We start from the raw sequence: 72089 nt of genomic DNA, 5'->3' as shown, positions 1-72089 counted from the left end.
AGTGAGTAAGTGAGAGAGAGAGAGAGAGAGAGAGAGAGAGAGAGAGAGAGAGACAGAGAGAGAGAGAGAGAGATAGATAGTGTGTGTGTGTGTGTGTACGCACACACGCAAAACACAGACACACACACAAACACATCGCGTGTAGCGAACAGCTGATCGCAGCGAGTGCCTCACACAGTCGCCCGCGTCGGATAATGAGTTGCGCCGCTCCTGCCTACCGCCCGTACTCGTGCCGTAATTCGCTTAATATTTCTTTTAATAATTTGAAAACTAAGCTTCGGATCAAATTTTGGCAAAGGAAAAATCGTCTTAGAATCCAGTCAGGAATACGACATTTTAAGGACAAACGGTTGTTTTGAATCACCCTGTATATATGAATATGAATATGTATGAATATATATATATGTATATACATATTCATATATATTTACATTCATATAAATACATATTCATATATATTCATATTCATATATATACAGATTCATATATAAACATATTCATATATAAACATTCATATAAATACATATTCATATATAATTCATATTCATATATAATTCATATTCATATAAATACATATTCATATATATTCATATATACATATTCATATATTCGTATAAAAATTAAAAAAACTTGCAAATTAATTTTTTTAATATATATATTTTATTATCTGTACACACACACACACACACACACACATGTATATATATATATACACATACAGGGTGACCCATTAAAATCTATAAGTAAATATATGTATCTTCTAAATAATTTTGAATTAAAAAATTAAACATATACATGAACGAGATTGAAGGGGTCTTTAGAATATCGCAAATAAAATTCGAAAGGTGGAGTCTTGGAAATTTCAGGATCGGCTTTGTTTTTTTAAATGGAATCGCCATAATTTTTTAATATAAATTAATTTATTGGAATATTCTCCATAAAAAAAAGGATACAATGACCAAAAATTGAATAGTTGTTATTTTTTATTTTAAAGTAATTTTACATACACTATATAATATTTTAGTAAAATATTCATTGTTCGATGATGTTACCTGAATACTTTTAGGCATAAAATAATGAGAAAAATTAATTGGTATAAAGAAAAAAGAGTTGTTAAAAAAATATAGCTGTTAGTTGCAAATTATCTTTTCTAAATACAAACATGTGTTTTCTTTACACCAATTAATTTTTCTCATTATTTTATGCATAAAAGTATTCAGGTAACATCATCAAACAATGAATATTTTACAAAATATTTTATAGTGTATGTAAAATTATAAAATTAAAATATAAAATAACTCGTAAACTATTCACTTTTTGGTCACTGCAGAATATTCCAAGGAATCGATTTATATAAAAAATTATAGCGATTCCATTTAAAAAAACAAAGATGATCCTGAAATCTCCAAGACTCCTTTACCTTTCGAATTTTATTTGCGATATTCTAATAACCCCTTCAATCTCGTTCAACATGTATATGTTCAATTTTTTAAATTCAAAATCATAGAAGATACATATATTGGCTTATAGATTAAAATGGGTCATCCTGTACACACACACACACACACACACACACACACACACACACACACACACACACACACACACACACACACACACACACACACACACACACACACACACACACACACACACACACATATATATATAATAGTAATTTCGAAAAAATAGTAATTTCTGAAAAATAAAGCAGTCTTGCACATATAGTAGTTAGTAGTAGAAATATTAGTAATAAATAGTAGTTAGTAGTAGAAATAGTAGTAATAAATAGTAGTTAGTAGTAATAATAGTTATAAAGTAGTAGCAGAAAAAGATATTTTATACCAGAGACGATATATTCGTCTGCTAGTTGCTTATAAAAAATATCTTCTCCCAGAATGATTTGCATGTGCGTTCTGGTTTTCAAAAAAAGATATTTTATACCAGAGACGATATATTCGTCTGCTAGTTGCTTATAAAAAATATCTTCTCCCAGAATGATTTGCATGTGCGTTCTGGTTTTCAAAAAAAGATATTTTATACCAGAAACGATATATTCGTCTGCTAGTTGCTTATAAAAAATATCTTCTCCCAGAATGATTTGCATGTGCGTTCTGGTTTTCAAAAAAAGATATTTTATACCAGAGACGATATATTCGTCTGCTAGTTGCTTATAAAAAATATCTTCTCCCCGAATGATTTGCATGTGCGTTCTGGTTATTTGAAAAAAGATATTTATATACCAGAGACGATTTATTCGTCTGTTAGTTGCTTCTAAAAATATCTTCTCCCAGAACGATTTGCATGTGCGTTCTGGTTATTTAAAAAAAGATATTTATATACCAGAGACGATTTATTCGTCTGCTAGTTGCTTCTAAAAATATTTTCTCCCAGAACGATTTGCATGTGCGTTCTGGTTATTTAAAAAAAGATATTTATATACCAGAGACGATTTATTCGTCTGCTAATTGCTTCTAAAAATATCTTCTCCCAGAACGATTTGCATGTGCGTTCTGGTTATTTAAAAAGAGATATTTATATACCAGAGACGATTTATTCGTCTGCTAGTTGCTTCTAAAAATATTTTCTCCGAGAACGATTTTCATGTGCGTTCTGGTTATTTAAAAAGAGATATTTATATACCAGAGACTTCGTGAACTGGTTATTTTTCACATCAGATATACATTGGTTCATATGTGTCTTCTGATTCTTATAAAATATAAGACATTGATACTACATTATCTATTGTATGTGTATAATATAATATAGTTATTTTTAGTTAGATGTAGATTTCTAAACAAGAGATGTATTTATTTTTAAGAAATTTTACTTTTTCTTTATTATATAAAATGATATAACTGACACACTTATTTTGAACAATATTAACATAATTTTTTTTGCAGGCGACGAATGCTGAACCTGATAAAGCGCCAAGAAGAAAATGACTCCAGGAATAGCACGTGTAAGGATACTAACAATGAATCCATCGATTTTCAGAAATCGGTGGAATTATTCTCCGATGCGATGGATTCGAGCCAATCGTTAGTACCCACGATGCAATACCTGGAGTTAGATTCAAATACAGGTACGTGTAGTCAAAATGACTCCAGAAATAGCACGTTTAAAGATACTAACAACGAATCCATCGATTGTCAGAAATCGGTGGAATTATTATCCGATACGATGGATTCGAAAGTTAGTACCCAACCCCGTTCGTACCTACGATGCAATGCCTGGAGTCAAATTCAAATACAGATAAGTGTAGTCAAAATGTCGAATTGTGCGAAGATGACAATTATTTTGTTATCGAAAATGGCCCTCTGGATACGAATCGTATCCAGGAAAGCTTGCCTCAAGGCCGTCACATTGTCGACATTTCTCATATGTGCAATGAACTCCAGAGATCATTCAATAATCATATGAAAAGAATACAGGACCAATTTAAAGATTGGAAAGTGATAACGACTCAAACCAAAGGCCAAGAGGAAAATGTCGAACTTTGCGAAGATAACAATTATTTTGTTATCGAGAATAGCCCTGTAGATATAAATCGTATCCAGGAAAGCATGCCTCAAGGGCATCGCATTGTCGACATTTCTCATATGTGGAATGAACTCCAGAGATCATTCAATAATCATATGAAAGGAAGAGTGCCAATTTAGAGATTGGAAACTCATAAAAACTAGAATCTCAGAGTTGAAGACGCATTTTACTTTCAAGTGCCAAATGTGCAATACTGAAGCCACTATCTGCTCAGAACCCGAAGAGCCGGAAATATTAGACATTGGTATGGCTGCTGTAGCAGGAACTGTTACAGTAGGAATTGGCTATGCCCAGTTGAATGAGCAATGTGCAATCATGAATATTCCTTTCATGTCTGAGCCAAAGTACATAGAAAATAGAGAAAAATTAGTCGATGCTTTTGAAAAAACAGCCATGGAAAGTATGAAAATGCCTGGCGAAATTGAAAAGCAACTCGCTCTTGAGAGAAACGAAGTTATAAACGGTATTCCGTACATAACAGTTGTAGCGGATGGTAGTTGGATGAAGAGATCGTATGGCAGTGCTTACAATTCTCCTTCCGGTATCGGAGCTATAATTGGTTATCGTACGAAAAAGATTCTCTTCGTCGGTGTCCGCAATAAATTTTGCGCAATATGTGATATAGCAGAGCGAAAAGGTATAGAACCAAAAGCTCACAAATGTTATAAAAATTTTGATCGCAACGAAAGCTCCACAAGGATGGAGAGCGATGCCATCGCAGAAGGTTTCAAATGTAGCCTCGAAATGCATGGGCTGATTTTTAAAACAGTTATTGCCGATGGTGATAGTAGCGTTTATCAGGCTATTATTGATAATAGACCATATAATGAACATATGGTTACAGTAAAAAAAATAGAATGCACAAATCATTTACTTCGCAATTTGTGTAAAAAGCTCAAAGCGGTGGCAGAGACAACTCAGCCAAAAACGCAGAGGCAGCGTGGCTTTACAGAGTTGCGAAATGTTGTGAAAAACAACATTAAACATATTAGAAAAGAGGTAGAAAAGGCAGCCGAATTACGAAGAAAAGACCAACAAACACCTCAACATTATAAGGCTATGGAATTGCAAAAAGATATATTGAACATTCCTAGCCATGTTTTTGGCGAACATAAGCGATGCGAAGCACGCGGTCATATATGCGAAGAGAATAGTAAAACAAACAAAAATTGTTGCACTTTTAAAAATACATGGTTTATATCAAAAGATAGAAAACGCTATCACATATCTAAGCGGTTATTCCGACAGCTTATTGCTGAATTTAACCAATAATCCTGCAGAATCGTTTAATTTGATAATCTGCAAAGAAATTGGTGGAAAGCGCATTCATTTTGATAAACGAGGCTCTTACAATGCCAGAGTTGCGGCAGCAGCTGTGCAATTTAATACGCAACAAGCCATTACAGAATTGCATAAGAGCATGGATAAAACTGTTCCGCCTATTGTTGAGAAACTAGAAAAACAACGACAAATAAAAGTTGCAAAAACCAGAGAATCTCGACAGGTGCAAGGCAGGCAAAAAAAATTTAAACAAGAGACAGGAACAGATCGTTATTATGGTCCGCAATCTCAAAAACCAGATCTTCCATCTGATGTATTTGAGCAACTTCGGCAAAATCATTTAGAAAAATTGTCCGAAAATGCGAGAAACTGGAAAAAAATTGAATTCGATACGAGAAGCCAAAGGGACTCGGAATTATGGTTATCATTGAGACGAGAAATGCTGACAGCATCCAATTTTGGACCTGTATGTCGCATGAGACCAACAACGTCTTGTGCAACAACAGTAAAAGCCATTTTATATCCTTCGTTCATTGATACCGCAGCCCTAAAATATGGTCGCGAGAACGAAGAAGTAGCAAGGAAAGAATTGGCTATAAAATTAAATAAAGAAATAAAACCTTGCGGATTATTTATCGATACTGAAAATCCGTGCTTCTCCTGACGAAATTATTGATGAAAATGGTCTAGTGGAAATAAAATGTCCTCTGTCAGCTGAGTATTTGACAGCAGAAATAGCTGTAGAGACATTGGCTTCTTTAAAAGGTATTTTTGATAAAAAAGATCCACATAAAATAAATCGAAATCATCGATATTTTTATCAAGTTCAAGGTCAGTTGAACATAACACAGCGAGAATATTGTATTTTTGCTGTTTGGACTCCACAAAGCATGAAAATATTGCGCATTGAGGCAGACAATTTTTTTTGGAGAAATCAAATGCTGCCTTTCTTAACACGCTTCTATAACGAATGCATGCTTCCAGAAATCTTGGACAGTCGTCACAATAGACATATGCCAATCAGAAATCCAAGATATATTATAGAAGCTAAAGAAGAAGCAGTAAAAAAAATACTGACAATGAATCAAATAAAGAGACAAAATATAATAAAAAGTGAAAATGACATAGAAGAGAGCAAACGATTCAAACCGAACGTTTCGATGGAAGCAATAATGACTGATATTGCTGATATTGCTCTAAATAAAGAGCAAGATGATGATTGTATTATTATAAGTTACTCACATAACGAACAAGATATATCTGAAGACGATATAAAAAGAAATGAAAAACTTTTAAATACGTTTGCTCCTCTTTATTTGGTAAAAGATAACATCTTGGGTATGACAAGTCAATTAAAAGATGAGTCGTTGGATCTATTTTTGCGTATTATAAGAGAAACTTCTCATTTCGAAACGCAAAGTGTGCTACATATAGAATACCCTCACATGATTAAAGCTAGTCGTAGTGATAATAGTTTACAAATAATTGGAGGGAATTGCAGTAATCATTGGAGATGTATTTTCTTTGACGGCACTAAACTTCGCGTGTACGATAGTCTACCTGGCTGTACATACGATAAATTGGTAGCTAAAGAGAAAAATTATATACATCTTCGTTATCCAACAATAAGCTCGAGTGACATAATTTTTGAAAAGGTTCAAATACAACCTGATGGCGTATGTTGTGGAATTTATGCTGCAGCTTTCGCCACGACTGTAGCCTTAGGAGGTAATCCTTGCGAGGAAAAATATTCCAAAAATGTTAAATGTATGAGAGAACATTTTTATACAATTCTAGAAAGCAATAAACTCTCACCTTTTCCAAAATGATGAAAAAGTATAATTTTCTATTTTAAAAAATTTATTCTGGTAAGAATATAGATTTCAAAAATCTATATTCTACAATTGACCAGAAAAAGCTATATCAATCTCGATTGCAAATTATAATCGGAGAGACGAAACACATATATTGGTTGCGTTCTCACGAGAATGGACGGGAAGGGGTCCATTCTATATTTTATTCAGAATATTGTAAAAATACATTATTTTGTTGCAATCGAGACTGTATTGTAAAAATATGTATTGTAAATATCTTTATTACAATCATAGTCGTCCTCAGGGAGGGGCAAAACGAGCACTTGCCCCTTCTCCTGGAAAATGGAAAAAAAACCTTTCTCAATTTACATCTACCTTGTCGCGGTGAGAAAGCTTTTACTAAAAGATGTAAAAAGTATACATTTTTTCTGGAAGTGATATGCCCCCCTCTGGAAAAAATTATGAACATTTATACGATTGCATATATATATATATATATTACGTATATATTGTATATGTGTGTACATATACACACATAATATTTAAATAATACATTTTTATCTATCGATTATCCAAAATATGTAAGTATTATGCACACAAATCTGCATGCGTCATATACATTTCTTATATTTATATACACGTATGCATACATAAAACATCTATATATATATATATATATATATATATATATATATATATACGTATTTTATGTAACACAGTGGATTATCATAAAAATAAATTTTATCATAAAAATAATAAATAAAACATTTTCGGGAAAATTGTTCTATATAAAAGTTGTAAAAGGTTTCGAAGGGAGACAATATATCGTGATTGTTCGGCGTTTTTAAAAGATAGAGTTCAACCTAGTTTTTTTTTAATGAACCTACCTTATTTTTATTATATAAATCGAATCGCAGTATTCACCATAAAAAGTTATAAAATGGCTAAAAAATGAAAACGTAACGAGATATTTTATAATTTATTTGATATAATTAAATAAATAATGAAATATATCTTATGAAATATTTATTTTTCGATAATCTTACCTCTATACTTATGCACAAAATAATGAGAGAAATAAACTGGTATAAAAGAACACGTAGTTGTTTTCAAGAAAACGTATGTAAATTAGCAGCTACATATTTTTGTCTTTGAAAACAACTATATGTTTTCTTACACCATTTCTCTTTATTTTGTGCATAAGTATTGAGGTAAAATTATCAAAAAATTAATATTTTATGAGATATTTCATACTTCATAATATAATATTTCGTAACGTTTTTATTTTTTAGCTATCCTACTACTTTTTATGTTGAATGTTGCGAGAGTTCGATTTATATAATAAAAATAAAATAATTCCATAAAAAACTAACAAATATAATTGAAAAACACTACGCAAGAGCAATTTTCATGATATTATCCCCCTTCAAAATCTTACAATTTTTATATGAAACATTTTCCCAAAAATGTTTTATTTTTATGGTAATCCACTGTATCAAATAAAATTCATTGCATATATATGTATATGTATTATGTATGTATGCATACATGTATGTAAATATAAGAAATGTATATGACACATACAAATGTATATGCATAATACTATGGCTGAGTTTCGATATTCACTGCCAGTACTGAAAATCCATAGTGAGCGTAATGTAAACTATAGATTTTCAGTACTGACAGTGAATATCGAAACTTGGGGTATATATAACTGGATATTATAATGTAACTTTTTAGTAAATTACAATCAATCTAATACAATTCGTTTTTTTCCAATCGATACAATCGACGATTATATAACCTGTATTATTTATATAAATATTATAAGCATATATATTTTTGAGCAAATAAGTAAATATTTATATATATGTAATAGAAATCTATTCGCAATACACTCACACATATGAACAGTTGTGTTCAAACATGTGACAGAGACCGACACACATATGATATACTGTTATCTATGCGCTTCGATACTCTGATACGCGTGCGAAGCGATAGAACAGTAAAAATATATGATGTCTAATTTCAACATATTGAACACAGTTTTTATTTGCTGTTTTATTGCTCTTTTTAACATGTATAACGCTGTCGGTAATGGCAGAACTAAAATTATCGACAATTTTTTTTTTTTATATTATTATCGACAATTATCAGCAATTATCGACAATTTTAGTTCCACTCAGATGAGGGCGCAAACCCGTCGGAGTTCGGCCATCCGTTTAGGATCCCCTTAATACATTAGTATGTAATAAGATATATAAATAAAAAATCATTAATGATTTCATATTTTATAATTAAATATGATCATCTTATTAATGCAATATTAATTCACATTCATTAATATTGCACACAATATAATTTGATGTACATACAAAAACTCAGTAGGAATGTAATTTTTCCTCTCCTTGCACAAAAAGAAATTACCTAATATTTTATCCGTTCTTTTAAATTTCTGTACTTCTTTTTCTCTCTTTTTCCTTCTATCTCTATATCTCTCTCTCTCTCTTTCTTCCTCTCTTTCGCTTATTCTTCCTCTTCTTTAATTTAAAATAATTTTTTTTTCCTTTTCTCTTTTCTTTTCAGCTCTTCCTTAACTGTAATAATTAATTTTTCTTTAATAATTTTAAATATAATAATATTACAATATTATTATTAATAATATTATTAATGTGTAATAATATTATTACATTGAATAATATTATTACTTAATATCACAAATAAAAATCCGTTTTTCTTTAAATTTCTGCTCTCTCTCTCTCTCTCTCTCTCTCTCTCTCTCTCTCTCTCTCTCTCTCTCTCTCTCTCTCTCTCTCTCTCTCTTCTCTCTTTTTTCTCTGAGAGAAGACGTGTCAAACATCGCTCTGCAAAAGTGATAACTTTTAAGTGGTTATATAGTGAGGGAGAGTGGCGAAAAAGTATTGAAGTAATAGTTGCATAGACCGGGAATAGACATGAGTGTTATCTAACAGGAATATGCTGATTTGTGAGCGTGAGAATTATATTTCTTGTATGAGGCATCGAGATTTGGAGGCTACGCGACAGGTAGACATTAAAGGTGGACACAAAGCGCTGACGTGTGAATTTGGACAAAGGTAATTGACCGCCTATGCTGGTATTAACAGCTTCGGCCGGTAATTATCGATATGAACGATGAATATGACGAGTATCGATGCTCGGCATGTAAGAAGGCAATAAAAAATCAGGTTGTTGCATGCAAGTCTTGTGTTAAGCTGTTTTATCATCCAGGATGTGCAAGTAAACATAAAATTTATGATAGAAATCGCGAACTGGTGTCGTGTCCTGGCCCATTTGAGAAATTTACAATTGAAAGTGAAGCAGATATGAAGAAGGCACCGACAGCAGCGGGGAGCAGCAGGGAAAGACAAGGATCTACAGGATCTACGGGTTTGTTTACGACATCAAGCAGTGGAAATAAAATATCAGGAGCGAGTGGATCATCGAGTATTGACGTAAAAATAGATTGGCTTGTAAAAACTGTGAAAGAAATAAAAGACGAAACAGCATGTAAGAAGGAAATTAAAATGATAGTTAAGGAAATAGTTCGAGAAGAATTTGGAAGTATTAAACAAGAACTGGAAGACTTGAGAAGAATTATACAAGGAGGAGCGGGTGGACTGGCAGGAGGAGCTCAAATATGTTATAGTGAAGCAGTTAAAGAGAAGAAAAAAGAAAATATTATAATTGTCAAACCCAAGGTGCAACAGGAGAGTGAAGCAACTAAAAAACTGATAAAAGAAAAGGTAGATATCAAGAATATGGCTATGGGAATAACGAAGTTAAAAAAAGGAAGTAAAGGAACAGTGATTCTCGGCTGTGAGACTGGAGAAGAAATGGAAAAGCTAAAGGCGACAGTACAAGCCAAGCTGGGCGAGAATTTTAACGTTACTGAGTCATCGCGGATGAAACCTAAGATAAAAATTGTCAATATTGGCGAGGAAGAAATGGAGTTTAATGATGATGATTTAATAGGTACAATTAAGAAGCAGAACAAAATTGACGCGAAAAATGAAGGAATTCATATGCGAATAGTGAAGAGAATAGTTAAAGAGAAAATAAATGAGAAAGATCAGTCCGGAAGAAGAGGAAAAGATGGTATCGTAATAATTGAAGCAGATGAAGAGACTCATGAAGTAATGTTGAGAAAAGGGAAACTGATGTAAGATGGAGAAAGTGTCCTGCATTCAATCACATTAACATTAAAAGATGTTTTAAATGCTGGGGTTATTATCATATTGCAAAGAATTGTACGCGTAATGAAACATGTCACAAATGTGCAGGAAATCACAAGGTGAGTGAATGTACAGCGACAAAGAAAAGATGTATAAATTGTATGTTTAAGATTCAAACATACAATTTGAAAATAAATGATGAGCATGGCGCACTTGATCCGGAATGTCCGACTTTCAAGAGGGCGATACAGGAGGAGAAGAGGAGAGCCGGATGGGAGGAAGATAAATAGCAACTACAGAAGGAAACGGAATTAATACTATATACAAATGCGCAAAGTTTGATGGCGCATAAAGACGAGATACAGCATCAGATTATGAAGAAAATGAATCCTGCGTTCATAGCGTTATCAGAAACAGAGTGACTGCTGAAATTGAAGATTGTGAAGTGAACGTACCGGGGTATAGTATGATTAGATGTGATGCTGAAAACAGAAATACAGGAGGGGTTCTTTTATATGTAAGGGACGATATTAAATATGAGATAATATTAGTAAAAAAGTTAGAAGCGAATTGTTGATGTGCTGCGATTGAGGTGAAAGATAAATTGTATAAAGGAGTGATAACAGTAATATATCATTCACCGAGTTCATCGCATGGTGAGTTCGTGAGATTTCTAGAGGATATAATAGAAGAATTAATAATACGGGGAGAATGTATAGTAATAGGAGACTTTAATATAGATATTATGTTGGACTCGTTTTATACAAAGAAGTTACAAACGACAATGTTGAGCTTAGGCATGAAACAATATGTAAATAAACCGACGAGAATTACGAAAGATAGTAAGACAATTATAGATTTAATTTACGCTAATAATAAAATAGAAGTGCAAGTGATTCATGAACCTAAAATAACGGACCATGCGTGGTTAAAAGTTGATCTTAATGCGAATAAAATTGATAATAAATACAGAGAATTTAGTGCTAGGAATTTTAAAGAGTTTAATGTAGATGAATTTATTAAATTAGTGGAAAATAAATTAGGAAAAAGCCAAGATATGAATGTCAGTGTGAGAGCGAAGAAACTTGTCGATAATATAGTAGATGCGTTGGATGCTACAGCACCTAGAAAAAAATTTAGAATTCCGAAAATATGGGAAGGGAAAAAGTGATTTTCGGATGAAATAAGGGAAGCAGCGGCTAAAAGGGATGAGGCGTACAGTAAAGCGTTGTATGACACGGATGAAAATTGGTCACAGTTTAAAATCGAAAGAAATGCAGTGGTTAAACTAATCAGGACAAAGAAAAAAGAATACTATGAAAATATGATAGATCATAACAAGGGAAATCCGACATCTATGTGGAAAACCTTAAAAGAAATAATAAGGGGCGAACCAACGGGTACAAAAAAAATAGAGAATATAGATTTTGAAATATTAGATAATACTGAAGGGTGCAATATAGCTAATAAAGTTAATTTATATTATATACAGAGTATTGAGAACATAGTAAAATCTATAAGTAGAGATAAGTTAGGAAGTCCAGGTAAAAGAATTATTTTTGTTATTGAAAGCGAGGGAATAATGGAAAATTTTGAGATGATTAGAATAGAGCATTTACAAAAAATTGTTATGGAACTACCAAAAAAGAAAGGCACGGAGGAGGGATTAACTAGTGATATACTTAAAGCAGTATTTTATGTAATAAAAGAGGAATTTATTGATATAATAAATAACTCCTTGAGGGAAGGTTGCTGTCCAGAAGGTTGGAAAACGTCTACGATAATACCGATTCCAAAAATAGAAAAAGCCAGAAAAGCAAGTGAATTTAGGCCTATTAATATGTTACCAATATTCGAGAAAGTATTAGAATTAGTAGTTAAAAAGCAAATTGAGGCGTATTTAGAAGATAACTGTATTATAACAGAACATCAGTCAGGTTTTAGAAAATAGTATTCGTGTGAAACAGCGATTCAAACAGTCATTGACGAATGGAAACTGGTAGTTAGTGAGGCAAAAATGGTGGGGGTAATTTTCATGGATCTCAAGCGAGCATTTGAAACGATAGATAGAGAAAGACTGTTAGAAAAATTATATCAATACGGAATTAGAGGAACAGCTTTAGAATGGTTAAGATCATATTTAAAGAATAGAACACAGCAGGTACGATTTAACAATGAATGGTCTACATTATTGGCCACAGAATATGGAGTACCACAGGGATCTGTATTAGGACCTTTGTTATTTATAATATATATAAACGATATAATTAAAGTCTGTCCGAAGGGATGTAGTATAAAAATGTTTGCAGACGATACGCTAGTGTATGTGACTGGAGGGAGTAGTGCGGAATTAGAAAGAAAAATGAATATGGCATTTGTTACAGTGGAAAGATGGATGAATACAAATAAGTTAAAAATGAACGCAGGGAAAACGAAATATATGATAGTTCGAAGTGTACGAAAAGAACTGAGAGGTAACATTACACTGAAATGTTTGGATGGAACGGAGATAGAGCGTGTGGAAAGAATGAGATATCTAGGCATAATTATTGACGATAGGTTAAGATTTAAGGACCACTGTGATTATATGCTAAAGAAAATAGGGAAAAAAGTGAGTTTTTTAAATAGAATAGGTGACTACATATCGGCATACACTAGATGTATTATATATAAGTCAATCATAGCGCCTCACTTTGAGTATTGTGCGACGCTGTTAATTGATATGGGAGAAACACAACTGAATGAATTGCAAAAAGCGCAAAACCGGGCCATGAGGGTCATATTGCAATGTGATAGATATACCAAAGTGGAGAGTATGCTGCAAGCGCTGCAGTTTATGTCCATAAGACAGAGGCTGAATTATAATGTGTGTATATTTATTTTTAAGATTTTAAAGAATATGTTACCGGATCAATTAAGAAATAAGTTAACAATAGTGGGAAAAGAGAATGAAAGACAGACACGGCAAGCTGGGGACATTGTGATACAATTTCGTAGGACAACGAGTGCACAGAAGAGTATGTTTTATGAGGGAGTGAAAATGTACAATGCCTTACCAGCTGAAATAAGACGAATCGAAGAACTGGAAGCGTTTAAGCGAGAGTTAAAGGAGTATATTGTAATTAATGTAAATTAGACTTGTATTTTACAAATAGCTGAGAAAGCTAATAAATATCAATCAATCAATCTCTCCCTCTCTCTCCCTCTCTCCCTCTCACTCTCTCTCTCTCTCCCTCTCTCTCTCTCTCTCTCTCTCTCTCTCTCTCTCTCTCTCTCTCTCTCTCTCTCTCTCTTCGAACGAACGAACGAACGAACGAACGAACAAATAAGTAATAAAATAACTAACTAAACTATTAAATAATTAAAATATCAAAATTATATAAAAATAAACATATATATATACATCCCCTTTTTTTTCTCCTCTTACGAGAACTCCCAGAGTTATTTTTCAGTAAGAATTCTCCTTGTCCGGTTATTTTATTGTTCGCTCTCGTAGTGGAAAATCCAAGGAGACACCCTCGCGAACCGCGGCTAAATTGGTGCGAAACCGGCGTAATAGGCGGTTGAGGAAAGCGTTGGGTCGGAGTCTGGCTGCGGGCGAAACCTTCGGCTCCTTAAATAATATTAATACACCGACACACATGGACACAAATTTTATATATATTTATTTTCGTTTAAATTATTGTAACCACCAATCGGGACCCTATTTAAACAATAACTCTTTCCCCTTTCTGCCCCGATTGAAGACCTCCGTATCTATGTATCACCCGCGACCCATACACATACACTCACACTTTCATTAGCGAACGTCTCTGATTATTATTAATATTATCATTATGTATAGAATTTCGTTTGCTGCGTTATTAGAAATAAATTTATAATTGTAACGTAAATGGTTTCAGTTAATTTATATCCCACTCATTCCCACTCATTCCCGTAAACCGAGATCGCACAAGGTCCCATCCTGCGCAAAAGAGATTAAATTCTCTTGCCGAAAAGGGACCACCGAGCGAACGGCCCTTTAAATAGAGTAAGAGCGACCCTTGCGGTCGTTGATCTATTTGGGCCCAGACGTTCGTTCGACTCGAACAGACGTGCCGCATGCGTTTGTTCGAAAAGATAAATTTAGTTACGTCCTTCCTTTCGACTCTTCCTTCCTTGAGTCTGGACGTAACAGAAGAAACACACTGATATATATTTCATATGGATACTAAAATAATATAATAACTTAATGCAAGTAAAATGAAAATTATAAAATGTAATAAATTTTAAAAAGTTGTAATATAAATTGTGCACTTACCAAATACAACTTCACATAGTTTTGTGTCAGAAAACTTTATCTTATCGCCTTCTGATCCGGTCCAACTTATCAGCTTAGCAAGATCATTTGAAATAAATTTAGACAAAATGTTCCCTGTGACACTGCGTTCTGAGGGGATAGATAATGCGCCAAAAGCACTGGTACATTTAGAAAAAAGCTGATCTCGCTGTTAGGGCACAATAAGTGATTATCATGATTGCTTAGTAAATTTTTAATATGCATTATACATATTAATTAACATCACATGGAACATACCATAACTTCATAATTAATACGATTAGCTGTTAAAAACGTTTCCATCTTTTGAAAGTCCTTCGTTGTCTTCAGTGGAATAGATGGAATATTATTAGAAGGTATCATGGATTTAGCATGATCTGGATTGACAGACCGAATAATGATTGCTTGATTAATAAGCACTGAATCCAACTTTTTGCTAATTTCCAAAAGTACTGTGTTGCTCAGCTTAATTTCGTTGTGACAATCTTTGCATCTAAAATTATCTAATAAAAGAAAAACATATTTACTAAGAACCTGCTAAGAAAAAAAGCCATAACTATACTTGAACCATAAACACAGGTAAATACCTTTATTTTTAAAGTTAAATAAATAACGAGGCTCCTCTTGTAACTTTGTTTCTTCATCTTTGTTAAAAATTGAATGAGTTTTATTTTGATCAATCTCCGAATTCGATGATAAAGAGAGTCTTCCTCCAAAGCTTGCACTAGAAGTGATGGTCTGTATTGAACATGATGGGTTTTGAGAGGAACATGAAGATTCCTTATCATAAGTGTTTATCTGAGGATGGAAATGAAAATTAAGTATTTATGAATATCATCATTTGATATAAAATCAGGTGCAGACATTAACGAATTAAGAAAAGAAGTGTTAAGTACCTCAGAGATTTTCTTGCTTGTAATTTTATCCTTAATGGAAGAAAAAGTTGAAGAAGCTTTACTACTCGAAAATGTTGCATAGTTTTTGTTTGGCACTGACACAGACTTTTTCCGCCTAGTATAATCCATTTTTCGCCATTTTTCGTTCTTTTTGCAGATAATACTTGGAGATTGGTCACTGCAAATCTTTTGCAGTTGCTTTTGTTTTCGTTCACCTTGGCTGGGATTATCTTGGAACTTCTTAAGGAAAATTCTTTTAAACTCAAAATTTTCCTCGACAGGTTGCTTTCTGAACATTGTCTCACTCTCTTTATCTTGTATTTGATGCATATGCTCTTTAACTGCATTCAAAACGTCAGAGTTCACCTGAGACAAAATCTTGAAGTCGCTCTCATCATCACTATCGCTAAGTTTTCTAACTTTGCCTTTACGAGGACCTTTTTCTTTTCGAGGTGGCATATTGTTCTCCTTATCTTCACTGTCTTCATTAGATAAGTCTACGTATCGCCTTGGTGGCTTCCTTTTTCGTGGAGCATCATTTGCCTCTGTTTCAAGTGATGTTTCATCCTCAGCTCTTTTCAAACCTTTAACTGGATCATCATACTCACCTGCAGTAACAACTGTAAGAGTAATAACAGTTTCAACAGATTTTCAACTATATAGCGCTATTAAAGAACAGTTATTTAATGTAATAGTAATGTTAAAAAATTCGATTAGAACTTAAAGCATCAGCTTAAACTTGCAATTATCACAGGAAAGAAACACAATAAATAAACATTTTATATTTACTACATACAACTTAATTTAATGAAGAATAGATGAAAAGAAATTGACATATCATATTTAACAAACTTACGGTATAAGTGAAGAATTGATCCTTTATGAAGAGGCCAATGAATGTTAGGTACAATACAATTTTTTACAGCTCTCTTTAAGTGTATAGATCTTGATCCTTTTTCAGGCCAATTTTTTGGAGGCCAGAACATATCAGTAATCTTATCGTCAGGCTTGTTAATCCATGTAACAGGAACTACTGCGATTGTTTCTCCTTCTTCTTGTTCCTCTCCTATGAAGGCCACTACAGCATACTGGAAAAAACAATAACACACATTATAAACACATTATAAAATAAAAAAATACAATTAACTTAAAATCATATATACTCAAAACAGTGCACAAATGTCAAAGTACTATATATAATGCTCAACAAAGAAATGATATATTACACAAGAACGATATAAATGCATAAATATAAAACATATAAATATAAATATAAATATTTAATATTTTAAAGAAATATTTGAATAACATTCTTGAATGCTTGATATAATTAAGATACTTTAATAAAGTGAAGAAAGAGAAGTCATACATTTTCATGCAAGACAAATCAAACAAATTACACAAACAAGTTTGACAATAAATTTTTAAAAAAATATAAATACTTATTCGTAAATAAATGTATGGGAGAGGCTCACTTGCGCACAGTACAATTGCACACGTTGCAATTGCACACCGTGCTATTAGACACATAAAGTTGCGCACAGTTCTTTTGCCCACAGTTCTTTTGCGCACCGTGCTGGTAGGCACCCCTACCGGCGGGGCGGGTGCGGGAGGGGGGGCGAAGGCCCCCCTTGCACCCACCCGCGCGCGCGCGCGCGCGCGCGTGTGTGTGTGTGTGTGTGAATAGAGCATGTGTCGCGCATTTTCGTGTCCAATTGCACGGTGTGCAAACGAACGGTGCGCAAAAGAACTGTGGGCAAAAGAACTGTGCGCAACTTTATATGTGTCTAATAGCACGGTGTGCAATTGCAACGTGTGCAATTGTACTGTGCGCAAATGAAGGCTTCTCAGATATATACATTATATATATATATATATATATTGCTATAAACTTCAAACACACATAAAACATTAATATATAGTAAATTCCAAATAGAAATGTTACTTTATCTCAACAGGAATTGATTATTTTTCAGAGAAATCTTAATCACAGGTAAAAATAGAAATGTAAACCATATCATAAAAAATAAACTAGATTAATATCTAATGTCGACTATGTAAGACAGTAGTAGAAAACAACAATAACCATGTAGCATATAACAGGTACATAAACAGACAATAATCGCACAACAGAACAAACCTTACCCTTATCAGTAGTCATAATATACCACAAGAGCTGTGCGCAAGAGGAATACATAGATATGACCTTATATTTTCAGGAATAAGAATACATATTTCATAATTGTATGATTCATCTCCCAGGATCTAACTGTTTCATCCAGTTGGGAAACAAGAACGATGCCAATCAAGGATGAGTCCATTGGATATTGATAATAATTATTTTGTGTCTGAAATTTCTGTCCACGTAGGATCACTACATTGTCTTCAGAATAAACAATATTTCGCAATAAAACCACTGATCCGTCCTCAGTTTTAAAACAATGATCAGGAGCAACGCATCTCAATATAAATTTATTGCTTGTAAGCATTTTATAGTGTTCCCCTTGAACAGTTTCATTGGGATCAATATGATTTCCTTTCAACTGTATACCCTCAATAATATTCTTCGGCTTTGACAAGTGTCCATTGGTTTCAGCATCTCTTCTTGCTAATTGTTGCAAAGGGTGATATCCTGATTGTAATGATTGCTTGATTGTCTTCAAATAATTTTCATATGGAAACGCACTAAATAAGTCCAAGAATCCATGTTCATCGTATTCATCAGCTAGATGAATAAGTCCATGCACATTAAACACAATAAAATCACGGCTGAAGACATGGCTACTAAATTGTACAAATAAATTCAAAAATTCTCTAGCAGCATTTCTTATTGCATTATTCTGCGCGAGTGAAGGAGAAGCTAAAATATAAATGCTACAATGGAAGAGTAAGAAAGTGTAATATATTCTGTTAGGAGTATGATCCTTCATTATTTTAATACCATCATATAGTAATAAAAATCTTCTAAGCTCTGTACCCTTAAGATGAGCAACCTTCTTAAATCGATAAGGCTTTCGGTTGAATTCTCTGGGAATAAACTGTCTAATCCATGCTGAAGTATTTTTAAAAGCTTCTATGTTTTCATCTATTAATTTGCCTCGGTTTCTTGTTTCTAATAATCGCATTAAAAATCTCTTCATCACACCAAGGCACACAAGATGAAGATATTCAAATCTAAATTGGGATACCATTTTAATATTGAGTCGCTCTTCTAATGGTGATAATCCTTGATGGTGCTCAGGATTTCTTCTGTCAATAAATGATTGGTCTGTGCGTTTCTGTCCATTATTCAAATAAACCATCCTGTTATGGTACCATTTACCTTCAATCTCACATTTTTCACAAGAAAATAATCCATTATGTCCAATGGTGCATTTCACGAAAGATCTCGCTGGAGCATCACAAATGAAGTTATGTATAGACACATCATAAATATGATCATTAAATTCAAAACCATTTGTGGAAAGTTCCTCCATCTCTTTAATAAATTCTTCTAAAAATTGTTCTAGTGTTGAGGGCTTTGACTCTCTCTGTACCAAAATAAACACTAATAATAAAAGGCTCACAAGTCTTGTCAGCCAAGGATCCTAAAATGGGCCAAAAATGTAACTTTCCACTTCTATCCAAAGGCAATCCATCTATGTTGATATTCAATCGTATTTGTTCATGAGTATCTAAATATTCTTGAGTCAAAAAGGAATCAAGATTTTTTTTTATTCCCTTGTACCACACATGCCCGTTATCAACCTCAGACATACTGTCGTGGTCTTAGGTGTATTCAGTTAGGTTACATATGTCTTTGGAAGTTCTGGATGCACTTTGCGTAAAAGACTCAACAAACTGTTCACTTTTCTTTTTGAAACACCACAAGAAGCCCATTCTGTCAGAGCCATACGTAAGTAGACATCTCATTCATCAAACTCACTCTCAGTGATATCCTCCATGGAATCCTGTGTATTTTCTGTTGACCAATCTGCATTATTGTCATCACTTGAAATGTCGTCCTCAGATTGACTGTCATCTTCTATCTGCTCTTGTTCAAATTGTTCTTGTCTTTGCATGTCAACATCCGCATCCGCAACATTTGATTCTTTCAAACTTAAAACCTCTTCTTCGTGTACACTTGAATGATGAGATGCGTCGGATGATTCACTTGATTCATCATATTCTATTTGATGCAATTGCAATCTCAATCTGCGTTTATATTCCGCCTCAGCTCGCCTTCTCAGAATCCGCTCATGACGATTCTACATATAGAATCAAAATGCATTGTCATATTATAGAAATAGAGGCTACATATAATCTGCAATTTACAATATTCAGATATTCTGTGTGTGAATTTCAGTACTTTCAATAAATGACTTTAATACTACAAATACAGTGCACAATAATACAAACTATCTTCACAACAATCTTACTCTCTATCAATAAACATTTTATAACTTAATTACACATCTATATGAATTCAAAGACTATACCCATACAGCACAGAAATGTTGCAGAAACATTACATAAAGATTTCAATGTAATAATGGAATATTGCATATTCATTGCGAAATGTTGCTGCAATGTTGCGGCAATATTGCAGCAATGTTAAAATGTCCGTCCTCAGTAGCATTGCAATGTAACATTGCAATGTAACACTGCAGTAATCTTACAATGTAATATTGCAGTAATCTTACAATGTAAGATATCTGTAATAATGTGATATATTACAATTTTAACAGATAAATTTTGCGAACATAAAGACACGCACACAAGATAAGAAAATATATAATTATAAATTCACAACTGCTTTGAACAAAATGCAATTTGAAAGATTGATTTAATATAAATCAACTTAATAAACTGCATTTCTGATGCAAAACAATTATAAACTTTTGATCATATACTTTTTCTTATCTTGAGTGCCTTCATATACTCACACAATTTATCTGTTAGAATCTGAAACATAATCAACATTATATAGGTATATAGTGGAAATTTATTAGATTTACACAATTATAATTTTGTGTGGAAAATTAATAAAAAACTTAAAAAATATTTTTTTATTATAAACTATATGTATATGTATTCGCATACATATACATATAGTAACAAACATATTTAACATATTTAAAATAAAAAATATTTTTGAACATATTTAAAAATTATTTTTTTATTATAAACTATATATACCATATATATATATATATATATATATATATATATATAATTATTTAAATATATCGTACACGTATATTTCGAAATGACGATGTTTCTTTTCAAATAATAAAAACATTTATTAACAGTATTTTTTAAAAAGAAAAGTTGAACCCGACTCGTAGTACGTACACTTAAAAGTCCGTGGTTATCACGTTACTGATTGTGAGTCGGGTTCGATTCCCGTCACTCGCACTTTTTTAAAATTATTTATGCAAATTAGAATATTTATTCGTGTAAAACAAAATTAATTCAACAATTTTTTTTAATATGCACTTTCAAAAAACAATTTTTTTAATGTACTCAGGAAACTGGATATAATTTTTATTTAACTTATAATCTGATTTTACACCTTATATTTAATATATTTAATTTTTTATATATTGCTCAAAGTTTAACGTCATAAAATTTTGTCATTGTATTACGTGGAACGCTACGCGCGAAAGGCGAAATCTCGTGCCTGCCGCCGCACGAGTCCACGAGACGCTCATCGTTGGTGAGACAAAGCCAGAGCGATAAATTGTTGGTCCTTGTCTGACTCATCTGTTTGGTTCTCAACTTGATTCTTATCTGAGTAGTTTGGATATGAACCATATCACGGATTCGAACCATTTACTACGTTTTTTACCGAGCGTAACGACGTAGTTTATGTCCACTTTCTCAGGGGGCGCATCAATACACGCGTCCGCTGAATCGCGGTGGCCGCTCTCATGTTTCTCTCTGATATTATGCAAAGAGGTAGATCGAAGTAACGTCGGTAATAAAGGTTGGTAATTTATCGATAATAACGTCGATAATTTATCAACCTTCATTACCGACGTTACTTTGGACAACCTCTTTGCATAACCACAGATTAATAGACAGATAGCCAAAGGTCTGGATGAAGGCGAGACCGGCATTTCTCACTGATTTCAGCGCCATATCGTAGTAGTGGCCAATGCAGTAACTACTAACTACATTCCCAAGAAGTAAGTCATTTTCGAAGTCAAAAATTTCGCGTCGTTAATACGACGGTAATAATAGTAATTGTGGGATTTCAGGTTCAAAACTTGGGATGGCATATATTTTTTTTTTTAATTATTTTATATGTATGTTATATGTATTATTTATTACGCAGACATAAATATTCGGCATATATTTATTGTTTTTTAGATACGTATATATCTTCTTATATATTTAAAATATATAAAATAATCATAATATAAATAAAATATTTTTACAGAGAAATATTTTTAGAAATATTTTTACTTTTTAAAAATTTATACATTTTTTAGATTTTCTTAAATAATCTTAATAATGTTAGAATACACACTTTTCATAACTTACGGAAAACATTCGGATTAAAAATTTAAAGTGTATGAATTTTTAAAAAATAAAAATATTTCTAAAAATATTTCTCTGTAAAACTATTTTATTTATATAATGATTATTTTATACATTTTAAATATATAAGGATATGCGTATATAAAAAACAATAAATATATACCGAATATTTATGTCTACGTAATAATTTTAAATAATTTATATAGATTATCCCATAAATAAACTTTAAAATAATATATATATGTATAATATTAAATTTATAGAAATTAAATTTACATCTAAAATTTAATATAAAAAATAAAAACTAGATGACTAAAAAATTGACTAAAATCTCTCTTCTAAATATAAATTAAAAATAAAATTTTCAATATTAATTTTAATTTAATATTTTACTTTTTTTCAAGAAATTTATAAATTAATAAAATTTTTACTAATAAACTCTTATACAAAAAGTACATTAAGTTAAAATTACTTATTTAAATCAAATCTATTCTTACTTACGTTACTATCTATATAATTTAAATAATTAAATTTAATTGCTAACTTACTAACTTAATGAAATTTAATTTAAACTTATTACTAATTGTATTGTGTCCGTCGAAGTTTCGATCAAACGGCGGGTCACATAGAGAGATAAGTATAAGGATAGGTCGCGGATACAGGGATGGTCACTGAAGCGGAGCGCGTACAGAACGAGGAGAAGAGAAAAAGATTGCGTTCTCGCTCTTTGCTTTATTAAAGCGTGGTCAATCTTAAAATCTAGGTTTATATATTTAACAGTAGATCATGGTCGAATGTCTCTGATAGCAAGCACCCCCGCTCCCAAGCTACTCGGTCCACCTGTTCACGAGGGGGTGCGAGGGAAAGCCATCCGAGACACACAATAAGTGTCCAAATAAACACGCGCGGTCACGAGTAAGGTAAATTCCTTAGCTCCCGACCGAACACTAATACTTAATTAAACTTATTACTTAACTAATTTTAACTTATTAACTAATTTAAAATTCTATAATAATAATAATAATCTATTTTAATAATCTATATAATAATAATCTATTTTTGCTTACGTTACTATCGCTATAATTTAAGTAATTCATTTAATTTAATTACTAATTTTATACTAACTTAATTAAATTTAAACTAATTACTTAACTAATTTAATATTAATATTAATTTATTATTAAATCATATAAAAGCCTATTTAATAATACCTTAACGCATTTCTGAGATGTTTAATAAACTGCAACAGTTGGTGGATCTGGAATAGGGTCGAATTCGTCAACATTCTCCATATATTGAACATTGTTACGCCATGGTTTCAACTACCAGTGCATACGTATATAATTTCATTGATGTTAATGATATATCAAGATCTTCTAGAATTGACAGTTCTTTTGATACTGTATCAGATATGACTTCCTATAAAGAATGGTATTAAATTATTAAATATCTAACGTTTAAGTCGTAAATTTACATTTAAGCGGGGAGCACACACTTTTGCATAAGTGCGTATAAGCATATGCATAAGGAAATTGATTGATCCATTTTCTTATGCATTTACCTTACGAACCAATCAGTTATTTTCTTATGCATATGCTTATGCATTTATGCAAAAGTGTGTGCTCCCCGCTTATAATAATATCATAAGATTAAAACATACTTTTTCCAAAAGTTTCCACTGTACATTTCTAGGGAGTATGCGATGCTTAAGAGTTCGTTCAAAGTAATCTTTAATTTGAAAAATGTAGAATATTTCAAATCTATTCTCCTGTAGCCATAATCTGTTAGGTCGCGCATCCGTAATCCTTTAAACCAGTCAAGTAACTGTCAATTCAGACAATTTATATCATTTTGACCTGTGGAAATATAATATATTACAATATTTTGTAAAAACAATTAGATTTAATGTGATATTAGATTGTATAATAAACTATATTTACCCAACAAACTGATAAGTCTTGCCAGATATTGACCAATTCCAGTATTGTATTAGCATCTTATTAAGACATTATTACTTTTAAAATGATCTTGAAATCAGGACGGACTATTAACACCGATCATAATTAAATATGTTTTATGTTCTTTAGTTTTTGACATTTTGTCTTTATTTCTTTTGATCTTCCAGATGCTACTGTATTTATTCCTTCTCTTCCTCCATTATTATTCTTTTTCTCCCGACTGCTGCCAACCGTAGGTTGGCGAAAAGAGAGGGAGTATGCGTTTCACCGAGCCCGGATCGGTCGTGACCTTAATTCTCGATAACTACTGCATAGTTTTATATCAACTTTGGAATATAAGTTTCTTATTAATCAAGGAAGGTTTAAAGCGTATTATTATCGTTATTTATTCTATTAATAAAAAGTGAAAAATGAGTATTATTTCGTCAATACGGTCTCTCATTGGCTGCTGAGTGAACCTAAGAGGAAAATGATTCACCAATGAGATTCGTTGTAGTATCCGGATAGGGAATGTTGGTGACATTGGTATATACATCTCGAAGTAATAATGGCGGGACTGATAGAATAGGTTAGACGTAACCTGTCATCTGTGTTGTGAACAAGTATTGTCAACAAGTATTATTATGGATATATCTCAAGAAGATATAAATAAAGGAGTAAGTGTCTTCTTTTATTTATTGTTTCTTCTTTATTTATTTATGATATTGTTATTATTATTTATTGTTTTTTTTTATATGTAGGAAGAAGATACTCGCTTGGAGATATCTGAAGAAGAAGAAAACATTATTAATAATAAAAAACGAGTAAGTCTTGTTATTAATAATTAATAATAATTAAATATCTAATATAATTAATAATATAATTAATCTTTTGTAGTCATAACATGGCTATATGAATTTATATTTGTCTGCGTAGCCACTTATTGCTATAAAATTTGCTGCGTAGCCACATATTGCTATAATTATCCACATATATAATTGTATAAATGTATATAGTTATCTTTTCTCTTATTTGTATATTATATAATAATTAATCTCTTATTTGTATATTATATAATAATTAATTATATAATTAATTAATAATTATATAATTAATTAAAACTTCTATACAGATATATTTATAGTTATACAAAGATATTAGCTTACGCACCAATAATTATGGCAATGCAAACAAATATATTAACTTACATAGCCAATTATCTACTACAAAAGATTATTCACATATGTAATAATAATTAACTATACAAATATATAAACTTACTTGTGATTACATAATGTATAAACTTATATAGCCATAAGAAAGTTAATATATTTGTCGAAGCCATAATTATAACTGCATACAAGTTTACGTATTTGTTGTCATCTCTCTTTGTCATTTCTCTCTCTCTCTCTCTCTATCTATCAATCTATCTATCTAGCTATTTTTTATTTATCTCTCTATTTATATTATATTATATTAATTAAAAATTGTAGCAATTAAAAATTGTAGCAAAAAATACTTGGAAAGAATATAGAACATTGCAGTCACATGGTGAGTGTATGTGTGTCTTTATTATTATTATTATATAATATACATTGTAATATATATATTACATAATAAAAACTTTTACATGTGTAGGATGAAAAAGCAGAGAGACAAAAGAATGAAGAAACAGCATAAGAACAGCAAAAAAGAAGAGTAGCAGTAAGCTTGCACTACATATATTGGCAGCATAGTTGCGCCGCACTCTAAATGTGCATGTTGGCAGCAATGTTGCGCCTTATTATCTGAAGAAAGAGTAGAGGAATCACCAATGGCCATAATATATGATTATAATCACAAGCAGGAATGAGGAGTAGAAGAAACATATGAAGAACATACATATATTAAGAAATTTTTTTTATTATTATTATAATACAATTTTTATTATTATAATATTATATATATATGGTTACAATTATGTTATATATTTATAATTATTATAACACTATTTTTAATTATATATATATTGTTATATTATATGTAGAAATATATTATAATATAAATATATATATATATATATATATATAAATATATAAAGATATATATATATATAAGTCTATTTCAGGTTACACGAAGAAAGAAGAGAAGAAATATTGGACGAAAAAGTTACATAGCAGCAAAAAATTTGCGCTATAAAAAGCGAAAAACATGTTTATCAACAACAAACAACGAACAAACAATAGAAGCAACAAATCAACAATTGTCACATAAACAAGCAATAGAATATTCTGCAACAATAAATACTGAACATATTTCACAAGATGCTATTAATGTACTTCTACCCACCAATCAAATATTACAAGCTACTGTGTTATCGATCCCTCAGGAAATTCCACAATCTGATATTGATACCCATAGAAAAAAGTTGTTAAAACAATTTCATTTAACTATATCGTCTTTTGCGGATATTGCTTGTGATGTTTGTAAAAAATTATACTATAAAAAGCAGATATGTAATACGAAAATATCTGCTAAAACGATCGATATTTTTCCTACCGAATTACGCGAATTAAATGAAATTATAACATGTTTCCGTTGTGCTAATTTGATTAAAAAAGGCAAAGTTCCAACACAAGCATATTGGAATGCTATGTTTTTAGATGAAATTCCAGATGTTTTGCGAAATTTAAGTGATATGGAACAAAGACTTTTGTCAAGAATTGTTCCATTTATAAAAATTATTAAGTTAGGTGGACGATTTGGTCAATCTGGCTTTCGAGGACAAGCTATTTTATTTGCGCAAGATATAGAAGAAATATCGGAGCAATTACCATTACCAATTACAAGAATAGGCATGATTATTGTATGTGAACAACTTGAGAATGTTGAAAGATGCCGACAATTTCAAATTAACGTGCAAAATTTATCAACTGCTTTAGCGTGGTTAATCCAAAATAATCCATTATATCGAAACATTAATGTTAATTTTGACGCTGCAAATTTTGATATTTCACAAATATGTCAAATTATTGTAACACAAGATAATGATATGAATATTAATGTAAATAATGGCCCATCCACAGAGCAGACAATAAATAAGACAAATTTGATCGAAATAGCTGGGAATAGAGCAATAATCAGAGGTTCCATACATCAAGGTCATGATATGTTTTCTGATACTACTAGAGGGAAACAGTGTACTGCAATTGCGGCGGTTGCTATAGCTATGTCTTCAGTACATCAACTTCAAACTTGGACAAAAAATCTCATTGATACCATTTTATTGATAGGAGATGCATTATATGTAACAAGTATATCGAAGCGTAAGAATCCTCATCTTGCTGAAATTAACAGGGATTTTTTATCAATAGATGAATTGCACACAGATATTGAAGTCTTTGGAAATATTATTAACCTTTTAATCACTCCGGAAAATAGCGTATCAAGGCATTTATATAATGACAATAGCAATGAAGGATTTCCTAATTTGAAAAATGCTTTAAATATATTTTTTCGAGATCATAATTATGGTGTATTAACTGCAAATGGAATTTCTGTTTCTATATTTCAATTTGATAATAATTTTTGGCTATTTGATTCACATTCAAGAGGTTCAAAAGGTAGACCAGCACAAAATGGTACAGCATGTTTGATTCGATTTCCAGCTACGTTATCAATGTTTAATATGTTAAAAAGTATTTTACTAAAATCTTTGGATAATACTTTTAATAATCAGTATACTGTTATAGCCCGAACTATAACCAGTAGTTATTAGAAATTAGAATTTACTGAATATCTTTATAGAATACTGTAAAACATTTTTGCTTATAAAAGAGCGCTCTCGACAAACGCTCGTCGCGTGAAAACGCTAACGCAGCGAGACACGCGCGAAGCACCGGAAACCGCGAGATGCAAGCGAAGACCAGGGACTTCGACCTGCTTCGCTTGCAATTAGACCAAAAACGCGTGAGTATTGTTAACCAATCAGAGACCTGTTTCCAAGGGCCTCTCCCGAAAGAAATCCAAGAAACAAAGAGGATATAGGACGGAGAGCCCGCCCGCGAAGGCAGTCTCGAATACAATTCCTAAACATCAAGACGTGGTCGCTAATAAGAAACCAGAACATCAGAACGAGACTCACTAACAACGACCTGAATTATTGAGAGGAATACGAATATACGCTCATCGAATGTTACGCGAATATATATTTAACGAAAGGACGAGAAATAAAGCGAAACCATATTCAATCCGAAATAAAAGTGTATTTTAAGAGAAAGAAAAGAGTACAACACTCCTAACTTCCTACGAAGTCCTGCACGACCCGAGGATCCTCATCCTTAATTCGGCGCAACCCCAGTGCCTTGTTCGAGGCACACAACAAAATTGGTGGCAGCGGTGGGATCGCGCCGACGGACCGCCAGGACCAGCAGGAACCTGAAGACCTGAAAACAATACAAAAGTATTAGAAAAATCAGGCACGTCGAAATAATCGACGGACAACACAGAAAGCAGCATACTAAAAAATAAGACCCGCAATACACACATACACAACGTGTGGAAGCAGGCACGTCAGTTAGAAAAACAGCTGACGGAAATAAGCAGAAGTCACAGTGCAGTGAAAGTGAAGGACGGACAACGCAAGCAGTACGAAGAGCGATAAGCAAGCAGCTGAGAATCGAGTAGGATCGCCAACGTCCCAAGGACAACGCCGACCTGCGACAATCTCACGGACAACGCATCATCACCGAGCGACGACCTGCCGTATCAATCACGAGCACCGAGCCGCCAGCCGTTATCAGCCCACGAGCGATCGAGTTGCAGTAGCAGCAGCCAAGCCGTAGCGATAAAGAGCGTAACGATGCGAACCGTAATACTGTAAGTCCGATCCTTATAATATTTCTGCGTGAATGTCGGAAGGGAACAAGACATCCCCGAAACCGATAGCGAACAAATCTTGGCTACATAGCGACTCAGCCAAACGAGCGATTCAAGCGTTACCCTTAACTGTAGAAAGACTCGAGCGAGTTCGGAGAAAATTAGAGAACGAATATTCAAGCGAAAGCGAAAACGAATTACCCGCGAACGTCATTGTTAAACGCGAGTTCCCCTTCGATAGTTTTGACGAAAGTATACTAAAGACGCGAACAGACGGTAATAACGAAAATATAAAAGAAATTAAAATACGCGCAAGCAAAACCCCTAGCAACGCGTCACAGAAAAGCGGATGGTCAACTACGTACGATAGTAGCGATTTTGACTCTAACGAAGATAACATGTCGGTAATGCACACCCCACCAAATGGTGCAGCGGACGTATCCGTGGGTGCTGTGGACCGCGAAATTGGTCGCCTACGCGAAACTATAGAGCGCGGAAACGTACATCGCGTAGAAGTCGACGTACACAGGACACCCGCCGAACATAGGACACCCGTCGAAAACAACGCGAACGAGGAAAATCCTATGATGCGCGACGTATTGCAAGGCCTACGAGATTTACAAATCGAAATGCGGACAGAAATAAATAAAATGTACGATTGGAGGTCACGCGGAGAGAGATCAGACGAGAGTCGTCAAAGCTCCCGCGAACGCGCACGCAAACGGGATGCAAATAGGCACCGCGATAATCGACATCTCCGTGAACACACCCGTAATCAAAATGCGGAAGAGAGATGCGACAGTCGGCAAGATCTACGCGAACTCACTCCCGAGCGAGACAGAAATAATCAACGTGATCACCGCGACTACCCTCGAAATCGAGACGCAGGAGATCGACGGAATCTACGCGAACACACACGCGAACAGGGAGCGGATAGGCGCTTAGACAATAGGCAGATTAGATCCCGCGAACGCGCTTATGATCGAGATTCGGACGAAGAGCACGAGCCTCGTATGGCTTACGGACGAACCGAGCGTGACATCCGAAATCGGCGGAATGCCTCACAACGGTACATGTCACTAAAGGAGGCGCGAATAATGATACCGGAGTTCGACGGCACAACGCGAACCCGATTACAAGAATTTCTAAACTCCTGTACGTACGCAATTAAAAATATTCACCCTGATGACGAGGAAGCGTTAATTCAAGGAATATTATTTACTAAATTACGGGGAAAAGCCATGCAAGATTTTGAGACACGAGACATTCAAACGTTCGAAGAATTGAAAGACCAACTAGAAAATTCTTATCAAAGTAAGCGGAGTACAGCGCATTTACAAATCGAGTTCAATTCGCTCAAGCAAAACTTTAACGAACCGGCACAGAGTTTCGGACAACGCGTCGACAAACTTGCCAGGAAATTATATAGCTCAATGATTGAGGGAGAAAAGCGTTCGAGCACCTATAAGCGTGCTATTTTAGAAACCATACAAAGCCAAGCATTACTAAATTTCCAATTCGGGTTACATAACGAATTGAAAATACTCGTGCGATCACAACGATACACAACACTCCAAGAAGCGATAACGGGCGCAACCGCAGAAGAAAAGTTAATAGGATCTAACGCATCGCGAATGACAAATGCATCACAAAGCAAAACTGGGCAACAACCGCGACAAGGTCAACATAAAACCACGCAATGTTATAAATGCGGAAAATCGGGACATTACGGACGCGATTGCCGCAGCAGTAAATACGCGCTCCCAAAACCGGACAAGCCCCCTCGCGCAAATACCGTAGAGAAATTCTGCAATTATTGCAAAAAACGCGGACATAATCGCGACGAGTGTTGGACTCTAAATGGAAGGCCGAAAACAAATACACCGGACCACGATAAGGGAACCGATAATAAAAAATCGCGAAGCATAAATAAAATTGAAAACCGTAAGAAACCACAATCGCGAAAAAGAGATACCGAATCCGAGTATAGCAGTGACGAAGAAGAACGGCAAGAAGAAAAGAATAAAAAGACACGCGCGATAGAATATCAGGTGACTCACGTGCGACAGACGCCTCGTGGAGCAGCGAGCCTGAATTTAATAACTCTACCTATACGCGAAGTAAAGAACGGCAAGATTAACATGCTCTACGATTCTGGAGCTACTGTCTCTTTAATAAAAGTTAAACACCTGAAAGGTGAAATCGAGATATACAACGACAAAATTACTTTGATCGGCATAACTGGGCATAAAGCGCGAACAATAGGAAAATTCTACGCGACTATCGATCTAGGCAGCCGAAAAATCAAACACGCGATTTATGTCGTAAAGGACGACTTCCCAATGGAATACGAAGGGATCATAGGAATCGATTTTCTACAAAAGCAACAAGTCACGTGCGATTACAAAAAACAGGAGATTCAAATAGGAAACGCCGTATTAAAATTACGACCGTACAATAAAATTCAATTAAAACCGCGTAGCGAAACGATAATACAAGCGGCAACGAATCGTAATAAGATAGGCGTGATAAAGGCCGAAGAAACAGCACCGGGAATATATATCGGACGATGCCTGGTAGAACCAAAAAATTTTGTGTGCCCCGTCAGTATAATTAATACGACCGACGAGACCGTAGAGATTAGTACGCCGCTCGTAACCGTAGAAGACATATGTGAAGATAACGCACACAAAGTATACACGATACACACGGGCGACACTCATAACTCGTCAACGCGCGACGAACGAATCTGACAATTATTACGCACGGATCATCTAAACGTCGAAGAAAAACGCTCAGTACAACGGATATGCGAAGAATATAGCGATATATTTCATTTAAATGAAGAACCATTGACATGCACCGCGACGATAAAGCACGAGATAAACACGCGCGCCGACACCTCGCCCGTCAACGTAAGATCATACCGCCTTCCCGAGAAGCATAAAGCAGAAGTAAATAAGCAAGTGCAAGGAATGCTAAAAGACCAAATTATTAGAACAAGCATGAGTCAATGGAATGCTCCATTATTAGTAGTGCCGAAAAAAGCCGATGCGTCAGGAAAACAAAGACTCAGGGTAGTAGTAGACTTCCGGAAAGTTAACGATTTAACTATAGGCGACTCATTTCCTCTGCCTAATATTACCGATATATTGGACCAGTTAGGGAACGCCAAATATTTTACGACGCTTGATCTAGCATCAGGATATCACCAGATACCGATGGCTGAGCGCGATAAAAACAAAACCGCCTTTTCAACCCCCTATGGACACTACGAGTTCAACCGAATGCCGTTTGGATTAAAAAACGCGCCTGCGACCTTCCAACGATTAATGAATTCGGTACTAACAGGGATACAAGGGCTCAGATGTCTCGTTTATCTCGACGACATCGTAATATACGGATCCAGTTTGGAGGATCATAACAAAAGACTCGTGGAAGTACTACAGAGATTACGAAAACATAATTTAAAATTGCAACCGGAAAAGTGCGAATTTTTACGTAAAGAAGTAATATACTTAGGGCATATTATTTCCGAGAACGGCATATTACCCGATCCGTCGAAACTAGACGCGGTAAAAAATTTTCCGACGCCACAAAAAATAAAAGACATACAATCGTTTATCGGACTAGCGGGCTACTATCGCAAATTCATTGAAGATTTCTCGCGAATCGCGAAACCGTTAACAAAACTAACAAAAAAGACGGAAGTTTTTGTATGGGGAAACGAACAACAAATCGCGTTCGACACCCTAAAAGAAAAATTAATGACCGCGCCAGTGTTAAAATATCCGGACTTCATCGAAGAATTCAACGTGACCACCGATGCCTCCGACTACGCAATCGGAGCCGTGCTGTCACAGGGACCGGTAGGCAATGACCGACCTATCGCTTACGCCAGCCGAGTGTTATCTCGGGCAGAGCAAAATTATAATACGACCGAAAAAGAATTGTTAGCAATCGTATGGGCAGTTAAACATTTTCGACCATATGTCTATGGAACAAAATTTAAAATAATAACCGACCATAAACCTCTAATTTGGCTATTTAACGTCACGGACCCCGGATCAAGACTCATCCGCTGGAGATTAAAATTAGAAGAATACGATTACGAGATAATTCACAAGGCCGGACGAGCAAACGCGAACGCCGACGCGCTAAGTCGACACGTAACTCGAGATACAAGCGAGAGAAGAAAGAGAGAAATCTTCAAAGTAGAAGAAGAGGAAGAAGAGAGAGAAGAAAAACTCGCCGATAACGCAAGAGTATATACCGAAGAGGAGAAACAACAAATACTCTACGAATATCATGATGCACCCACAGGAGGACATCAGGGAATCGAACGCACAATAAAAAGAATTCGATTAAAACATAACTGGCCAGGATTAACAAGAGACGTCGAAAAATATATCTCGAAATGCGAATCCTGCCAGAAAAATAAATTATCGCGACGAGTAAAAGCACCCCTCATTATTACGGACACGCCGAGTAAACCATTCGAAAAATGCGCGTTAGATATAGTCGGACCGTTAACAATTACTAATAACGGAAATAAATATTTACTAACTTTCCAAGATAATTTAACAAAATTTAGCAAAGCGATACCGATCGCAAACCAAGAAGCTAACACGGTCGCGAAAGAATTCGCCACGAAAATAATTTTCGAATACGGAATTCCCGAAAAAATTCTAACCGACCAAGGAACAAATTTTGTAAGTGAAATATTTAAGAATACGTGCAAACGTGCAACGTGCAGTTACTTAAAATCGATAAAATTCAGACAACAGCTTATCACCCCGAAAGCAACGGAGCATTAGAGCGTTCACACCGTACGTTAGCCGAATATTTAAGACACTATATAAATGCCGACCAAACAGACTGGGACGAGTGGATTCCCTACGCAATGTTTACGTATAACACGACCCCACACACGGCTACGGGGCATACACCTTTCGAATTAGTATACGGGCATCAAGCGGACCTACCGACAGCTCTAGCGAGACCGCCCAAACTAACGTATAGTTACGACGACTACTCGCAAGAATTAAAAGAAAGAATACGGGCGTCAAATCAACTCGCGAAAGAGAATATTAAAGAAGACAAAATAAAAGCCAAAGGGTACTACGATAAATCCGCGAAAGAAACAAAATTTAAGATAGGCGACAAAGTACTAGTATACGACGAGACGCTCCGACGGGGACGATCGAAAAAATTAGATGCACTATGGGCAGGACCTTACGTAATAACCGAAAAGAATTCCGACGTAAACTACACAATTAAAAAAGGAAGAAAAGCAGTGAGCATGCATACGAATAGACTAAAGCTATTTATAGAAAACTAATACTTACTGTTATATACTTACTGTGATCCGACAACAATATATACTATTTTGCGTTTCCCTTTAATTGCGCAACCGACCTATGATATTGTAAAAGTAATAAAATTCCCCACACCATCCTATAATAATGTATACAATTATATCAAAATAGATAATCAAATAATTGTTATAAATAAAGAAAAATTAACATATGCGACAATGACGGAAAGCGAATTGCGAAATTGTAATAAAATTAATACACAATATGTAACGCAATTCACCTATACACCGCGTAGATTTAGACGCACCATGCGAAATTCAAATGTATACGCAGCGACAACATTATCAGAGCAAATGTAATGTAAGACACTATGTCTCAACCCACATGTTATGGATAGCAGTACACCAAGAGCACACCTGGTTATACTCGACGGACGCCGAACAAACGATAACCATACAATGTGACGGTCAGCTCGAAAATAAAATAATAAGAAACGATTATAAAACTACATTGTAAACGGGAATTATAACTGTACGTAGCATTAGAAATAATCTTAACAAAAATAAGATAAGAAAGCGAAAAACTTCGTACCTCCGTTTTTCTTTTTTTTACGGGGGAGGAATATAGCCCGAACTATAACCAGTAGTTATTAGAAATTAGAATTTACTGAATATCTTTATAGAATACTGTAAAACATTTTTGCTTATAAAAGAGCGCTCTCGACAAACGCTCGTCGCGTGAAAACGCTAACGCAGCGAGACACGCGCGAAGCACCGGAAACCGCGAGATGCAAGCGAAGACCAGGGACTTCGACCTGCTTCGCTTGCAATTAGACCAAAAACGCGTGAGTATTGTTAACCAATCAGAGACCTGTTTCCAAGGGCCTCTCCCGAAAGAAATCCAAGAAACAAAGAGGATATAGGACGGAGAGCCCGCCCGCGAAGGCAGTCTCGAATACAATTCCTAAACATCAAGACGTGGTCGCTAATAAGAAACCAGAACATCAGAACGAGACTCACTAACAACGACCTGAATTATTGAGAGGAATACGAATATACGCTCATCGAATGTTACGCGAATATATATTTAACGAAAGGACGAGAAATAAAGCGAAACCATATTCAATCCGAAATAAAAGTGTATTTTAAGAGAAAGAAAAGAGTACAACACTCCTAACTTCCTACGAAGTCCTGCACGACCCGAGGATCCTCATCCTTAATTCGGCGCAACCCCAGTGCCTTGTTCGAGGCACACAACAATACCATTACTGCTGTTTATCCTCATATGCATTCTAATGAACAACAAAATCAAATACATAATACATACATTGAAAATGTAGCAGAATTAAATGAGAATGCTGCAGAATTAAATCCAAATGATAAGAATGCTGCAGAATTAAATTCTAATTATGCGAATGCTGCAGAATTAAATACAAATAATGAAAATTGTAATAATGATAATATTGTTATTATGTCTTCAGTTTTAAGGCCAGTTGATGAAACTATACCTGACGTTCAATCTGTTATTGAAAAAGAAGTACAAGATGCTCCCTTATACACATTGCGACGGAAAACTACAGAACCTGTACAGATGCATACTGAACTTCGAGCTGAAGAATTAGCTTGGTTTTTCCTTTTTCCAAAAGGACGAAATGGACTTCATGAACCATCACGATTATATCCTATTACACCATTAGATTATTGTCAAGCTCGTATTATGTGTCAGGATCCTAGATTTCAACGAAATGATTACTTATTTTATTGTTTATCCGTCATGGAATATTACCGGGCTCGGCAAAATGTTGGCGTCTGCCTTAGATTAAGACAAAGCAATAATATTCCTGAAGGCCTTGTACAAAATTTGCATATTAATATGAGAGCTTTGCGTGGTTCTAATGCATATTGGCAAACTGCATGTAGCGGTTTAATTGCTATGGTTCGCAACTTGGGCCCGCCACAATGGTTTTTAACATTAAGTTGCAACGATCTTAATTGGAAAGATATATTGCAAGCATGTCTTATTGCAGCTGAAAGAAAAGGAGAGAATGTAGACAATTTACAGTTTAATGAAAAACAACGATTAGTTGTTGAGCATCCCGTAGCATTATCTCGTCATTTTATGGTTCGTGTTCATGCAATCATGCGTGTATTGCTAAATGATGACACTTTATTAGGTGGGAAACTAATAGATTTCTGGTGGAGAATAGAATTTCAAAATAGAGGTAGTCCACATTTACATATGCTGTGCTGGAATGAAGGAATTCCATCATTTGAAGGCCCACAAGGTATAGCTCTTATTGACAAAATTGTATCCTGCACATCTTCTACGGGAGATGACAAATTAGATGCAGTCATTGCACGCGTTCAAGTGCATAGACATAGTACTACATGTTACAAAGATAGACAACACGGACAATGCCGATTTGGTTTTCCAAGAAGAGTTAGTGATACAACTACCTTGCTTGGACCAGATGAAGCTATTCGTAATAATGGACGTTTCTGTATATTAAAACGTAATTCTACAGATGTTTTTGTTAATAATTACAATCCTACACTTCTTAAATTATGGAATGGCAATATGGATTTGCAACCTTGTGGGAATGTTACAGGTATAGCTTATTATATAGCTAAATATGCAGCTAAACATGAACCTCATGATGTTGGTCAAGCAATTAAAGATGCAATCAGTAGAGTTCAGAGATACGGTGGAGATATAGGAAAGCAATTATTTGCTGTATCAATGACTATACTTCGACATAGACAGATATCTGCCTGTGAATGTGCATTTCGTTTATGCCATTTAAAATTACGTGATAGTTCACGAAAAGTTGTTTTTCTAAATACATGCTTTCCGCAAGAACGTTATCGTATGTTACGTTGTGATGGCTATATTAACAGTGTATATGCAAACTTATTTGATCGTTATTGTTTACGTCCGGAGAATTTAAACGATCTCAGTTTAGCTGAATTTGCTGTTACATATGAATGTGTATCACGATTTGATAATTATGAAGAAGATGGAGATATCGAAGTTTATAATCAAGAAAACGATGTAGTTCCAACTAAGTATATTCGTTTACAAGATGGTACAAAAATGAAACGGCGTACACGTCCTGCAGTGTTAAGAACACGATATTATACTCAAACTAGTAATCGTGAAGCATACTTTTATAGTTATTTAGTAGCTCACGTTCCTTTTAGAAATGAAGAAGAACTACTTGAGGGATATGAAACAGCAGAACAGGCATTTAATGCCAAGCGTCAACTACTACGACCTCTACGGAGAGGACAAAATATTGAGCAATTTCAATTTGTAGAACGAGAATTACAAGAAGTTATAGCTCAAATTGCAGCATTTGATGACGGCGATACAAATGCACAATCTACGGTAAGAAACGAAGATCGAGTACGTTCTATAATGGAGGAATATGATGAAAATAATATTGATTTAGATTTACACGATGAACCTAACGAAGCAGATCGCGTCATATCTGCTGAAGAATTCGAACGAAATGTTAGAAATATGAATATAGAACAATCTAATTTGTTTCACACAATTACTGATCATATTAAACAAGATATTCAAGGTCAAATTAATGAACCTTTACGATTATTCATTACAGGAGGAGCAGGATGTGGAAAAACGTTTCTTTTAAAAATGATAGAACAACAGATTAAGCGATGTTATGCTCCTACTATTGATCTTTTATTAAAACCGACATTCGTTGAAGTGACTGCTCTTACTGGTGTTGCCGCTAGATTAATTAATGGACGTACCTTACATTGTGCGTTCTTTTTAGCAATAGAAAAAGGTAAAGCTACAGTATACAGACAATTAACAGGACAACGTCTTGAAGATGCAAGACGTAAATGGCGGCATATTAAGTGGTTAATTATTGATGAAATATCAATGGTTTCGTATGAAATGTTGAGATCTATTCATCTTCGTCTTCAAGAATTTAAAAATAATAATGAATTATTTGGTGGTGTTAATATATTGCTCTTTGGAGATATTATGCAATTACCACCTGTAAAAGGAAATTGGTGTTTTAAGCAACCTATATGTTTTCAAGGAGAGCCACATTTATGGCGATATTTTGGTTTGTGTGAATTGAAGACTAATATGCGTCAACAAAATGATGCTGAATTCGTTGATTTATTAAATAATTTGCGAGTTGGGCAAATAAACATTGCACAATATGAAATGTTATTAAATAGAACATATATTCCTTTAATTGATGAATTTGCTGATGGTGAAGCTATTCGTATATTTCCTACTATAAAGTTAGTTAATTCTTATAATAATAAAATGATTGAAGAAGTAGCAAAGACACAAAGAACTTATATTATAAACGCGCGAGATGAATCCAGAGAACCTGCAACTTACGGTCAAAAGCCCTCTGCCACTGCAATTCCTGCTGATCCTAATAATACAGGTGGTTTGCTACATATGATTAAACTTGCAGTTGGTTCCCGGGTAATGTTACGATCGAATTTAAAAGTTTATGAAGGTTTAGTAAATGGAAGTATGGGAATTATACGCGGATTTCAATGGCCAGCTTTACGGAAAGATCAGTTAGAAGATGGTGAATTACCCAAGAAAATATTCATTCAATTTGATGATCCTACAATAGGAAACAGTTTAAAAGAATTTAATGGTTACGTTGGCATTTCTCCAATTAGTGTCGTATACCAAGGTAATAAAGGATATGGAAATATAGAAAGAACAATGCTTCCTGTTATTTTGAGTTGGGCAGTAACAGTTCATAAATTGCAGGGTACAACAGTTGATAAAGCTGTAATATATTTAGGTAAGAAGATATTTGCTAAAGGTCAAGCATATGTAGCTCTTAGTCGCGTAAGATCTTTACAAGGATTAGCAATTCCTGAAATAGAACAGAAAAGATTGTTCCAACGTCCATGTGATGAAAATGCTTTAACAGAATTAGAACGATTACGATCACATCATAAATAATTGAAAAAGCCAAGGTTTTACATTTATTCATCCTCTTATGCTACATAATTACTGAAGATAAGTCTAGTGATTTGTGTATGTTTCTATAATAGTGGATGTGTGAGCATGCATGCGTGCTTGCATATGTATATATTATGTATATATAATTATAATATAATTATATTATATGTATAATATATATTATAATTATATTATACATCTAATTATATTATATTATAATTATAATATAATATAATTATATGTATAATATAATTATAATATAATTATAACATAAATATAATAATATTATAATTATATGTATATGTAATTATAATATTATTATATTTATAAATTATTATATTTCTATTATAGTTTGATTATTACATTTTTTATATAGTTATTTATATTATTTATATAGTTATTTATATTATTTATATTATTATTATATTTGGAATTATTTAGTTACAGGTGAGGTGCGTTATATTGGTTACCTTCTCGTGGTGCACCTCGAAAACAAATTTGTTGAAACACATCACCTTCTTATTACTTCTTTTTTATTTATTAAAATTTTATTAAAATTTATAATTTATTTATATTTTGTTTTCAACAAATTTGGCTAAAAACCAATAAATACCTTTATTATATCATTTATTATTATTATATTTTACTTTCTGTATCATTAATCATTGTTTTTTATTTTACTTTGTATATAAATCATATATATTCATTGTTAATATTTTTATTATTATTATTATTATGTTATCTATATGCTATTAATGTATATTTAAATATATTTTTTTTCATTCAATACTCGTGTTATTTAACTATCCTGTAAACTGTAGTACAAAAAAATACATATGGTATAGTGTACATGTAAATATTTATTGCTGTCAAGTTAAAAATAAATTCTATATTTGTCACTTATATTTTCTGTCTTTCTTTTTTTTATTTATAATATAATACACACATGTATATTACTTTATGTACATATACATATATATTATGTTGAAATTAAATTATTTTCATGAAATAATTACTACATAGAATTACAAAACTAAATTAACTTAATTACATCGAATTACATAAACTAAATAAACTACATCACAGAATTTTATAAACTAAATAAACTTCAAATTATTTATTTATTATATAATTTGCAGAAACTAAATAAAAGATTCTTATTTTTAATTAAAAATAAAAATAAACTTTTCAAATTATCACATAGAATTACAAAAACTAAAACCAACACAGAATTTCAATAAAAACAAAAATAAACATTTTAAATATAATAAAAAAACTTTAAATTATTTATTGCGCTTGTTTTTTTTTATTTTTTGCGCTTGCAGAGTCTCTAGGATAATATTCAAGGATCTCGCTCTGAAACAATATAATATTACAATTAACAACAAATATTTTAAATTTACTTTATATAATTTAAGCAATGAAATATTTATGTTCGTACCTATCTACTTAAAACATTAACTAAATATTTTAAGACTCTCTCTTTTCTTTGCTGGACCCATCTCCCAGCACGTGAACCGCGTACATCTGTAATGTATATACATATATATATTTCTTATTATTTTTTTTATTTTATATTTCGTATTATTATTATTATTATTTTATATTTTGTATTATTATTATAATTTATTACTTACAATATTTTCGGCGAGTCGAGGAATCTCGTTTAGAAAAACGATCTTGCAATTGTCGAAAATTGCGATCTCGCGACCGTCGCTCCCGAGAATTGCGATCTCGCGACCGTCGCTCCCGAGAATTGCGATCTCGCGACCGTCGCTCCCGAGAATTGCGATCTCGCGACCGTCGCTCCCGAGAATTGCGATCTCGCGACCGTCGCTCGCGAGATCGCAGTTCTCTTGATCGAGAAATACGATCTCGCGAGTGACGATCGCGAGAAGTGCGATCTCTTAAACGACGGTCCTGGGAATGACTTTTAGAGCGACGATCACAAGAAGTACGATCTCGTGAGTGACGATCCCGAGAGCTCCGATCTCCAGAACGACGATCGCGAGAACTGCGATCCCGCGAACGACGATCATGAAAACTAGACGATCGACGATCGCGAGATCGCATTTCTGGTGAGCAATGGGGGGCGTGAATGTACCGTTGCTCATGAGAATTACGATCTCGCGATCGTCGATCGTACTGAGCGTTTGCTATTACTATAGATAGTAGCTCATTTCGAGAAGTATTTCGCGATCCTGAAGTTGCTCTTTCGTGATTCTCAGCATTCTTTGACTTTGGAACCTTACTTGAGACACTGAAAAATATCCGTAATTGAATAATTATTTTCTTAATTTATCACAAAATAAAATTAAAAAATTTATGTATACCAACACTTACATGTCTATCTCTTCTTCTGAGAGGAGAAGATCAAAGTTTCCACTAGAGCTGTAATATAATTATTAATTTATAATTTTTATGTATAGCTATCATTTTAGTTATACAGACAAATAACTTTACATATTTATAATTACAAAAGATTACTCAAATATATTTATTAGATATAAACGTTTTTTTAATTAATTATTATATATAAATGAATTTAATTATCCTAAGTACAAATATATATATAATATACAAATATATAAGTATAATTACATATACATTTAAATTTAATTAATATATGTATGACTAATCCTTTGTACTTATTGTTGTTAGTATATAAGTTAATATTTTTATCTGCGTAGATATTATTATAACTTAAAAAGATATTCAAATATCTTTCTCTCTCTCTTTATATTTATGTTATCATATGTAATTATAATACACAAAGTTATTCATGTATATAATTAATTATTATATTTAAATGCTGATAATTATCCTTATATGTACGTTATTATTAATATGTACATTATTAATTAAGGAGATACATACAATATATACATTTATATATAATAATTTTCTATATGGATTATCTTTTTTTTATTTATTTAGCTATAATTATGGCTTCGTTATTTATTTAGCTATAATTATGGCTTCGCACGTAAATATAAACTTACATAGCCATAAGTATTACTACATAATCTTTTGTACGTATTACTATGGCAATGTTAACTTTTATGTTTGTATGCGTAGCTATAATTATAGCTACAAAAAAGATTATTAGCTATAATTATATATAATAAATATATATAATGTATATATATCCTAATTAATAATATACATATTAAGGATAATTGTATACATTTAATAAGTAATTTTATTTTTAATTATAAAAATTTTTCGAAACTAACCTTGTTTTTTCAGGTGGATCGTTTTCTTTTCTTTTTTCCGCTTCATCTCTCTTTCTATTTCCGTTGTTATTATTATTATTAAATATTTGTTGCTGCATTGTTGCTACAAAAGATAAATTTATAAACATAAAATTTCTTAATTTATTTAGATTCACAATACTTACCAGCATAATCGGCACGCAATGTGTCTTCTGGATAGTAACATTCACACGTGCTGACGTGCTCTACGCTCTACGTTGTACCATAGAACTTATAGGTATGGAAGAGGAATAGAAGCGCCTAAGATGACTTTCTCGAAATGCGCATGAGCAGTCCATGAGCAGTCGCGACCGCTCATGCGCATTTCCAGAAAAAGTCATCTTTGACACAGTTTTGCGCTTCTATTCCCCTTTCATATGTATAAGTTCTATGGTTTGTACCCGCTAAATACAATATGTGAGAGAACGTTCTGCGCCTGCGCAGAGGCGACTAAAGCAGAAAAAGCATGCGGCGTGCTACTTTGTAATAATAAAGGTGCTTTTACATGGCAGCATCGAACGTCGAACATCTGTGTGCGCAGAAATTCATTGCGCAAATATTAAATAAAAAAATAGGTTCTAGCTTCTTGCAGCTAATAACATGAGTCATACGAATATACAGTAGAAATCACAAAATTATATTTTATAATATACAAACATTCGTATTGATTAATATACAAACATTCGTATTGATTAATGATATTAACGAATATATATTCATATTTATTATATTCATAAATATAGTTATTATTAATGAATATAATATTATAAATATCTCGGTGTGACATGGTGTTATTTTGCTGCAAGAAGCAAAAATTGATTTTATTTGACATCTCTGCAGTGATTTTCTGCGCAGACACTTATTAACGCTCGATGCTATCATGTAAAATGTATCTTATGTATACATAAAGATAGTACGCTCGCGCTTACAGCTTTTAAAAGAATGAAATAATTAATTTAAAAAAAATTTTTTTACAAAAAAAAAACTCCCGACTGCTGCCAACAAAGTTGTAACGTTTAAATTAGAAAATTAGAAAATAAAAAAAAAATAAAATAAAAAACAAAAAATTTAAAGTAATAAAAATTAGAAAATAAAAAAAATAAAAAATAAAAAACAAAAAATTTAAAGTAAAAAACAAAACAAAAATTAAAAATAAAAACAAAAATTAAAAATTAGAAAATAAAAAATAAAAAATTAACAAAAATTAAAAATAATAAAAATTAGAAAATAAAAAATAAAAAATTAAAAACAAAAAATTTAAAGTAAAAAATTTAAAGTAAAGAATTAAAAAAATACAAAACATAATTTATTAAAAATTTAAAGTAATAATAAAAATTAGAAAATAAAAAAAATAAAAAATGAAAAACAAAAAATTTAAAGTAAAAAACAAAACAAAAATTAAAAATAAAAACAAAAATTAAAAATAATAAAAATTAGAAAATAAAAAATTAAAAATTAAAAACAAAAAATTTAAAGTAAAAAATTTAAAGTAAAGAATTAAAAATAAAAAATAAAAGAACAAAAAAATTAAAAGTAAAATAAGCTTGTAAAAGTTTGAAATAAAAATCACATAAATAAAGTCTTTGTTATTTATTATATTTCATATTTAAATTTATTCTTATTTAAATTTATTCTTATCATACATATTTAGCGCTATATAATTTACAAAGATTTCAGATTTTTGAATTTAATAATACTAAAAAAATTTTTTTAAATTATAATTATTATTATTAATTCTACAATTTACAGGAGCAGTCGGGAGACGCCGCGCTAAGTGTGTGTTCCGCAGCGTCAGTATACATATGCGGGTGTGCGTATGTGAGTGCATGTGAGTATGTGTATGAATGCGGGTATTCATATGTTCGTATGCGCGTGTTTGCACGCATGAGTGCGTACATATGTGCGTACGTGCGGGCGTGACTTCGTGCGCGTACATGTGTATGAGTGTGTGAGTACGTGCGTTGAGTATCGAAATTTGTGTTTGTGTCTATTTATTACATAAAACGTGCGCGTGCGCAAATGTCTTAAATTTAGCGCGGCGTCTCCCGACTGCTCCTGTAAATTGTAGAATTAATAATAATAATTATAATTTAAAAAAATTTTTTTAGTATTATTAAATTCAAAAATCTGAAATCTTTGTAAATTATATAGCGCTAAATATGTATGATAAGAATAAATTTAAATAAGAATAAATTTAAATATGAAATATAATAAATAACAAAGACTTTATTTATGTGATTTTTATTTCAAACTTTTACAAGCTTATTTTACTTTTAATTTTTTTGTTCTTTTATTTTTTATTTTTAATTCTTTACTTTAAATTTTTTACTTTAAATTTTTTGTTTTTAATTTTTAATTTTTTATTTTCTAATTTTTATTATTTTTAATTTTTGTTTTTATTTTTAATTTTTGTTTTGTTTTTTACTTTAAATTTTTTGTTTTTAATTTTTTATTTTTTTTATTTTCTAATTTTTATTATTACTTTAAATTTTTAATAAATTATGTTTTGTATTTTTTTAATTCTTTACTTTAAATTTTTTACTTTAAATTTTTTGTTTTTAATTTTTTATTTTTTATTTTCTAATTTTTATTATTTTTAATTTTTGTTAATTTTTTATTTTTTATTTTCTAATTTTTAATTTTTGTTTTTATTTTTAATTTTTGTTTTGTTTTTTACTTTAAATTTTTTGTTTTTTATTTTTTATTTTTTTTATTTTCTAATTTTTATTATTACTTTAAATTTTTTGTTTTTTATTTAATTTTTTTTTTATTTTCTAATTTTCTAATTTAAACGTTACAACTTTGTTGGCAGCAGTCGGGAGTTTTTTTTTTGTAAAAAAATTTTTTTTAATATTCTATTAAACCAATAAAAAGTTCTCGATATAGAAAAACATAACCGTTTTGGTCGGTAAGACAGACGCTTTAGGATCCTCTTAACAAACTCTTCAGAATGATTGACTGTGTGGTGCTGATATCCCTGTAATTTCAAATCGAGATATCCCTTCCAGCAGTCACTATGGATTGTTGTTCCAATAGTCACGTGTTTTTTTTATTAAATTCGTCAGAGGGCTGCTATCTCTTTTATTATCAGGACAAATTTCGAGTCGATATTTCTCAGGATGTCCTCGTTCGATCATCCCAAAGATCCAGGATCCTTCGACTACACGACCTCTCTGAAACTTTCGTCGACCAATTTTGCATTCGTCGACTTCCACAACAATTCCATCACCTCCAATTTTTCCTTCCTGATCAAATTTTTGGTCGAGACTTAGTAAACACACTTCTCGACAAAATAAGAATCGGTCGGCGACAGTTTCAGAAGATAAGCTCTGTCCTTCAATTATACTACTTTCCCGTAAAGTTTGCTCGAAAGTAAAATTTACGGAAAAACAATATGTTATAACAACGCAAGTCATTGGCGAAGTATGACACCTTTCGAACCAGGTGTTTTCTGCAACAGTTGCAGAATGGTTATATTTACCCTTTTTTTGGCAAATAAATTCCCCGCAACACAAACGAGATTCGTATAGAACCATTTTCTTTTTATGTTTCGGGCAATACCTTTCACTTGGGATGAGATCCATATCTCGCAACCACTGAAGGGTTTTTTTCTCTAGTTGATAAAATGAAACTCAAACTAAATAAATTATAATTAACATTCATTTTATCAACTACTTAAAAAGTTTACAGAAAAAGTTTTGGCATTCTAATGATTACGCGTACAATATCTAATTAAACAGCTGAATTACACCGCTGAATACTTAATAAAAATACTATATGCTACAATAAGGTACACTAACAATAAGTAACATATGTAACAATAAGTTGCACTGCTGAGTACAAAAGCACGGGCTGTACTTTCGAAAAGCTTCTATACCTCTGATTTCTTTGTTATCGCGTATATCTCCGATATTTTTCTACATATAACGGGACTACGTATCTGTGTTTGTACATACTTTTGAATTTTCCAGTATTTGATAAAATAAATCCAAAAAACGTCAATTTTTGACGATTTTTTATGGTTTTCACCATGAAAATGAAAGTTGCGCCAATTTTCACTATCATATTCGTAATCAGCACGTCAAAATACGTAAGTATACGTAGTTTCAAAAAAATCGGAGGTATGGGCTTTTCGGAAGTTTATCCTTAAATTTATTATAGAAATAAAAATCTCTCTCTTAAGAACACACAAAATGCAAAAAAATAGAATATAAAGAAAAGTTAGAAATAATGATTACAAAAGAACATACTAAAATAAATTATAACAAATAAATGTACTCTAAAATTATAAATATTATCATATATAAACATATAAAATCATATTCAAATATTAAATATATACATATATATTCAAATATAAATTAAATAGGAATTATCATAGAGAGGAGCACACCAAAATAAATTAATAGATTAATGTTAATAAAGATAAACTAAAGAAAGTTATAAAATTATTATTATATATAATAATTTTATAACTCTCTTTAGTTATGTATATAGAATATATGTATATAGAAATATATATAAAAATCTGTATCTATAATTCCATATTTGATTATATATGATTATATATTAAAAATTTATGAACAAAATAAATATTTTTGCAACACAAAATTTAAATAGAAACAATATTAATTATTTATTTAATTAAATATAATAATTTTCAATACTATTAAATATTGTTAACAACTGATATGATAAATATTAACACAATATTATTAAATATTATATTAACAAAACTGTGATCTAACTTTCATTACAAGGTATGCATTTTTTTGCAATAAAAACGTGATTGAACGTAATTTTTAAATAATTATGACATTTTTATATTTTTATTCTGGTTATCCTGATTATTTTGATTCTAAAAGAAAATTATTCATTAGTTATTTTATATAAAATTTTATAGTTTAATATTTCTTTGTGAATATAATTTTTTTTTATGTACTGGTATTGCGGTAGACTATTTACTTGATTATTTTCTGCCTTTCTTTTTTTAGGCGTTTGAACGGCTTTTATTAACTGTTTTAAAGGCATTCTTCCTTCTTTGGGATATATATCTTTAATATCGTTAACCACTAAATATGGTGGAATAGCTATAAAATTAATATATTAATTAATTAAGTATATTATTCAATATGAGAGATAGAGATAAAGAAAAAAGTTATAAAATTTAAGTCATAGGAGGAAGAATTAAGAGTTGACAAAAAATAACTAAACTAATGACAAAAGAAATAATCTTTTAATAATAAATTAAAATTTACTAATAGGTATTCTAAATTTCACAAAAACTTAGAAATAATTGTTGCAAAAAAAGAAACTTTATAATATATATTATTTATAAGAAAAAAATATTGAAAGTGATCAAATAAATTAATTAAGTTTTAATTATTAATTTAATTTGATTTAGACATGATCAGAAACGTCAAAATTACAATTTACATAAAAATAATTTGCTTTATATTTAATCTAATTAGTTTAGTTTAAGTCCATTTGCTTGATTTTTCTTATTAAATTAATATTAGAAAAAGAAAAATTTCTCGTACAAATATATAAGACAATTTTAATTAAAATAATTATAACATATATATTCACAAATAATATATTTTGTAAAATAATTATAACATATATATTCACAAATAATATATTTTGTAAAATTATTATAAATATTTTTTACCTAAATTTTGCATAGTTCCTATTAATTCAATTTTATCTCCTTTATGCAAATGTAATTTTAAATATTCATCATCATCAAAATTTGTAATATTGACTTCTAATTTAAACACACGTGCCATCAGTAAGTGATCCACATACTATATTTTTCTTAATATTATTATTAATAACGGATGCAAAATTTGTTTTTATGTATGCTTCTAGAACTGTAAAATATATACAATGTTAAAAATATGTGAAATAATGATTTAAAAATTTTAAAATAATAGGTGCACATAAAACTTACTAATACATTGTGAAGTGTTTACAACCTTATTTAATAAAACTTTTTTGGGATTTATTTGTTCAATTGTAGGATTATATTTTCCCAAATTATTGATTACCGTATTTTTTCTAATTAATAACTCATACGGTACATTACCATTGTTGTACATACTCATTTTAGGCATTCTCGCTTGCACTCCGTCCAAATGAAGAATCTATTCAAATCAGCAACTATGTGTTTTCTTTACACCAATTGATTGGTTTTATTATTCTGTGCACAAAAGTATTACAGCAAGATAACCGAAAAGTTAATGTTTCACAAGATATTTTATATTTTATGTCAAAGTTAATGTTTCACAAGATATTTTATATTTTATGTCAAAATACTGTAAACTTCAAGTCTCATAACTCGGAAAGTGCTTAATAAAAAATAACTCATATATAGGGTTTTGGAAAGCTCTCGAGGTAAGCTACAAGAATATGCAATGAAAAATAGGGGGTTCCATTTAAGAAATTGAAGGTGACCTTCACGTGACCTTCAAACGACTATCCAAGGTCAAACCAATGACACCATCTTATGTCCCCCTCGAATTGATTAAAATGGTCCACCCTATATATATATATATGTATATATAATTTTTTTTTGCTTTATTTTGTTATTTTGATTTAGATGGCTTATTATTATCTACATCTTCTTTCCATACGGAAATTGTAGCCTTTTTATAAGTTCCCTGTAATGTAATATTTTAGGTTAATTTAAAACTAAGTTTCCCTACAGACAAATAACAGAAAAAAATAAAGAAACTTACTTTTGCTACATTTCTTTTTGATCTCGGACTTTCAGTAATTTTATTGCTATCGTTGCCAGAAAGACCTTTTTGTAATTCTTTCTGTAAAAAAAAAAACACATTTTTTAATCTTGCTAGAAGAACATTATAATTATATTTTTTAACATAAACCTTAATAAGTACATACCGATGAGCTTATTTCTTTTTTATAGGATCGCAACTTTGATCGATAAGGTTCCATGGTTTCTGCTTCTTCATGAGTAACCTGTTGGTTTTTACAAAAGTTAGTCCAAAAGTTTTCCTATTTCTTTCTACGGGGTCTCCAATAGAGTCGTAAAGTCGTAAGTCGTAAGAAATTGACCAATCACAGTTGAATGTGAAGAGAATAATCAACTGTGATTGGTTAATTTCTTACAACTTATGACTCTATTGTAGACCCCGCATTTTTTATAGGGAAACTTACTTTGGGACTCTTTTTGGTTTTTGTTTTTTTAGATCTGTCCTTATTTTATAACTTCTAATTATTTTGTAATAATAAAAAAATAAATGTCAATATATACAATAATGTTATATTTATGTTCTTGTATCAAGATAGAAAAAATGTGTTCTTTTTTACAGAAAAAATCTCCTGTACCTTATAAAGGATTGTCGGTAAATGGGGAGGACAGATCTGTAAAAGTAAAAACTAAAAATTGTCTAAAAGTAAGTTTTCCTTACTATTTTATTTACTACTATTTTGTTTTCTAATTCGCTAATGTGTATTTGTACATGTTTTTTTTAACTCTATAGGATTTATATAAGTATTTTGACAAGTGCATCTTATGTATCCATTGTCTAAAAATTTAATAAATGGATGTATTGTTTTAAATTTTTCTTGTTCCTCAATTGGATCTATATTATGATCTTTTTTTAAATGTTGTACAGCATCATCGCCAAATTTAAAAATTATTCACTAAGAATATAAAGGCTCGATATATATCAAATATAAATCGGTAATAGATAGGCTATTCGAGCCGTACGTGGATGTCGGTGCGTCGATTTCAACGAAAATTAATTTTTCGTTGGAATTAACTAATTGTGCACGGGGCACACATTTTGCTTGGCACACCGCCTGTCTTTATTACGGAACAATCTCAATTCGAGATTTTTATTCCAAAGATCCCCTCTAACCCCCCTACAGAATTATAGGCGAGAAAAATATAGATCCGAAAGTCGCTGAATCGGCTCGAATAGCCTATCTATTACCGATTTATATTTGATATATATCGAGCCTTTATATTCTTAGTGTTTAATTCACGCCGGTTGAAAAAGGCGTTATTTACAAATAGTTATTTTGGGGTGAAAAGTGGCCCCGCATGCTCAGTATCTGGCTGGCATGCGGAAGGTCCCGGGTTCGAATCCAGTTCGAACCAACACACCCCATATGCCTGCTCGGGTACCGGTGGAAGAAGGGAGACAATGATGTTGAAGAAAGGGGGGAGAGCAGGATGAGTAGAGGAGATGGAGGATTGCTGGGAGAAAGAAGGAGGATGGAAGGAGGAAGGACAGTTTGAGAAGGCTGGAGAAGAGAATGGAGCCAGGGGGAGTATTGGAAGAAGGAGATGGAGGATTGCTGGGAGATATGGAGGAAGAAGGAGTGTTGGAAAACGGGTGGCTGAATGTGGTATAGTGTATAGTATATATATATGGATTGTATTTAAAAATTGTAAGGTCGCCGATGGCCAGGATAAGAAAGAGATGGGAGAAGTGTATTGTAAAAAGGTTCGGGAATGCTTCTTTGGAAAAAAGCGCCTTGTAAACCCTGAGGGGATATGCAATAAATGATGGTATGGTACAAATAGTTATTTATCAAGGCAGAGAAAAATATAGAGTCGAAGTGTCTGAATAGCTCAGATGGTGAGAGCAATCGCCCGGCAAGCGAAAGGTCTCGGGTTCGATTCCCGATTCAGCGACTTTCGGATCTATATTTTTCTCGCCTATAATTCTGTAGGGGGGTTAGAGGGGATCTTTGGAATAAAAATCTCGAATTGAGATTGTTCCGTAATAAAGTCTTGGCGGTGTACCAAGCAAAATGTGTGCCCCGTGCACAATTAGTTAATTCCAACGAAAAATTAATTTTCGTTGGAATCGACGCACCACGTACGGCTCGAATAGCCTATCTATTACCGATTTATATTTAAAAATTATTGTGACAGTTTTATCTTCACATAAGGTGCATTTTAGTGTGTGCAAATCGCTCAATTGATTAAACAAATGCAACCATGTTTTTTTTTTGTAATAACATTTCCTTATGGAAATCTTTCATATGTTGTTTTATATGCGTGTAATCTTTTTTTAGAATGAAAATCTTTGGACATAACCTGCACTGGATATTGTAAGTATTATTGATTAATTGAAAGAAACCATTTCCATGTATTAAACTTTGTCTCCATGTTTTCTGTGAACAATATAATAATATAATAAAAATTAGCTGATTTTTGTCATTAAATATTATTTGAGTTTAAAAACCTAAAAACTTACCTTTTCAAAAAATAGGTAAAAAGGCGCCAAATACACGCGCGCCAGTGAAAAATGAAAGCTGCAAATTCCATTGTACTAAAGAAAATAATGATATCAAGAAATTGCACCAAATGAAAGTAGAAATACGTTAGAATATTGTTTAATTTAGCTAATTTTTCATTAGTACAAGTTTTTACTTTTATTTGGTGCAATTTTTTGATATCATTATTTTTTTTAGTACGATGGAATTTGCAGCTTTAATTTTTCACTGGCACGCGTGTACTTGGCACCTCTTTACCTATTTTTTGAAAAGGTAAGTTTTTAGGTATTTTAAACTCATTTTTTATTATAAAATTAATAATTTAAATTTATAAGTAATAAAAACATGAATAAAAAATCGATAAATAGAATCTACTATTTCTCGAAAAAAATAATTTGTTTATGGAGATTTATATTATAAATTACAAATACATAAATATATATAATTATATATATGTATATATATTAAATACACACAAAAATTTCATTCCTCAAAATTTATTTTTAAAAGAATTATTCTCTCACTCTTCCACTTGTAATGGTCGCTTTTCGCGAACTCGGAATAACTCGGTCGGGATCAGGGCTCGTAAAAAGGGTGAGACAACGAACATAGTATTTAGTATAATATATGCAGTTTATTAAATCTAGGTGTCAGTATTTACAAGTGTTCGTGTGTGTGTGTGTGTGTGTGTGTAACGCCTATCGTTAAAGCTCCGGATATTATGCGGGTCTTTAAATCGCCTCGGAGTGTTGATTGACACGTCGGTGTGTGTGTGTGTGTGTGTGTGTGTGTGTGTGTGTGTGTGTGTGTGTGTGTGTGTGTGTGTGTATGATCGCGGGATGGTCGTGTTTACGTCGCCCGCTAGACGCGGGGTCGGGGCGGCGCGAGGGGCGCTCGGTGTTGTCGCGACGCGAGTCGGCGCGGGTAGAAAAACGCGTCAGCTGAGAGCGGCCGCTCTCTTCGATATATCGAAGAGAGCGCAATCGAACGGCGCGCGTAGTAGTCGGCCGCTTTGTCGGCAGGATTACGCGGACCGTGATTTATTAAATGACGCGACGGCTCGGCGTGTCACGGCCGTCCGTATGGGGGCGGAGGGAGGAACGCATTGACGGTCGAGAAATCTCGACGAAGGCGGCGGAGCTCCACCCGCTGACGTCAGCGCGCTTTTTGCGGGGCGCGGTCGGAACCCCGGACTCCCGAGAATATCTCGGGGGAGACAGAGGACACTCTACCTCGAAGTCGGGGGAACGGTGGAAGCGGAAGCCGGAAGTTCGGAGCACGGAGCACTTATCTCCGCAGAGGCAGCGTACTCGTCTACCTCGGTCTCTTTTTCCGGGCGGAAGGATTCTCCGGTACGGCGGAGTCGGAACGGTATCTGATCGAGCTCTTATCGCGAGCTCTCTTTTTATATGGATCGAATAACGGGATCGGAGGCTGGATCGAAGGAGAGGGAGTGGAGGTGCGGTACTCGGTTTATTTCGGCGCGCGTCGGGCGTTTTCGGTTAACCGTGTTTAACGGTTGGATTAATTAAATGTGGCGCTCGGCGCCTGCTGCCCTGCCCGGACGGTGTTCGCCAGGCGCAGCCTTCCGACGGGTGGACGGTCGGGAACGATGCGGGGGGGCGTCGTTACACACTTATGAATAAAATAATATAAATGAGATTTTTTTGTGTATCACTTTATAAATACCTATTGTTCTCAAGAAAATACTTCTATGCAAGTTGCAAAAATTATCGTTTTGCCTTCGAAAAAAAAATCCTAAATTAAAAAGGAAGGACAACGACGATCACTTACGATGTTAAAGAGTTCGACTGATGGAAAGTTGGTGTTCTTTTTTTTTTAATTATCGATAAAACTTTATAATGTTATACTGGAGGCGCCAGAGCTCCAGCTACACTCGATGTAAACCGCAGAACGAACAAAACTGGCGCGGATCGGCCACGAAAGAGAAAGAGAGAGAGGGTTCCTCCCCTGGAGAGGAAAGGTGGCCAATTAACCGTTACTCGGCGCACATGCCTCGACTAACTATCCGATACAGCTGCAGCAGCACGCTATATCGCGCCGATGCACCGCGCTGCACTGACCGCGCGCTTCGACGAGAAGTGACGTTCATAAGTGTGCATTCTTTCTTTCCCGCTGGACCGCGTGCTGCAAATTGTTCGACCACTCTTCGAACGAGGATTATTGACAATTTTTATTGATGAAAATGGAAGAAAAAAAATTGTTGATTTTATCAATTAAAAAACTGGGCGAACATCGTTCTTAAAAATCACGTTCTCGCGAAATTTGAGAAAGAACACGCTTGAACTTTTATTTCACACGTGTACGCAAAAACATCACACACTTTAATTTGGAAAATAAAAATTTTACAAACAAAATTCGTGTTCCCGTGTCACATTTACGATCCGTGAAACATAGGACGTAAAATTTAGAATGTGGGAAAGTATGTGACCAAAAAGAAAGGTCGCGATACGTGGCGGTAATTAAAAAAAAATGGCTTCGTGCATTATGCGTGCACCGGTTTCTTTCGCTTTTGCAACAAAGCGTGCTACTGTGCGCCTCGCGGAAAACAACATAATAATAATTCGAGAACGAAGACGTACGCCGAGCGTGTACCGCTATTCCGGCTGACCGAAATCACTGCTCTGGAACAGCATGTTATCGTCTCTTGCTCGACTCGAGAGTAGAAGCGCGCATTGATCTCCAGCATGTGTAAAACTACCGAATAATAATAGTGCGGAATTCACGGCTTCAGATTCAATACTGAAAATCGAAATTGTTCGCTGATATATGTGGATATACGCGAAGCTTATCTGTTCTTATCTACTCTTATCTGCTTTAATTTTTATCTCTAATATTTATATTTTATTTTTGAATTTTCTAATTTGATTTTATTCCATATCCCTATCTAAAAAAGGCATGTTAAGTCAATTCTCGAATGTATCGAAGTCATCTCGAAAGTCTCGAAGTGTATTGTTGCCTCTTTTCCGTAATGCTGATTGGCTCTCTGTCGATTTGCGTTGTGTGTTATATTCGTAGCATCGAAAGGCTGTCATCGCGAGGGTTAGCAGCTAGAAGTTTGACAGTTAGTCCAAAATAAAATTAAATAAAATAATAATATGTTTTAAATAATATGTTATAATACTTTAAACTTGATTAATATTTTCGCGGAAAAGAGGCAACAATACTTACGAGAATCGACTTAATATGTCTTTTTTAGAAAAGAACTAGAGCAACACAAGCGCGCGCTACGCCATTCCTCGATTTTATATAAAAAAGAATGATGTTTTTATATAAAGTTTGTTTAAACGATTAATATTTTTTGACAGAAATCAGATGATTAAAGTGTTACGTCCTGGCCTGCACGAAGGAAAGGCCGCTCGAAGGTCGTAACAGCGTTTTCCCGAAATCGGAGTGATTTCGGGTCGAACGGACTGTCTGGCCCTTTTGCAGGTCAACGACTGGATAGTCGCTTTTACCTGGCTTATCTCAGGGGTCCGTTCGTCGGTCCTTTTCGGTAAGAGAATTAAATCCCTTTTACGCGGGATAGGACCTTGTGCGATCTCGGGGGACAGAGGAAGGAACACAGGGGTTTAAATAAGACTTTAAATTCGCGTAATGTAAATAATTATCATTTATTCAAAAAATAAAATCTTAATAATATTCGGAGAATTAGACATTTGAATTTGTGGACATGTATAAACAATTATATATGAGTGTGTGTGTAACGTTGATATGAAATTCGACTCGTCAGTGAGGTCGATGACCTCGGGACGGAAAGGAGAAGAAGGAGGAGCGGTCGTTTAGGACCTGATGATAGAAAGCGCTCTCGAAACTCCTGCGAATCGTGCAGGTCGTAGTGATGTACTATGAGGCGGTTGAGGATTCGCGTTGGCTTTTGATCGTCCCGTTTTAATCGGAGAGCGCGTTTCAATGCTCGACGGGCAGCGATTTCCACTACGGATTATTAGGTTTAGTCGCGATTCCGGGGATTTATTCACTTCCGTGATCGTAGAAGAATGAGAGTACTCACTGTTGGCTGTATATTATTTGGTGAGCGGGTTGGGAACTATAGGTTGATCCTCAGGATCGATGGTTCCTTCGAGTGGTGTGGGCGAAGGTGTAGGTGTAGGTTGACTAGTAGCTGGTTGTTGAGCCCCGATGATCACAATATATGCTTAATGCGAGGATCCAGTATGAAGTGCGTAACTGCCACGACGTAGGCGGAATTAATGAGAGCGTTCTTGGAAGATTCGCTGCTTTTATATTATTCGTCTGCCCTTCTTATAGGGCAAAGGGCGTCTTCTTTTCTTGTGACTCATAGTCATACGTTCGGTGTTTAATCCCTTTTGCGCAACGTATTGCTCTCTTGTATGAAGGGTTCTTTCCTAATTCTGATCTTTGGTCCGCTGATAGCGTGTGTCGATCGTGATATTTCAACATTACCTATGACTTATTGATCAAAGTGTAGGTTTCGTAATCTCACCGGTCGAGTTGTTTCACAATCACTGTCTTTCTCCGTTTAATTCTTATAACTAATTTCGGTCTTATAATTAATATGTTCGCGGAACACGAATCTGCGTAAATCGGGGAGGAGAAAAGAATCGTGCAGTCCACAGGACGTAACACCCCCCGTCTTAGACAAATGTTGGGGGTGTAACACAACATTTGCAAAAGAGAAATAAAAATTTTCGATTCTTTTCTTGCCGCGATTTGTGAATATCGTTAAAAAGAACCATATTTAACCTGTTGGTTAATTGTGCTTCTTTTAGTTAACATGTATCTCTTTTTTGAAAAGGAGGAAAGAAAAAGGCGACCACCAAAATCCCTTCCTTATTCTTTCGTTCTTTTCTTACATTTTTTTAAATTTTATTTTATTACTGGTAAGGACGCGTTTCGTGCGCGTGGAATCTTTTTCCCTTTATTTGTCCATATCGATAAGTAGGAGGTGTGAAATATTTTTGAAATGACACGCGGTTTACTACCTGATCGTTGTCAGTGATTTATGGTTGTTTCCCTCTTTTTCCTTTTACCGTTCTTCTTTCCTTCTGGGAAACACAGCTTGGCCCCATCCGTCTACCAGGTGTTCGTAGTTGACGTATAGAAATTCTTCTATACATTCGATACATTCTTCTGCAGGTTTTATTAGTACGATTATTATTAACCACTTAGTGCAGTTTGTTTGGTTGTCTGCTGAGTCCTTATGGACTAGATTGTGGGGTGGTAGTGTCATATACTCCTCCTTGGTTGGTATTTTATTATAACATTCTTGGCAGATTTTAGAGTAGTCTTCAGTATTTTGATAGATGTTCCTCCGTGCTTGTATGACACATCGGATTTCCATCAATTTTAAATAAGTTTCAGGGTGATCTTGTGGTCTCACGCCGTCGATGGGTCTTTGCCGTATTTCTTCTGTTATTTCAGGAGTCCATTGGAGTTGATGATATATTGGCATTGTTATACTGGAACTGACGATCAGGTAGTTTTTCTATAGAATGGAAAATGATTCCACCTTCACGATTATGAGGAATATTAAACTAAAACATGAGGGTGGATATTATGTATATGTATATAATAAGATGATATATAGTAAATTCCTTCTCCTTTTTTATTATCATGAAACTGTTTTTGGTAAAATATAAACTTGGTTAAAAAAAAAAGGACAATATTTTATGTACTTAAGGTTATATATAATTTTTTTGTTTTTATATATGTATAAAGGGAAGGTATTTAACGAAATATAACATATGAATAATAATATAGAGTATACGAGGTTATAAAGAAAATACAATAGTTTAACTTAAGATTACGGATGAATATATATATATATATGCGTATATATATATACAGGGTGATTCGAAACAACCGTTTGTCCTTAAAATGTCGTATTCCTGAATGAATTCTGAGACGATTTTTCCTTTGCCAAAATTTTATCCGAAGCTTAGTTTTTAAGTTATAAAAGGAAATAGTTAGCGAATTACGGCACGGGTACGGCCGGTAGGCAGGAGCGGCGCAACTCATCCGACGCGGGCGATTACGCGAGACGCTCGTTGCGATCAGCTGTTATCTACACGCGATGTGTGTGTGTGTGTGTGTGTGTGTGTGTGTGTGTGTGTGTGTGCGTGTGTACATACACCCTCTTTCTCTCTATCTCTCTCTCTCTCTCTTACTTATTCTTACCTTATAGAGATGTCTTCTTTTTTTTTTTTTTGCGCAACTGGGAAATGCATTTACGCATGTCCTCAACCTCGGGGGAGAGATGAGGGGTCTGCTGGACTCGTGGGATGGCCAGAAGGGCCGCCCCCAGTAATACCAGCTAAAACCCAGTTGGTAGCCGTCACCGCGCGCGTAATAAGTCCCCGGGGACCGCGTGAGCATAACTTCCGGGAATTTGCGCGTTCGCTAACGCGTCATCCCGGTATCGTCATTCATACAAGGTGAGACAGGGCTACGCTGCCCCTCCTTCTTCGTCCCTGGGGTTTTTTTTAGTGGGATAGTAGGCACCCCCGTGTCCCTATCCCAAAACCCCAGGGCGGAATATCGCAAGCGATAGTAACGCCCGTCATACCTTGGTGAGGGCAAGGACTCAGCCAAGAGGAAGAGGTCGGAGGAGACACCCGGTCCCGTCCTCCAGCTCCTCCTGCCGTCAATCATTCCTTACCTATGAGCATTCCAATTGAATTGTCAAGGACGCTGGCTCCATGGGGCCGCGCGCCTCCTCCTCTTCCTTCCTCTATCTCTCATGCACTCTCTCTCACTCTCTCTCGCTCTCTCCGCTTCCTCTTTTCGCGTGAGGACGCATTCGCAGAAGTGGTTGAACGCAAACCACTTTTCACTCGTCTCCACCATCGCTCTTATCACAGACGGTAGTGTGAGATCCCCGCCTACTATTCCTTGGAGTATCTGTCTCTCCTCAGTCCACGCTTCGCACACCTCCAACGTATGTTGTGCTGAGTCCTTCCCCTCTGCGCAGTGATGACACCGCTCGGTTCCCTCCTTGCCGATCCGACACAAATACTCCCCGAAGCACCCGTGCCCGGAAAGCATCTGCGTCGTTCGGAAGGTCATGTTCGCACCATCTGCCGCCATCCATTCTTTGAAGACAGGGCGGATGGCGGCAATTATGTCTCGCCCATCCGCCCTAGCTTCATCCATTCTGTCCATCCATTCTCCATACATCCTTGTCCTGAGACGCATTCTCAGGACCTCCTTACCCTTCTTCGTGAAGGGTTCACCACACTCAGTCACTCGCTTCACCTCCCTATGAAGTGCCGCATACATGTGCGCCACCATAATCAAGGGAGGAGTCCCTGCCATTACCCCAGCAGCCTCATGGGATATAGTCCGGTATCCCCTGATGATTCGGACAGCTAGCCTGCCCGAGATCCTCTTGAGGATAGCCGTAACCTTCCGCGATTTCTCTGCTTCTACGGCCCATATCGGGGCACCGTACATAACAACCGAGACTGCTACTCCTCGAAGGAGCCTTCTTATCTTCCCCCCCGGTCCCCCTAGGTTCGGCAGAAGTCTGCTGAGGGCACTTACAATTTTGTCCACCCTAGGGGATAGGCGCTCAAAGTGAGCCACGAAGCTCCAGGAGCCGTCCAGGGTGAGCCCCAGGTATTTCATCTGTGAGCTCACCCTGACCGACCCCTTTCCTGCCCGAATACTCATCTGTGCAGGGGGTCTCCTCCTGTTTCTGCAAAACCACATCGCCTCGGTTTTCTCAAACGCGACTTGGAGACCCAACCCCTCAATCCTGTCCGTCACGAGTCCCGTTGCAACTTCTGCCCTAATTCGCACATCCCCCCAGTCACATCCCCTAACTATGATCAGCGTATCGTCCGCGTAGCACACCGTATCTACCCCGGTAGGAAGTGCCGCCCTAAGTAACGCGTCATACGCTAGATTCCATAAGGTGGGTCCAAGGACCGACCCCTGCGGTACTCCAGCCGTTATCGCCCGCCGCTGAACAACCCCCTCGCTAGTTGGATACTCAACCCACCGATCAGACAGGTACGTATTTATGGTTGCCCACAGATAAGCCGGAAAGTTAAAGTGCCCCAGCGCTTCCCTGACTCGACCCCACGGGAGGGAGTTGAACGCGTTCTTAATGTCTAAAGAGATCGCCAGCGACACCTCACCCCTCTTAGCGGTTTTCTCCATGATGCTCCGTACTCTGGCTATGGCATCCACGGTGGAGCATCCCCCTAAAGCCGTACTGCACCTCTGCCAAGTCCGGGCCTCTCCGCTGCATGTGAGAGTGTATGCGCTCCACCACTATTCTCTCGAACATCTTGCCTATCTCACTGATCAGACAGATCGGGCGATAGGCTGATGGGGAGTCTTCCGATTTGCCTTCCTTGCGGATTAGCACCAATCTCGCCCTCTTCCATTCCGACGGCACGTGTCCCAACGCAAGGCACAGGTTGAAGGTGGCCCTAAGCTCTTCCTCTATCACCGGGAAGGCTAGGTCCCAAACCTCGCTGGTAATGCCATTTGGACCCGGAGCTTTCTTCTTGGCTACCATCCTCTTCTTGGCTCTGTGGAGTTCCGTTCTGGTGACTCTTTCGAAGTCCGCCAACTCCCCCCGGGATGGCTCACCTCGTCTTCCTCTCTCTCTTTCTCCTTCCGGGAAGAGGGTGGCCAGGGTCCTCTCGAGGGTCTCCCGCTCCATGGACTGCGTTACTGGCTGGGTCCACCGCCTCAGTTTGCCCATAACCAGTTTGTAGGGTCTTCCCCATGGATCGTCGTTGAGGGTGGACATAAGGTCCTCCCATGAGGCTGCCTTGGCCTTGCAGATGGCTGCCCTCATTGTGCGCTTAGCCTCCCTCCACATAGAGATGTCTTCTGATGAATAATTGTACGACTGGAATGGATCACAACATTGACGTTGACACAGACGTTGACACACCGTGACACACCGAATAATAAACGATTCTTTTTTTATAAATTGTATTATCGACACTTTGATGAATACACTCACGCAATCAGAGAGAATTTTCTCTTAGAATTTACCCTGAGAATCATGATAATCATGGGACAATATGGTATGGAAAGAATTTTTTGAAAATTTCTCTGATTAATATTTATCACATTAAAAATAATAATATCTATCACAATAAAATATAAAATATGTTTGATTAATTTTACTATGCAATTTAGTAAAATAAATCAAACATATTTTATATTTTATTATGATAGATATTATTATTTTTAATGTGATAAATATTAATCAGAGAAATTTTCATAAAATTTTTTCCATACCATATTGTCTCACGATTACCATTATTTTTAGTGTAAATTCTAAGAGAAAATTCTCTCAGACTTGATCAAATATTATTTATTAATCGATCATAACACTCAATCATAATTCGCGGTTACTACCGATTAATTATTAAAAATTACTTTTAAAAAACGTGTTAAATGTACATTACTCGTCGCGGACAACAATACAGTCTACGACAACAGACTGCGGCGACGCCGACGCGACGATAATAATCGCGCGGAGTTGCCGAACGTGATTGACGCGAGATCCGCGAGACGCTACCGTGTCTTGTGATTAATCGAAGCCTTTGCATTATGAATGCGCTAATTTAGAAAATGTATAATAAAGTTATTAAAAAAAAAGTATTATAACGTATTATAATACGTTATAATACTTTTTTTTTAAATAACTTAACATTATACGTTTTGCTTTTTCTTTTCTCAGCGAGACGTGAGAAAAATAATTATTTTATGTTTTTTTATTGTTTTGCGAACAAGATGTTCCACGTATAAATATGTTGGTCGCTCTGAAAAGAGTGGATTGGTTTTGGTCGCTCTGAAAAGAGCGGATTGACTTTGGTCGCTCTGAAAAGAGCGGATTAATTTATAATTTAAAAAAATTTATAATAGGTGCTCAAAATGAGCACCATCCATCCTTATGCAAGCTCTCATGCGTTTGAGTAAATTTAATTGGACGTTCTCCATTACTTCCTCTTCGATATTCCAAATTGTATATCGCAATCTGGTTTCCAAGTCGTCGACGTCCTCGGGAAGCGTTTTGTAGATTGATTCTTTACAGTATCCCCATAAAAAGAAATCAAGAGAATTAAGATCCGGGGATCTTGCGGGCCAACCTATCGGGCCATACCGACCCATCCAACGTCCAGGAAACTGCTCGTTCAAGTAGTTTGTTACAATCCTGGCGTTGTGTGGTCCGTCTTGTTGGAAGAACATTTTATTTCTTTCAAATAGTGGCACTTCTTCTAAAAAGTCTGGCAGATTTTCTCTCAAAAATTTCACGTACGTCTGGCCAGTTAAAATATCTGGTAGAATAACGGGCCCAAGTATTTGGGTACCCATTATTCCAGCCCAGATATTTATTTTCCAACGTACTTGGAAATTTTTGAGCCGCGTTACTCTGGGATTTTCTTCGCTCCAATAATGCATATTGTGCGAGTTAAAAATCCCTTCTTGTGTGAATAATGATTCATCACTGAATATCACACGGGAAGAAAATCTGGGATCTCGATCCACTTTTCTCAGAAAATTTTCGCAAAATGTTCGTCTTGCCTGATAATCTTCTGCTCGTAAATGTTGCACGCGTGTATAATGAAATGCGTGCAACTTTTCTTCTTTAAGCGTTCTTTGTACTGTTGAGTACGATAAGTTGTGTTCTCGAGCAACCACCCGAATACTTGTTTCCGGATTTTGCTCGAAAGCACGTACAATTTGCTCCGTGTTTCGCAAATTTCTTGCATCACGATTTCTTCCTGTTTCGTGTTTATTCGGAAGGACATTGCCAGTCTCGTATAGTCTCTGAGCTGCTCGTAGTATGACAGGAGCTGACGGATGTCTTGCTCGATTTGGATATAATTCGGCGTATCGTCTTGCAGCTACGTGATACTGCCCGTGACACTCGCCAAGTGCCATTAGCATATCGTAGTATTCTTCGTTTGTGTACGCTGCCATATCGTCCTCTTAACGCTTGTAATAATCGAAGGATTATTGATTGCATTATCAATCTTCATTTTATTTATACAATCCGCGGGGTGTCGCGATTTCCCCCTCCACGCCTTCCGCGTCGAATAGCGGCACGCGACACCCGCGACAGCGGCCTCCCGCGAATCGTATAAATATAAGATGCAGATCGATAATGCAATCAATCATCCATCTGCTCCCGTCATACGAAGAACTCAGAGACAAAACGAGACTGGCAGTGTCCTTCCAACCAAACAAGAAAAAAAGTTGCACGCATTTCATTACACACGCGTGCAACATTTACGACCAGAAGATTATCATGCAAGACGAACGTTTTGCGAAAATTTTCTGAGAAAAGTAGATCGTTTCCCGAAGACGCTTCCCGAGGACGTCGACGACTTGGAAACCAGATTGCGATATGCAATTTGGAATATCGAAGAGGAAGTAATGGAGAACGTCCAATTAAATTTACTTAAACGCATGAGAGCTTGCATAAGGATGGATGGTGCTCATTTTGAGCACCTATTATAAATTTTTTAAAGATATAAATTAATCCGCTCTTTTCAGAGCGACCAAAGTCAATCCGCTCTTTTCAGAGCGACCAACATATTTATACGTGGAACATCTTGTTCGCAAAACAATAAAAAAACAAAATAATTATTTTTCTCACGTCTCGCTGAGAAAAGAAAAAGCAAAACTGTGTATAATGTTAAGTTATTTTAAAAAAAAGTATTATAACGTATTATAATACGTTATAATACTTTTTTTTTTAATAACTTTGTTATACATTTTCTAAATTAGCGCATTCATAATACAAAGGCTTCGATTAATCACAAGACACGGTAGCGTCTCGCGGATCTCGCGTCAATCACGTTCGGCAACGCCGCGCGATTATTATCGTCGCGTCGGCGTCGCCGCAGTCTGTTGTTGTAGACTGTATTGTTGTCCGCGACGAGTAATGTACATTTAACGCGTTTTTTAAAAGTAATTTTTAATAATTAATCGGTTACCGCGAATTGTGATTGAGTGTTGTGATAGATTAATAAATAATATTTGATCAAGTCTGAGAGAATTTTCTCTTAGAATTTACACTAAAAATAATGGTAATCGTGAGACAATATGGTATGGAAAAAATTTTATGAAAATTTCTCTGATTAATATTTATCACATTAAAAATAATAATATCTATCATAATAAAATATAAAATATGTTTGATTCATTATACTAAACTGCATAGTAAAATTAATCAAACATATTTTAGATTTTATTATGATAGATATTATTATTTTTAATGTGATAAATATTAATCAGAGAAATTTTCAAAAAATTCTTTCCATACCATATTGTCCCATGATTATCATGATTCTCAGGGTAAATTCTAAGAGAAAATTCTCTCTGATTGCGTGAGTGTATTCATCAAAGTGTCGATAATACAATTTATAAAAAAAGAATCGTTTATTATTCGGTGTGTCACGGTGTGTCAACGTCTGTGTCAACGTCAATGTTGTGATCCATTCCAGTCGTACAATTATTCATCAGAAGACATCTCTATAAGGTAAGAATAAGTAAGAGAGAGAGATAGAGAGAAAGAGGGTGTATGTACACACACACACACACACATCGCGTGGAGATAACAGCTGATCGCAACGAGCGCTTCGCGTAATCGCCCGCGTCGGATGAGTTGCGCCGCTCCTGCCTACCGGCCGTACCCGTGCCGTAATTCGTTAAATTTTTCCTTTTATAATTTGAAAACTAAGCTTCGGATAAAATTTTGGCAAAGGAAAAATCGTCTCAGAATTCATTCAGGAATACGACATTTTAAGGACAAACGGTTGTTTCGAATCACCCTGTATATATATATATATATATATGTTTTCATTTATACGGCGGGTTCGACGTCGGCTGTGATTTTTGTGTGCAGCTCTGCATGTCCTAGTTTGACAAGCACGTCTCTAACGTTGTATGCTCTGTTAAATTCGCTGTCGGCTTTCATATGTAGTTTTACGAGTGCCGCTCCTTGTCTCAAGGGATGTATGATGTTAATCCATCCTTGTTGTTTTTCTAGAAGGAGTTGACATAAGTGGCGTGTCCTTCTGAGCCAAGTGGTTTTGTTGGTGGTGGCCTTGGTATAGGCTAACCCGCAGATAATGGCCTGCCATGGCAATTCTTTGAATCTATCTTCCAGGATGTAGACATCGTTCGCGTGGTGCCAGGTTGTCCTGCCCCAGTCGCCTAGTACTACCTGGACCATCCAGATAGGCTTGTCGATGCTTCTGATGAAGCCGCGTTTCCACATTTCTTTTTCTTTGATTGCGACCTCCATTTCTGCTTTCAGGTTTTCGGGTAAAATATATAACGATTTTGCTCTCCTGTCCATTCGAAACTTGAGCTTCTCTTCCATCTCTTGGAGGTTTGCTTCGCTGTTTTTTAATTGTGCCCAGAAGAGGAGTGATGAATCCGCTCTCAGTATTGTCACTTCTAGGCCACTGCGAGTCAGGAACTCCGTTTCGATGTACTGGATCTCCATTTCTGTAGTAGATATTATATTTAATATGTTGAAGTGGTAATGAAATTGTTGTCTTTATGTATGGAGAAATCCGGCGGTATGCCTTATGGTCTTAAATATATAATTGATAGTAAGAGTGGATTATATTATGTTGTAATTTTATAAAATGTATATATTTATTTATATGGATGGATTAACATTAGCATCGGCTTGAGCGCTGATTTTTGCGAGTCCCATTTGAATCAGTGTGTCCCTGACGTTGTATACAGAATTGGGAAAGATGTTGTTTCTTGATTGAATTTCTAATTTTATGAAGGCCGCTCCATCCCGTGGGGGGTTAATTATGTTTATCCATCCTTTATTGCCTTCGAGCATTGTCTGACATATTTTTCGAGTTAGTATTGGCCATGTTTTGGTTTCTTCGACAGGTTCTGTGTGTGCTAATCCACAGAGAAGTGCTTGCCAAGTCAGTTCTTTGAATCTGTCCTCGAGTATGAATACGTCGCACATGCGTCGCTGTACGAGTCGTCCCCAATCTCCTAGGATGACTTTAATTGTTAGGGTGTCTTCGTTTATTGTTTTAATGAATCCTCGTTTCCAACTGTCGCCTTCTTTAATTGCGACGTTTAGGTCTATTTGCATGGCTTTCGGCCATAAATGGAGGTATGAGGATTTTCTGTCCATTCTGAATTTTAATTCTTCTTCTAAGTCCTCTAGGTCCTTTGCGCTTCCCCTTCTGGAGGGGAGTTCCCAGGAGTAGGGCTCCCGGAGCGCTGGCCGAATCTCCCGTTCCTTTTGGGAGGGAGAGGGAGCCTCGTTCCGGGAGCGGGGGGTGGCGGCTCGAGCGGGAACACTCGAGCCGTGACCCCGCCCCCCAAACTTTTTTGGAGGGCGCAGCGTGGGGGCGGTGCCCCCCTGCGCCGCAACCGGGATAGAACCGCACGATGTGCGGGGGAGAGTATCTTCCTCTCGGGGAAGATGCTCTTCCAGGAAGGTTGGGCCAGAGGATGGCAGGAAGCAATGCTCGGTAGTTCCCTGCCATCCTCGTAAGAGCCAGCGTAGGCACCCGCTGTGGTTTTAGTGAGGTAGGTCTTGAGCCCCCTGATCGATTCATTCGTGGATCGGTCAAGGGGAGCAAGGAGTCCCCATAACCTAACCCTATAACATAACCCTCATCCTCTACCCGGGGGATGAGGGTACCATGAGGTTTCCACAGCGCAAAAAAAAAAAAAAAAAAGGTCCTTTGCGTTGTTTTGGAGTTGTATCCAAAAGAGGTGTGGTGACTTTACTTTTATTACAGTCGCTTCTAGGCGGTTTCGTGTGAGGAGATCGGTTCTTAAATATTGAATATCCATTTTTCTCTGTAAGAAAAATTTTTAATTATATTAACGTTGGTTTTTCCAGCAGTTGTACAGTGTTGATTGTTATTTTTTTAAGGTTGGTATTAGTAATTTAATATTTGGATTCCCTGAGTTCGAGGGAATAAGTGTTATCTTCTCTTTTGGGGAGGAGGGGATAGACTGTTGTCGTTGTATTATCTTCACCGTTATGGAGTTCAAGCGTTTCACTGTCTGGGGCGGTTGGTTTCGATTTCATTGGTCGTCTTATTTTTAGGTGCAATAATAGGTTGGTCAGAGAGTCCCATAGGGCCCCTATCAGGTATAAGGACCACCCATATACGGTGTGTAGGGCGTAGCCATGGACTATGGTATCTAATATTAATTTCACGACCCTAATGGCCATGTATATTCCTAACAGTTCCGCGCTGAAATTTCCAAAAATTAAAAATTTACTCCAGAATTTTTGCCAAGCGGATATTGCTATTTTTTCTATGGTTCTTGCGTCTAATAAGTTGGAAATCGACCCTTCTTCTAGAGAGATTGTTCTGCCCATTACTCCTCTTGCCAAGGTGTTAAGAACTGCAGGTCGTTCAGCTGGGAACATTTGATTCTTCTTCAAATATGTTGTTAAATACACAAATCTAAAAGACACGTATTTTTTTATATGTGCGGATATTGAGTTTTAAGGGGTGAAACACCCCTTTAAAGAAGAACGGTATTTTTCTTTAGGATCGAATATCTGGTAAACTATAAGAGGTAGAAAAAAGACGTACAACAAATTTTAATGGCTTGAAGAGTACTTTAAAGTTATATGAACAAAATTTTTTTATTTTTTTTTTAAATACCCCCACCACTTAATTTTTTTTTTTCAAAATTAAAAAATTTTTTTTACCTAATTTAAAATTTATTTTTTTCCAAATTCAACTATGTGTAATAAAGTTATGTTACGAAATATCATTTTCGAAAATTAATTATAAACGTTCCCGTATATACGCTCATCCGTGCTATGTGCGTAAGTAATTACCGTCGAACAATAAGATACATAAAAATGTTTATGTATAATTTTTATTTATGTTTTCTATGTATTTATAACTGCGTATTGTGTATATTTAAATTTTTAAAAACATTTTTAAATATAATTAATAAGAATTATTTTAAATATAATTAAATATAATTAAATATAATTAATAATATAATTAATAAGAATTATTATAAACCCCCAGTTCTTTTATTATTTCTTTAATATTTAATTTCTTCTATAAAAATTAAAAACAATTTTATTCTATAATAAAATTATTTTACAATTGAATCTTTGCAAATAAATATATGTCGCAATATTTGGCATAAACAAATTTTATATCTTACGTTAAATGAATCATAAGATAAGATTATGTGTACGTGTTCCAGATAAGTTATAATTTTTACAATTAAATCTTTGCAAATAAATAGATGTCGCAATATTTGGCATAAACAAATTTTATATCTTACGTTAAATGAATCATAAGATGTGATTACGTGTTTCTGATAAGTTAATATAAATTGTTCATGTAGCAGCATAATTCTCACAGTCAATGTAGTCTTTTCGTTGTAATAATATCTGTGTAAACTGTTTTTCTATTGCAATAAAAAGCAAAATTTAACATCTTTGAATATGATTATCAATCCGCTTAACGTTGTTAGACTTTTATTGATGTCAATAAATTCAATATATCTAACAGAAACGCCAGTAACTGAAGCAGAAGTGGAATTAAAGGAAAACATAAAAAAGATATTGCTAGCGTTTTTCATTATAACGGGGTGGAAGTAACGGAAGAAATATATCTCGATTATGAAGAACCTTATAAATTACATAGTTTTGAAATAATTGAAGATGACGAAGAAGCATGGAATGAAGATAATTTAAATTCTCATCCTCATTGTTCAAATGATGATACAAATTTTGATAGTTCTTATAAAAGACGAGCTGTTGAGTATTGGCGACATCGGGACACTGATGAAAACAGTAATGACAAAGAAAGGAATCGTCCTCTAAAAGTAGTACAAAGTAAATTTAGAATTGTTTCAAGAAAAATTACGAAGTTTATCACTAGAAGAACATTAGAAGATTCTGTTGATTTGCAAAAATCAGCTGATGATTTTCTGGAAATAGTAAAATCTCTTATTGAACAGTTTGGGTCTGAAAATATTTACGCTTGTAAAGCCCATCTTTTTAGATCAATATCATGAACCATGAATCCTGATTCAACAGCTGCAGTAAATTTATCATGTGTAAATTTGGAGATGTAAGATAATTTTTCTATACGACTTCCACCTGATTGTATTTGTTCTTCCCATCGCCTAACGTTCAGTTACTGAAACTCTTCTAAATTTACTTTGTACTACTTTTAGAGGACGATTCCTTTCTTTGTCATTACTGTTTTCATCAGTGTCCCAATGTCGCCAATACTCAACAGCTCGTCTTTTATAAGAACTATCAAAATTTGTATCATCATTTGAACAATGAGGATGAGAATTTAAATTATCTTCATTCCATGCTTCTTCGTCATCTTCAATTATTTCAAAACTATGTAATTTATAAGGTTCTTCATAATCGAGATATATTTCTTCCGTTACTTCCACCCCATTATAATGAAAAACGCTAGCAATATCTTTTCTATGTTTCCTTTAATTCCACTTCTGCTTCAGTTACTGGCGTTTCTGTTAGATATATTGAATTTATTGACATCAATAAAAGTCTAACAACGTTAAGCGGATTGATAATCATATTCAAAGATGTTAAATTTTGCTTTTTATTGCAATAGAAAAACAGTTTACACAGTTTACACAGATATTATTACAACGAAAAGACTACATTGACTGTGAGAATTATGCTGCTACATGAACAATTTATATTAACTCATCAGAAACACGTAATCACATAATCTTATGATTCATTTAACGTAAGATATAAAATTTGTTTATGCCAAATATTGCGACATCTATTTATTTGCAAAGATTTAATTGTAAAAATTATAACTTATCTGGAACACGTACACATAATCTTATCTTATGCTTCATTTAACGTAAGATATAAAATTTGTTTATGCCAAATATTGCGACATGTATTTATTTGCAAAGATTCAATTGTAAAATAATTTTATTATAGAATAAAATTGTTTTTAATTTTTATAGAAGTAATTAAATATTAAAGAAATAATAAAAGAACTGGGGGTATATTTAAAATAATTCTTATTAATTATATTTAAAAATGTTTTTAAAAATTTAAATATACACAATACGCAGTTATAAATACATAGAAAACATAAATAAAAATTATACATAAACATTTTTTATATATCTTATTGTTGGTAATTACTTACGCACATAGCACGGATGAGCGTATATACGGGAGCGTTTATAATTAATTTTCGAGAATGATATTTCGTAACATAACTTTATTACACATGGTTGAATTTGGAAAAAAATAAACTTTAAATTAGGTAAAAAAAATTTTTTAATTTTGAAAAAAAAAATTAAGTGGTGGGGGTATTTAAAAAAAATAAAAATAAAAAAATTTTGTTCATATAACTTTAAAGTACTCTTCAAGTCATTAAAATTTGTTGTACGTCTTTTTTTTCTACATCTTATAGTTTACCAGATATTCGATCCTAAAGAAAAATACCGTTTTTCTTTAAAGGGGTGTTTCACCCCTTAAAACTCAATATCCGCACATATAAAAAAATACGTGTCTTTTAGATTTGTGTATTTAACAACATATTTGAAGAAGAATCAAATCGGTTCCGGACAGTTGTGACATGTCCCTTGTGAGTATATGCCGCTAGTAGCCAATGATCCTGGGCTGATGTATTTCCATACCGGTTTGGTTAAAGGTTTCATGATAATGGGCGGTATGATATCCACCAGTCTCGGCATAAATTTATACCAGGAATCTCCCAACTGATACATGGCGGGTGCTAACGTATTACACGTAGTTTGTGTACCTTGTCGTAATAATATGTGAGTTTGTGGTGTTAAATAATATGTTCGATTTTCCCGGAGTACGGGTAATTGATTGAAACAACGGTCTGTTTGGGCGAGTGTAACTTCGACAGATACGCATTTTACTATGTGTATTACTTCGCCGGCTTGTATGGCCATATAACCGGGACCTTTCATCAAGTGATATGCGAAGATATCAGGAGATTATGTGGCTATGGCTAAGGTGTTTTGTAACATGCGTTGCTCCAGGTTACATTGTTGAAGTAAAATATCATGATAAAGTTGGTTGATTTGTGTACGGATATGCTTCTCTACGTAAACGAACTTCGAATTCATGTACGTAAAGATATCAAGGTTTGAGATGCGTGATTGTTTTTTAAAGATGACGGTTCCGAGTACTGTTTCGAAAATCATTAGTTTAGGATGTTCTGTTCGTACGAGAGAGTATCCGCAAACTTCTTGCTTTCCTTTGCTGGTAAGAGCGAATATCGCTTCTTGTGTGGTGAGAGAATAAACCGTTTGATGTTGTTCGTTGTCGACTATTTTATGAGCGTATCCCTCATATAATATACCGTAGTTATTGAACTTGCAAGGACCTACGGGTATAGTTTCCCAATAGGTATCTCCTCCTTCAACGTCCACGCAATGTGTTGAACTGAATTCGCACGTGACGCCGGATCTAAGTTGTACTCTGTTGGTATTTATTCGTACATCGGCGGTATAATCTTGTAATGTAATTGTTACAGTTCCTATTACGACAACTTCTGCCCATGTTCCGTAGGGGTCAGAGTACGCTCCTCCATAACATGAGCCGTCGTTGTCAACGTGACCGGCCAAGGTTATTGGACGTGCCGTTGTTGAATTTGATTTTATTCCCGTTATATATGTGGTTCCCATTCGATAGTCTCCTTGATTATGCATTCGTTTACAGGTTTCGCGGTTTATTTCCTCTATGTATGAGTATTTTCCGTTAAGTACATCCAAGGTATGAGAAAACATTCCGCACTTTTTGATTAGTCTATCAATTTCGATTTTACATTGTACGACTTGAACGGCTTCGAATTCATTGATCTGCAGTAGTTGTACGTAAATTTGAGTTGAATTTACTTTCCTCTGAGGTATATCGCAT

The 72089-nt window shown here is 34.3% G+C and overlaps 2 protein-coding genes, 1 long non-coding RNA gene and 2 pseudogenes across 3 annotated transcripts; 2 read left to right on the top strand and 3 right to left on the bottom strand.

Moving 5' to 3' along the window:
• Nucleotides 1-3551: 3551 nt before the first annotated feature.
• On the top strand, nucleotides 3552-6653 carry LOC145942279 (uncharacterized; annotated as a pseudogene).
• An 8380-nt stretch (nucleotides 6654-15033) lies between these two features.
• On the bottom strand, nucleotides 15034-22171 carry LOC145941417 (uncharacterized; annotated as a pseudogene).
• Nucleotides 22172-30345: 8174 nt separating this feature from the next.
• On the top strand, nucleotides 30346-39659 carry LOC145941416 (uncharacterized). Its single transcript, XM_083047534.1, has 2 exons — nucleotides 30346-30436; nucleotides 36166-39659. The coding sequence occupies exons 1-2, from the start codon at nucleotides 30346-30348 to the stop codon at nucleotides 39657-39659; spliced, it is 3585 nt and encodes a 1194-aa protein (XP_082903660.1).
• A 1042-nt stretch (nucleotides 39660-40701) lies between these two features.
• Nucleotides 40702-43329, bottom strand: LOC145942005 (uncharacterized). The gene is made up of 6 exons (XR_014426280.1): nucleotides 43060-43329; nucleotides 42896-42998; nucleotides 42003-42050; nucleotides 41297-41919; nucleotides 41101-41186; nucleotides 40702-41015 (listed from the first exon to the last, which is right to left on the bottom strand). It is a non-coding gene; the product is annotated as an uncharacterized LOC145942005 (long non-coding RNA).
• An 11460-nt stretch (nucleotides 43330-54789) lies between these two features.
• Nucleotides 54790-59488, bottom strand: LOC145941415 (uncharacterized). The gene is made up of 2 exons (XM_083047533.1): nucleotides 58998-59488; nucleotides 54790-54934 (listed from the first exon to the last, which is right to left on the bottom strand). The coding sequence occupies exons 1-2, from the start codon at nucleotides 59486-59488 to the stop codon at nucleotides 54790-54792; spliced, it is 636 nt and encodes a 211-aa protein (XP_082903659.1).
• Nucleotides 59489-72089: the final 12601 nt, after the last annotated feature.

Source organism: Prenolepis imparis, unplaced genomic scaffold, assembly GCF_030444845.1.
Source record: "Prenolepis imparis isolate NDT839.2.m4 unplaced genomic scaffold, iyPreImpa1.0 SCAF_10, whole genome shotgun sequence".
NCBI lineage: Eukaryota > Metazoa > Arthropoda > Insecta > Hymenoptera > Formicidae > Prenolepis > Prenolepis imparis.
The sequence above is the reverse complement of the archived record's forward strand: the minus strand, read 5'-3'. Positions and strand labels throughout refer to the sequence as shown.

Excerpts from the sequence above, each read along its gene's own strand:
- LOC145941416 (XM_083047534.1), top strand. The coding sequence starts at position 30,346 with ATGATCGAGATTCGGACGAAGAGCACGAGCCTCGTATGGCTTACGGAC. Across the intron at positions 30,437-36,165 it reads CGGCGGAATGCCTCACAACG|TTTTAAGGCCAGTTGATGAA; the intron begins GTACATGTCACT and ends TTATGTCTTCAG.
- LOC145941415 (XM_083047533.1), bottom strand. The coding sequence starts at position 59,488 with ATGGCAGGGACTCCTCCCTTGATTATGGTGGCGCACATGTATGCGGCA. Across the intron at positions 54,935-58,997 it reads GTGGAGACGAGTGAAAAGTG|TATTGAATCTGAAGCCGTGA; the intron begins GTTTGCGTTCAA and ends TTCGATTTTCAG.